We start from the raw sequence: 72,089 nt of genomic DNA, 5'->3' as shown, positions 1-72,089 counted from the left end.
GATCCTAAAGAAAACGGTTTCACGATAAGTCACGAAGTTGCGCTGGCATGACAAGCGCAATCTTCTTCGCTGCACGCAGAGGGTGCGCGCAACTGGTTTGGTTGCGTGCGCCACCTACATGTGTAAAAAATCGTAGACTGATTTTTTTTTCTTTCTTTTTCTTTACAGATTTGGCTCATGGAGCGCTTGCGAATTGTTGATTAGCCACAAAACCTTGAGGCTAATGGAGTGAAGACATTCCCTTGACGTCAAATCCTCCATAAGCATAAGAACGAAGAGGAATGGACGTCGTTTTTCTTTAATGGGGTTCCTAACATATGTTTTGTGATTCCTTGGTGGAACATAAATAATATGATTGGGAATAGTCTCAATGCCCTTACATTAGGATTTTAGGCCTACCTAGTACTACTTATATTTTTCCTTGTAGGGTAATGAGACAATACGGAATGAGACAATTTATCCCCCCTGCAAGATGTGATCTTTAAACCCGAATGAATTCCTCGTTGGATGGAATATTGGTCAAGTCTTCCTAGGTGGGTGATACAAAATCCTACCGCAAGTATAACATTATCTTCCTTTTACAAAGCTTGGATGAATGCGGCGGATAAGGGCGAATTAAACAAGGCTCGATCTCAACCTGAAGCCGCCACCGCTCGTAAGCCACCTAAGCCTTTGATGCATTCAACCACTACAACTACTCCTAGTGGCCAAAACAAAGGAGTGAGAAGGAAATTAGACTTTTCATACTCTAAGTCTCGTTCAAAGGAAACAAAAAGGAAAGCTCCCTCCAAACCCGCGCAACAAGGTGTGAAAATCAAAGAACCTTCACCAAATACTCGCAAGAAAGCTCCAATAGTAAAAAAGAAAGGAAAACAAGTTGCAAAGGCCCCAATCCCTAAATTGAAAAATAATGTTTGGGTGAAGATGAAGAGTGTAGGGGAAAGCTCCAAGGTTTCTGAAAATACTGCGATGGAAACTACTCCTCCATCATCTGTGATAATCGAGGACATAGTAAAACCATAGAGTGTTACACAGTTTCGCCATTAGTTTTAAATCGAATAAAGTGTAATCACTACTATGTTTTTTTTTCGTTTACTATCTAGTTCAACAATGTCTCTCTTTTGAAATTTGGATGAAATAACAATGAGCTTTATATTTTTATAGTTTAGTATGACCAAATCATAAAGATTGCCTACGTATTCACATTATGAAATCAGGCTTTTCCGTAGTTCTAATTATTTTTTATTATTTTTTCATTTTTCCTTTATCTCTTATGTAGAAATGAAGTGAAAAATTAATCCAACCTTGTTTAAAAAGAATTAAATCAAAGTTTAATTTTATTTTCCGAATATATGTTATGTTTAAGAAACACCCTCTTTTTATCACAAGTAGAAATCGGAACTTCATTCAAACGAAAAAATTCGGGTTCCCAGTTTGTCATCAGGTGGCGTGCGCAACGTCTATAGTTGTGCGAGCCTGTTGCGCGTGAAATCCACGCGCAACTATTCCAGTTGCGCGCGAAACCTGTGCTATGAATGTTTCGAGAGAAAAAAATTAAAAAATTTGTGTTATTACCCCCCAAGTGTGAAGATTTTTTCGTGATGTTCGAAAAAAAATTTGAACATCTAGAATGGTTTATTATTTCTAAATTCCCCCCAAGTGTTATGTATTTTACCGTGGTATTCGGTAAAATGCATTACACTTAGAATCTTTCAATTGAATGCTAGTTAAAATTGGTTGTATGAGTGAAAGAGTTTGTCCGGATTTCATATGTAATATTTCTTAAGTCGATCAATGTTTATTAATCTGACGGCTCCTCCTGATAGGATTTCAATTACGCGGTAGGGACCTATCCAATTAGGTTTGAATTTCCCTCTTGGATCGGTTGGTTGACCCCTAACCTCCTTTAGTACAAAGTCACCTTCTTTTATATTTCTGGGTTTGACTCTTTTATTGAAATGACGCGCAATGTGCCTTTGGTAGACTTGTACATGATGCAAAGCTCTTAATCGACGTTCATCAAGGAATAAAAGCTCTTCATACCTCGCTCTTACCCATTCAGCTTCCGATAGCTTACTTCAAGTACGATGCGTATGGATGGTATTTCCAGTTCGACTGGTTGAACTGCGTCCATTCCGAAAACTAAAGAGTATGGGGTTACTCCTATTGATGTTCGTATAGACGTTCTATAACCCCATAATGCGAAGTGTAGTTTATTCGGCCAGTCTTTATAATTTTCTGCCATTTTCTTAATAATGACTATTATATTTTTATTTGCTGACTCTACATCTCCATTGATTTGAGGTCTGTATGGAGATGAGTGATGATGTTTTACTTTATAACGAGTTAAAAGGGTCTCGACTTTGGCTTTGAATTGAGATCCCTAATCACTAATTAGCTCATGTGGAACTCCATATCTACAAAATATGTTTCGTTCGAGAAACTTTGCGACATATTTAGAAGTGATGTTCACGTAAGAAGCAGCCTCAATCCACTTAGTGAAGTAATCGATGGCTACTAATACGTACTCGTGTCCTCCTGCCCCTGTTGGAGAGACTTTTCCAATTATGTCAATTCCCCAAGTTGAAAAAGGCCAAGGGGAAGTAAGATTTTATAGTTCGGATGGTGGAAGGTGTTGTAAATTAGCAAACATTTGGCACTCTGGACATTTTTTAACATATTGTATGCAATCATGTTCCATAGTGGACCAATATTACCCTTGTCGTGAAATTATTTTTGAAAGCATTTTACCATTCATGTGAGGTCCACAAACACCTTTGTGAGTATTTTCCATAAGGCGTGTGGCTTCCGGTTGGCCTATACATAATAAACTTTGACCATTAGGTCCTCTGTTGCATAATTTACCATTTACTAGACCATATTAGGCTGCAAGTGTTCGTAAGGCTCGTTGGTCTTTCAATGAAATATTTGCAGGATATGTTCCATGAGTAATATATTGGAGGATATGATCATACCAAGGATTGTCTCCTTCGATGTCATTTATTTCCTCTATTGCGTTGGAATACGCTGGTTCTTCTCTTCTATCAACGCATAATGGCATCATATTTAAGTGATCTGGAATGTTGATCATTGAGGCTAATTTTGCTAGCACATAGGCGAATTGATTGTCATCCCTTGGGAGATATTTAAAATCAATATTTTCAAAATGCTCGATGAGTTGCTCTAGGTGTGCTTGGTATAATATCATTGTGGAGTTCTTCATTTTTCATTTTTTTAGTATATGATTTATAATCAAACTGGAGTCTCCATATACCTCTAATTTTTGCACACCTATGATAGCTGCTGCTTCTAATCCAATAATGCACGCTTCACATTCTGCGACATTATTAGTAACCTCTAAGTCTAGTTTAACAGAGATTGGAGTATGTGCTCCCTCTGGACTTATGAGTAACACTCCTATGCCACATCCTTTTTGATTGGATGCACCATCGAATTACATTATTCATTTGTCATCTTTTGTCATGAGAATCTATTCATCCGGAAGATGAGTAGTTTTTGCACGACTTGTTTGAATTGGATGTTGTACCAGATTGTCAAAAATTACTTTCCCTTTCATTAATTTTTCAGGAATATATTTTAACTTAAATTCGGCCTACATCACCAACCACTTAGATATCCTTCCTTGCACGGGTGGTTGCTCAAACAAATATTTTATCGGATTTTGTTGAGAAATCACATGAGTAGTGTGTGGTAACATATAATGTCGTCGTTTTTTTGTTGCCCACACTAATTCTAGACTTGTCTTTTCCAAGGTGTTGTATTTTAATTTGTTTCATATTAGATGAATTTTTTACTTATGTAATATATTGCACGCTCGACTTTTTCTACCTCTTGTGCTAACTTGGCATCTATGGGTGTGTCTGTAACTGTAATGTATAGCCTAAGAGGTAGTTTGGGTACTGGTGGTGCTAAAATTGGTGGACTTTTGAGATAATATTTGATTTTCTCAAAGGCCTTTTGGCATTAATCATCCCATTCATGTTTCTCCTATTTTTTCAATTTTTTAAATATTGTCTCACAAGTCAAAGTCAATTTGTTGATAAATTGACTAATGTATTGTAGTTTGCCAAGGAATCCTCTAATTTCTTTTTCTGTTTCAGGGGGAGGCATGTCAACAATTGCCTTTATTTTAGAGGGAGCGATCTCTATGCCACGTGTGTTTACTATGTATCCGAGTAACTTGCTAGAAGTTACTCCAAAGGCGCATTTTTGTGGATTCAATCGCATTTTATATTCTTTTATGCGAGTGATAAATTTGCGTAAAGCTTTTATATGTCCCATTCTATATTTGGACTTCACGATCATTTCATCCACATACACTTCTATTTATTTATGCATCATATCATGCAAGAGAGTCGTAGCCGTTCTTTAATACGTAGCTCCTGCATTTTTTAAACCGAATGGCAAGACTGTGTAGCAATATGTACCCCAAGGGGTAATGAAGCATGTTTTTTCTTCGTCTTCTTTTTCCATTAAAAATTGGTTATAACCTGCATATCCATACAGGATAACATCGCATGTTCAGCCATGTTATCTACCAATATATCAATATGTGGTAGAGGAAAATTGTCTTTAGGGTTGGCATTATTAAGATCCCTAAAGTCGACACACATGCAAACTCGTCCATCCTTTTTAGGGACTGGGCGATGTTCGCTACCCATTATAGGTAATTACATACGCGAATAAAACAGGCGTCCAACTGTTTTTGTACTTCTTCTTTTATTTTTGATGCAACGTCAGGTTTCATTCGTCAAAGTTTTTGTTTTAGTGGTTTAGAGGTAGGGTGCAAGGAAATGATATGTTCCGCAATTTCCCTATCTATTCCAGGCATGTCCTTGTACGACCAAGCAAACACGTCTTCGAATTCTTTGAGCTTCGATATGAGGATCGATCGCTCTTCCGGATTTAGAGTTAAGCCAATTTTGACTTCTCTTTTATTTTCGTTAGTTCCTATATTAACTATTTCTGTTCCTTCAACGATAGGGTTCTTTTTTCTCGTTCATTCATTAGTTCAACCAATTTATTAATGTTATCATCTTCATTAGATTGATTGTTATAGCATTCGAAAGATTCAAGAGAAGGCATATACTCGGAAATAGAGCTCATATTATTAAAATCAAAAGAGAGTACATCAAGAGAAGAATCCTTTTTGAGATCTTCGTCCTTAGAACTAGAAAATAAAGACTCAGTAATGGCCACAAGGCATAGATTTCCAGCTTTCCTAGAGTCTATAATAGATTCATCGTCTGATTCTTTAAACATCTTCCCTTTGCATGTGACGATTTCCAGCTTATCGCCTTTATGATTGGTCCATTTGAAAGATTTCCTCCATCCATGCTTAAAAGTTTCATTTGAAAGGGTGATCAACAAGGTTGGGTCAAAAGCTTCATCTTGAATGGCGTTTTGATTGGTCATTGTAGTGACATGATTTTGCTCTAGTCCAAATAGCAAGTTAAATGCTTGCCCATCATAGCACCCTAGAATTGGGTGTTTTTATTTAACGATACTAAGATCGTCATCCAAGAAGTAGCAATCATTAAATACTTCAAATCCAGGCTTCTTGATTCCTTCCAGAACTAAGAGTTCTGGAAAGTTGTAGCAAGGATAATCTTCTCCCTCCCTAATGAATTTCCCATTAAGGGTTTGTTGATAGGATGGGAGTAAAGTGATTATCCCTTTCTTATTATTATCTCTACTTGCTTTATTTGGTTGGTTTATATGCCAATCCAAAGGAAAAGCTTTTCTTTGGGATAGGAAGTAAAAGATATTTCTTCATTCCTATTTGTTGGAATTTGGTAAGTCCAACTTACCGCGGAAACGACCCCGACCCAAAGAACCACTCACAATCAATAAAACCATAAAGCATAACAAATAAACATAAACGGATAGAATCGTAATTTACCTTTGACGCGTGCTTCGCCCTTAAAGTCGGGCTCTTACTTGAAAGCTTTAGCCCCGCTCACACGAGAGCCTCCAACAATATCCACCCAAAAAGGATGAACACCAACTTTTTAGGTCCGCTACCTTGGAGTTAGCAAGGTCCGACCAAAACCCAAGTGATTAAATGAGTTCAGTGGTTTTCACAATGGTGATACCTTTTTCAACTCTCACTAAACCAAAGAATTTTCAAGCCATGCTCTGGCTATTTATAAGGAAGAATAGCTTGAGAATTCCACTCATCTTTCAATGTGGGACTTTTTCACAAAAATATCCCACATGGAAAGATAGAAGAATTCAATCCTTAGTTAAATAAACCAAGGAACAAGTAACAAGTGTGACATGGTTAGGTGAGGACCACTTTCCCACTTGGTCCCCAAGGCATTTCACATGCAATGTGAACTAACCATGTGTCACCCAACCTTGAGCCCCATGTTGGGTTCGGTTGGGCCATTTTATTTTGGCCCGTGTCCATGACCCGTCACCCGGGTCCACGGCCTCTTTCCACACGTGCCGCCACAATGGCGCGTTTCCATGTGGCACGCTGCCACTAGATGGCTGCCAACGTGGCGGCTGCCACTAAGTGGCTTCCACGTGTGCTGCCACATGGCGTTATGCCATGTGTGCTGCTACGTGGAACGCACCTATTAGGCGCACTTTCCTAGCCTTTCGCATGGCTAGGATATTACTTGTTACTTAAAGCATTTTTTTCCCGTCTCACCAAATCCAAAATTTTGGCTCGACATTTGAGATTCTCCGACGCTCGGTTTCGACGCTAGAAGCTCGAATTTCCGAAGTCTAAATGTTTAACACTCAGGCGACGAATTAATTTCTTCCAAGTTAATTCGTCGAGTCGGTTCGTATATTTTTAGGGTGTGACCCTAAGGGTTCAGTCAAGATTAAGTTGTAATATTAATTATTCATTAATATTACTGATCGGAAGCGGCCTCCACCCAGGAATTCCAATCGCTTGATCTTGTTGAATATATTAGTTTTCTAATAATTATGAACCCGCTATCAGAATATACATTTGTTCGAAGGACACCGTTCCTTTCAATCTCCCACTTGTCCTTCCGGACAAGTGCGCATATAGTGTACAACCTTTTTCCTATGTGGATTAATGTCTCTTCATGAACTATAAGGTAAGATTATTATGTCATCCTTATTACGTCCAGAAGTGTTTCTTGATTCCGAGTCAGACTGTCAATAAACAAATGATTTCTAAAATCCATCCGAGCACGGCCATGCATTTTTATAGTCTCGCTCTACGAGAGGCCTTATATACAACAAAGACATCATCCCTATTTTAGTAGGGTGACAATCCCTGTCTTGTAATGTAGCTCCTCTTACTGAGAGGACCTAGCTGCCCGAGTGTTGCCGTTATAATCCCCTATTACGGTAGACGTTTGACAACATCAAAGCGGACTAGTACTCAAACAAGAGAACTCACAATACTCATGGTCAAGGAAATAGGTTCCGATAGTCATAATGAGAAGTATACTTATGACGATTTTTCATCTCTTAAAGTATTCTCAAAGGTCGATCCAGTATGGTTCTAAACCAATACATGTGCAAATGATTTATGACAATCATGTCCTCGTAGCACAAGAAACAGTGCTATAAATCAGACTGCACACTAATCTCAATTGGTCATTAATCGTCCATCGTTTAAATGACCTCGATTAGGGATAATTTTCTATTATTATATTCAATGTTCACTTAATAGGTGTTTCCTTACCAAGACTGGTCTTGATACCTTATTTTGAATATTCCAAGAATCGAATGGGCTAATTATTTAATTCTAAACCACAGTTAAATAGGAAAAGGAGTGATAAAAATTGGATGAAATTTTAAATAACTTCAAAACCTGAGTGGTTCATCTTATGATAAATGGTTTTTCCGAATGTTTTAAGAGTATCACTCTTTATAAAACATCTATAGAAATAACACCCATATCTATTATGCTTGATTTCTTTCATGCAATTGTGAATGTTGTCGTTCACTTATTTCATAGGTTTAGTTATAACTACTTTGCTAATCTTAGCATCTTCATTACTGATCACTTTCATAATAAGATGATTAAATTTGAGAGTGACATGGATTATATGTGATACATGATTTATTGTCCAAGTGATGGCTCCCACTCATTTTCATGATTGAGACCTTCAACTTGACAACCTACAATTATTAACGTTCATCAACGAACTTTCCATAGAACATCTTCTTTATTATCGCCATTAAGGCAACAATATTCTCAACATATATTTTAGTAGACTTCCTGATGATGCTTTGCTTGGGTTTCATTCCAAACGACTCACAGTGATTTGGGATACCCTAATCACTAGTGATCATGGAAATTTTCCTTAAATTCCTGCACATTACACATGGATCCACGTCCATGTTACCATTATCAAGCCACGACTTATTGTTAGCTCGTGCTTATAAACGGCTTCCTTGTTAAGGATCTAATCCTTGTTAAGGCTTGTGCTTGTAACATCAATTCTCAAATTGTATTTGCTTCCACAAGTCAATAACTTATCCTGTTACTTATCCAAGTACTCTGGATGTTCTTGGCCATAATCTAACGATCTATTACATATATTCAGGTTGATTGGTACTACATACATACATCACATGCTCTAAGAAAATGAGTCCTGCGATGATTCCATATCACAGCGTACATGATGGATTAAATTGCAGAGTAATTCTCAATCTTATTCCATCGGTTTGTCATTTTAGCTCATTCAGTTTCACCGAGTCTTTGCTAAATAGTTTGTTGTGTGATATGGTTGAAAGTCTGTATTAGAGTCTTTCATTTTTTACTATGTATTTAGCCTAGATTATACTTAGTTCAAACATTTACTTAGTTTTACACATACGGGTCGAAAGTCTTTCATAGTCACTTCAATTCATGTTTAACACGGTAAACTCCTTTACACGTTCAAACATTTTATGAAGTCTATACAATAGAACTTAATACCCAATACGTACTAAGTATCGTCTTTTTCTTGGTCCATTGTTGAAAATACTTTCAAATCTATGAATTTAGCATTTGATAGTTATTTCACAATAGAGTTCATAAACTTCTCGTTGGACCTTTACTTTTGCTCCCACTAAACGTCTTATTCAATCCTCTTATTAACTTTATGAGAAAACACGTTCCAATTCCTATATGCAATGATTCCTTAAATCCCATAACGGATTCCTTGAGCTTGCTTTCAAATCCAGCATTATTTAGATTTTCAAAACCCTTAGACTATTCCACAGTCACTTCCGAAATCCTATTTTGGGAAGGCGGTTTTTGTATCTATTTTTCCATATTTCATATGAGCAATTTTTCTAAAACAATCACGAAAAGACTTTAGCATTCCGATTGGTGAATAGGTTTTTATTAAAATCAACTCTGTGAATTTAATAGTATCCTTTTCAACCAATTTAGCTATGTATGCATATACATTTCCACATTTGTTAGTTTTCTACTTGAAAACTTATTTGCAATCGATGGGTCTTTCACCCTTTATGAAAATTAATCGAGTTTCAAACATGATTTTCAAACATGGAGTCTATCTCGGATTTTTATGGCCTCTAATTATTATTGGAAATTTGGATTTGTCACAGATATCTTTCAAGACATTATCCCTTTGCTATCTAATAGTAAATAGTATGCTTGTAAGTCTTAGGTTTATTTCTAACTTAATTGAAAATTTATAGGATTCAATCCAAGCCTTTGGTGAATTTTATACCTATATGGGGCAATTGCATCAACTATTGAGTTTCAAGGCGCTTCCAAAGCCCTTTTATATTCTTGATCTTACTCCAACTTTACAAAAGTATTGTGAGAAATGAATTCTCTTTTAAGGCACTTATAAAGTCCTTTTGAGTATTCTTGATCAAGTATTCTCACGAAGCCCTTTTAAGGTCTTCCGAGATTCTCAATTCTAGTTTGTTTTTAAGCTCGATGGTCATTGAGTTCATTTTCCTCCCACTTGTCGTTTTGGAAACATGTTACTTTCCACAAAGACACCACTAAGAGCAAAAAACACTATGTTCTCAATTAGGTTGTGGAGGTAATGCCCATGGTCTCACTTGAATGCTTACAAAGAGACATGTATATTGTCTTTAGGTAAAAGTTTGTTGTAATGAAACAAACAGTTAGCTCCCACTTGAGCTATCTTAGCCTTTAATGAGCCATTAAGCTCCCACTCAACCACCTAGCTCTTGCTAAGCTGGTGAGCTCTCACTGAGTCACTTAGCTCCCACTGAGCCAGTGAACTTCCATTGTGGCTAAGAGTTTTTAGACATATAATTGAAAAGACATTTAGAAGATAATTCTATCCATAAATGAATATGGTGTCCTTTCTTAGCTTCAACATTTTATTTAGTGTAACATTAGTCCTTTGTGCAAATCTTAAGAACTTTATAGGAAGGGATGTGATCCATCATTGTTCGAGTCATTTTTTAATGGCATCGAGGTCTCCATGAAGACACAATATGTTCTTTGTGGAGTTATTTATGAATATTTCAATTTCATAACTTTGTGATGGTCACGCTTGGCTCAAGCAAACATCGCTCGATCTAATCTAGACGTTTTGATATCTCGCCAAGTTGATTATGTACTTCACTGAACTATTCAAGGTCAAGTTTGTTCACATTTGATGAATAAAGCCATATTCTTTCAAATCCTTTGTGAGACGTTGAAGTAAATGAATCCTCTTTAGCTTTTGGAGTCAATTGTCTATACTAAGAATGATAGCTCTTTACTTTGTCGGTTTCAATAAGTAAGACTTGTTTGTCTTAGAACGATTTCAAATCGTTCAACTATCAAGAGCCTATCTAATAGAGCCTTGAGTACGTTCTTGTCGATGTGACATTGCTAAAGATGTTTGAAACGCAAATCATGCCCATGAAATTGAGCTTTTGCTAGTTTATCATGTTAAGATAATGTTTGTTTATAATCAATCATTCTTGACTCATGGTTTAGACAACCATGCCATTCAAATAAACTTGCAGCTATTGCTCATTGCTTTGAATGTGAGTCTTTCCGAGTGTAAATGGATCAATTGCTGATTATGGAACACAATAACCATTTATTTGTTCCAGCGTAGCTTAATGGTCTTTAAACAAAGCATACAACCTTACAACTGATGCAGCACCACTTGCTTCATTCTAAGCTTGTAAGTTGATTAACTTAGCATATGTTCAATAGTTTGAGGTCACTTTCAAAGTGGAACACTCAAGCAGTATCCGATACTTGTGAAGATAACGAATTTCCAAGATAACTAATAATATGAACTCATGGGTTGAAATGGAATCTTATTCCTTTTCTTCGTTCCTCGTTTCCTATATTTCTTATCATACTTTATCTCATAATCTTTTAAGAACCATTTCTTTAAGAGTCTTTGACTTTTATAATTTGTTAGGCATAGTTAAGTATCTAATGCGCCGTAAGACAAAGTTCCATCTTTTCCTTTAATTTACGCTTGAATTACTACATCAATGAGTCCTACTCATCTATGTATTAAGCGAAAAGATATGTTGGTTGTCAATATTGACAATTTGAGTTTGTATCTCAATACTTCATGTTTTATCAAAACTACCTAGTATTTTGAATACATGATGTCCAACCGTCCTTTCGGACTTTATTATAAAAGTAATTTATGAGAATTGCATTTTAGAAATGCTTTACTTTTGTTTGAGAACCATTCTCAAAGATTTCCTTTACCAATCATGGAAAGTAATACAGTTTGATTTGGAATTCTACAAATATAAGTGCAAAGTATAACCATTTATCAAGTAAATAACATAATAAGTTTGAAAATTAAAAGGTATTCATGCAAATTTTCAATCTTCATTAAACGTCTTATCCCCGCATTAAAATTGTCCCCATTTGGCGAGAATAAGTCGATTCCAAGATCTAAAGAAACAAAGAGTGGTTAAGCATGCTTTGGCTTGTCTTTACACTCAATCTCCTAAGGTAAGCAACGCTTTGATAATGGCTCCAAGCCACTCTTGGTTGAATAAATCGTCGCATCTAATGCTATCTCAACAATTTATTCACTTTTCCATGACAAGTTAGGACTCCATCACTCATATCGTTGAGTACAACCAAAACCAACTCGCATACCCGGTATGCCTTTCTTCCTTGGAGAAGTAGTGATGCCTCGCTTTGGCGTAGCCCATCACTACCCTCGTTTGGCGGTAAATGTTGTTTTGGAATGGCAAGTTTTTACTCAATATTTAGGGACCTAGGGTTTCTATGCTGGTTGATTTAAGTGAACTTAATTAATCATCACAACATTCGAAATCCTAAACATGCATCTAACATATAAAACATATATATATATATATATATATATATATATATATATATATATATATATATGTATATATATATATATATATGTATATATATATATATGTATATATATATATATATATGTATATATATATATATATATATATATATGTATATATATATATATATGTATATATATATATATATATATGTATATATATATATATATATATGTATATATATATATATGTATATATATATATATGTATATATATGTATATATATATATATGTATATATATATATATATGTATATATATATATATATATGTATATATATATATATATGTATATATATATATATGTATGTATGTATGTATATTGAAAAAACATAAATATAGATGCACTTGGCAACTAGCATGACCCCTTGAGATCTTCAAATCTTCAAAAGGTCTTCATTTGCAACTTCATGGCTACATCTTCCAAGAAACTCCATCTTCAAGACTTTGTCATAATTAAATGCAACTACTATTATCTACGATTAGGACTAATCTAAATATTAAATACATAAATACTCAACGATACGCAGACCGTATTTAGATTTACAAAATTACATCAGGAATCGCAGTCCGTATTTTCTATCCTAATCGGGTCCCACTAGTTTCCATTTCATAAAACCTGTGAGAGAATATACATTCCATTCATCCATTCACTATTTGTGAATGGCCCATGCATTTTACAATGGTAAACAAGTAACAATGCAAAAAAAAAAAAAAAAAAACGCGTGAACAAGTAACTAATCTAGGTGGTTAATCCAATTAACACGCCTAATTAAAACTAGTCAAAGTTGTTTTAACCGGTTATGTATATAAGAGCAATTAAAATTTGAAGCTCCCACTAAATTCCGCATCCAACTTAATTAATCCAATTAATTAAGCCGGTAAAACCCAAAATTTGTGAAAATAAATTTTGCCAATGCCGCTCAAAACCCGAGGCCTAGCCTCAAAAATTTTAATAAAATAATTGAAACAAATTAGGTTAATAAAATAATTAAAACGACAATTTTTAAGCAAAATTACGTAGTCCAAAGTGTCTAAGTGCCTAGCACTAAGACACGGAGTGCTCACATTTCGCACAACCGTTAGATGCTCAATGAACGTGGGAGTGGGCCCGATGTCGCTAAGACTTACACCGCCCAAATTAGCGAACTTTCACACATAAAAAATGTGGTCCTTGATGGCCATGTTGAACGAATTCATTGCACTACATTGCTTCGCGAGCAACGTCTACGCATACCCCTAATTACATAATACATGCACCAAGTTTAAACGATGCACCATTTGCTCGTGCCCCGCATCACCGCGCCACAACAGCCCCAAGTGCACGCAACATAGCACACACGCAAGCACATGACAGCGTGTTCCTGTGCTGTGCTGCTTGTGCTGCTGCTTCTTGCGGCCGCGCACACCAGCCACACAATGGCTGCATGCACAGGGCATGGCAGCCCCCTTGGTAGCCACATGCGGGCTGCTATGCAGCCCGGCTAGACAAGGGTGTTCATGCCTTGTTTTGCGTGCCATTAACCTCGGGATTAGATCCCAAAAAAAAGATTTTTTTGCGTGACTTTCGAAATTAATTCTAAATTAATTTTAGAACTAATTTTAATGAGCAAAATTAAAATTTAAATAAGTCTAACTAAAATAAAATTTTTAAAGTGCATGCAACCAAAATAATTCCCATGAACCATTCTTTAATTAAATTCGTTTAACTTGGTGCAATAAAAATAATAGGGCAAATACTCACTATTAATTTAATTAATTTAAATTAACTTTGAGTTTTGACAAAATAAGAGAAAGTTGGAAAAATTAACATAAACTCAATTAAGATTCCAACTTTTATACTTGTGAATCCTTGAAAAATTATATCTTCCAATATGAAGATAAATAATTTTTCTATCACAAAGTTTCAAACTTTATGATTCCAATCGACTAAAAAATGATTAAATCAGTAAAGTTTAACAAAAATTCATGGAATTTAGTAATATAAAGTTTCAATCACTTAACATAATTAAAGATTGAATCTTTAATACTTCGAAGCCTCAAAGAACAACAATTTCACACTTATTGCAATTAGTTTGCAATTTTGTGAAAAATAAAACCAAGCATTCAAGTACAAATTACTACAAAGTAACCATGCTTAAAGAGGTTTAAAATTGCATATAAAATATGTATTGAACCAATTACATAACCACCATAAATATGCAATTAATTTTCAAGGTTAGAAAGACTTAAAAATTTTTGTAAAAACGAAAAAAACCCTCGAAAATAGCATTTCTGATCGTTTTTTGGCTAAAACCCGAACCCTAAAAGATAAAACCATTTCCATAACACATTTTCCACCCAAAATTCACTATTTTTTAGTCAAAATCTGGGTTCGGGGCTGAAGGTAGCTTAAATACAAGGTTAAAATAAATAATACGAGCTACTAATCTAATTAGAAACTTAAACTAGAAAAAAATAAGCCATAAAAATCTCCTTGAAAAAATATTATGATTTTAGAAATTAACGAGCGTGGCTCCGATACCGCTATTGGGGTTTGGTAAGTCCAACTTACCGCAGAAACGACCCCGACCCAAAGAACCACTCGCAATTAATAAAACCATAAAGCATAAAAAATAAACATAAAAGGATAGAATCCTAATTTACCTTTGACGCGTGCTTCGCCCTCAAAGTCGGGCTCTTACTTGAAAGCTTTAGCCCCGCTCGCACGAGAGCCTCCAACAATATCCACCCACAAAGGATGAACACTGACTTTTTAGGTCCGCTACCTTGGAGTTAGCAAGGTTCAACCAAAACCCAAGTGATTAAATGAGTTCAAAGGTTTTCACAATGGTGATGCCTTTTTCAACTCTCACTAAAGCAAAGAATTCTCAAGCCATGCTTTGGCTATTTATAAGGAAGTATAGCTTGAGAATTCCACTCATCTTTCAATGTGAGACTTTTTCACAAAAAGATTCCACATGGGAAGATTGATGAATTAAATCCTTAGTTAAATAAACCAAGGAACAAGTAACAAGTGTGGCATGGTTAGATGAGGACCACTTTCCCACTTGGTCCCCAAGGCATTTCACATGCAATGTGAACTAACCATGTGTCACCCAACCTTGAGCTCCAAGTTGGGTTCGGTTTGGCCATTTTATTTTGGCCCGTGTCCAAGACCCGTCACCCGGGTCCACGGCCTCTTGCCACACGTGCCGCCACCATGGCGTGTTGCCACGTGGCACGCTACCTACAAGGCATGCTTCCACGCGGCACACTGCCACTAGGTGGCTGCCACGTGTGCTGCCACATTGCATTTTTCCATGTGTGCCGCCTCGTGGCACGCTCCTGTTGGGCGCACTTTCCTAGCCTTTCGCGTGGCTAGGATATTACTTGTTACTTGAATCATTTTTTTCCCCGTCTCGCCAAATCCTAAATTTTGGCTCCACATTTGAGATTCTCCGACTCTAGGTTTTGACGCTCCAAGCTCGAATTTCCGATGTTTAAATATTTAACACTCGGGCAACGAATTCATTTCTTCCGAATTAATTCGTCGAGTCGGTTCGTATATTTTCTAGGGTGTGACCCGAAGAGTTCAGTTATAATTAATATTACTGATCGGAAACGGCCCCCACCTAAGCATTGCGATCACTTGACCTTGCTGAATTTATTAGCTTTCTAATAATTCTGAACCCGCTATTAGAATAATACACTTGTTCGAAGGACACCATTCTTTTCACTATTCCCAAAGGCATCCCAGGAAAGTAACTACTCTTGAGTAAGATGTTGTTTACAATCCGGGTGGAATATGGATCAAGCTTGAATGGTTCTTCAAAGTCTTCTTCCATTTCAATTGCGATGATTGGCTCCATGGCGAATCCCCACATATCCTCTTCATCATTATCATGGTTTATTTCTAAGAGTGATTGATCATTTATTGCTCTTTTGAGTGGAGAAGCATGTATAGTCAAGCCCTTGATAGTTCAACCTAATCATTTGATGAAGTGAGGATGGTATTGAACCAAGCTCATGTATCCAAGGACCTCCAAGTAAAAGGATGAATGTAGGTTTTATGTCCATAACATGGAATTCAACCATCTTTTGAATTGGGCCTGTGGTAATTGGTAGCTTACAGTTCCACACACCGATCTTCTCGAATTGTCATAGGCCCTAATTCTTTGTGTTGTTGATTAAAAATCTTTTTTCTGGATTTAGGCCTAAGTATTTTGCCGTTCGTAATGGGCAAACGTTTACAGCTGACCCATTATCTACCAAAGTTAGAGGGATATTGTACCCCTTACATCCTAAAGTTAAGTATAATGCATTGTTGTGGGTAGTGTATTTTGAAGGAAAATCATCACTAGTGAAAATGATTGATTAGTCGGATTTCCCGCCAGTAAACAAGCTAATGAGATCATGAGGGGTTGTGTCTGTGCTTACAGATAAAGCCGTTAGAGAGTTCATGAGAGAATTCCTATGTTTTTTAGAAGTACTTAGGAGTTCCCAAATGCTAACATTCGCCTTGGATTGGCGAAGTTATTTGACCAATGGATCTTCCACCTCAAGTGGAGGTGGTATTGGATTTTGTACTTGACCTTGAGTTTGATTTTGTGTGGTCGAAGATCCATTTAATGGTGGTGCTTGGTAGACTTGCCCAGAACGAGTTAAATGATCTATCTCATTTGGGTTTGTTGTAGAACTCACAAACCAACTTTCTTCTGGAGGCTTTAGATATGCCTCCATTTCAAGATGATCCATGAGTTGTGCTTGATGCCATTGTTCGTCCAAGGAGAGATTCGATAAGTCTTGCGACTTCCCTAAGAAATGATCCCAATCAAGCGCTCTATTTGTTTCATTTTGTAAACAAGATGGAGGTGGGACGGCAGCATATTTATAAACATATAAGTCTTCAAAGTCGTAGTCCCATAGTCCACATACTTCATTAGTTGCCCCTACGAGTATTGTGGATAGAGGTTCTCCTATAGGTGTGATATAGTTCAAAGGATTGAACGTATCACTTCCCATATGGTCCTCATCGATGTGAAACACCCCTAAGGGGGATGCATTATTGTTAGGTTTAGGCATGGGAATTCTCCCATCGTCTACTAAATCTTGTATTTTGTGCTTTAAAACATAGCAACGTTCAGTATCATATCCAACGCCTCTACGATAACCACAATAATCACTACCATTACATTGAGGAAATCTCATTTCTGGTGGAGTGGGTGGTGTTGGCCCTGTTGGCGCAAGTAAGCCTTTTTCATTTAATTTTTCTAACAATTCTGTATAGCTTACAGGAAATGGAGTAAATTTTCTTTCTTTTGTCCATCTTTTTCTAGGATCATCGTATCGATTTGTGTTATTGTATTGCGTGGAAGCCGCAAATACATCAATAAAGGATGATGCATTATCATTCCCCTTCTCGTAGTTATTCTTAGGTTGATGATGATGATGAGATTTATTTTCTTTTTCTTTAGCAAGATCATCTTCAATCCTATTAGCCACAGAATAGACCTTTTGAAAAGTGTCTAGACCAAGGTAACGTAGATGTTTGTTGTACTTTTCATGACAGTGGTCAATGAATTTTTGTACTAACTCGAGTTCAGGAGGCCTTTGGGCAAGGTGGGCCACCTTTTCTCACCATTTACCATAGAAAGCAAGGAAACCTTCATCGTCGCCTTGATTAAGCATCTCGAGTTCACGTAAAGTTGACTTGAACTCTACGTTACTCTCATATTGGGTAATGAAAGCCGAAACTACATCTTCCCATGTTGCTTTGAATTTTGGATCTGGCTCATAATACCACTCTCTCGCGGTTGGGTCTTGGGATAAAGGGAAAGTCAAAGCATAAATCTTAGGATCAACTCCCTTTAGTTCCATAGTGCCAGTAAAACACATTAAATGATTTTGTGGATTATTGGTCACCTTAAATATTGGCAAGTCCGTAGGTACGAACTTTTCCGGTAAAGCCAGTCTTTGGGGAGGAGCAAACTTTTCTGCGTCAAAGTACTTGTTCCCCATTGTAGAACGAAGAACTAGCTTCTCCTATGACTTTTCTTTTATGGATAATTGTTCCATATTTTCTTGTAAGGCTAAAGTTTCAGCTTTTTTCTTTTCAACATTTTCTATTTTCTTAATTCTTCTCTCCTCGGCCTCTTGAGTTTTTTCCTCTCTCAAACGAAGAATCTCTTGTTGAAGTTCTTCGATGGTTGGCATTGTTGTTGGACTAGGATTAGTTGTCGAAGAAAAGTGGTTTGAAAGGGGTTGATCTTTTGGTGGTAAACGTTGAATGCGAGTGCCCGGGGGTCCTCTTTCCAAGCTTAAAAACCGGCCCTAATGGAGTACGAAAGGATAAGTAAATCAATACGCTTGTTTAAAAAGGAAAAAGAAATGAAAAAGACACAAAATATATTCAAACGGATAACATCGCCCTTAACAATTCTTTAATGAAGATATTATTTGGGCGAGTCAATTTGTTTTTTGAGAAATCAAAATTGACTCGTCCAGTGGGCGAGCGCAACGAAATCACTTGCGCGCGGCTGTCGCGCGCAACGAAATCACTTGCGCTGGGAGGGGTCGCGCAACTCATTGAGTTGCGCGCGCCACATGCTCGTAAATTGTTTTTTTAATTCGAGCTTTTTTTTTGTCATCAGTTTTTTTAATCAATTTTTTTGATTTGATTTTTTTTATGATATCCTTTGAATATGACGCTAAATCACGAAGAGACAAGTTCGTAATTGGGAACCTAGACAAAACTAAAAAGAGAAAAAAAAGAAGATTATCCTAACACGTTGCATATAGTCACATAATCACATAAGCATGTCATAAGTCAAGATTACGCAATGCCGATCTAAGGTCAAAAAAGGCTTGGGTGTCCAAAGGTACCATATCTTAAGAAACGACGCACAAATCAATCACTTAACGTGTTGATTCATGACATCGCCCTCCCAACATTTTGTTGGTGATATGGGTGGGATGATTGTTATTGATTTCGGGATAGAAGGCTAGTGTTGGCGACCCCTAGTCAATGACCCAATCCCCAATGGTTTAAGTGTGCTATGCTTATGCATGATGCAATGTTGCTTGTTTGGTTTTTACTCTTGTGCAAAAGGAAGATATTATACGTTCAAGTCTCGCTCTCTAACTAGACATTATCCAAGTTAATTCTCGTTACAACCCATAGGCAACCTAGTGTTGGAAACCTTGGATCATAATTACTAATTAATTATGTAACCTCTATGTCCCAAGTGGAGTCGCCGCTGTAAGGAGGGTGATCCCATCGTAAGGGGTACTCTCCTTAAATGCCCTTGGCCACTTAAAAGCCTAGGACTTTACACTTGTTAGGGTGTAGTAGGATTTGAATTCCTGACTGTTTGGGGAACCTTGAATTAGAATTGATTCTATCATTACGCTTTTTTGTAAGAAACAAGTAGGTGTCGCCAATGAGTTTTAGGAAAAACTCAAAAACCTCGTTCACGCCTTTCTTCCATGTGGAATTCATGGAATAATTAGAACGAATCATAAGTTTACCCATGCCCAAATTGGTCTATAAACCATAAATGAGTTCGGGAGCGAGGGTACTAAAATAACAATCCTTTTTGAGGGGAATCGTTATCCTAGCCCTAGTGCGGCCTCTACTAGCTCTTCCTTTTTTACAATTTCATCACCAAACAATATATGCAACGCGATACCTAAAGTTATGTTAGTTGATTTTATTTACAAGCATTATTTCACATAGGAATTACATCATAATGTCGTTATTCTTATTTAATCAAATTCGTGAAAAGAACAAGAAAAAAACAAGATTCGCCTTGGCTTAAGTGATCAACCAATAATTATTTAATTCAATTATAATCTTTATTTAACGCAAGATACTATGTGGAATTGATCAATTAATTATTTTAAAGGTGATCAAACAACACTAATTAATTAATTAAAGTCCTTTTAAACAAGAAAATAAATGTGATTTAACTAAGTGCTCGGGAATTTACCACTTCTCTTTGCTAGATCTCCGTTTAGAACACATATGGACTCCTTCTTAATGGGGAACCTCCACCGTAGTAACAAAGTGTCAAAGGGTGAGTGTTTAGGACAAGAGGGGCTAGATATCATAAGTTCACAAGTATATCGCCAGAGTTTTAGGTAAATTTCTATTTGTTTAAGCCTCGGTTTTAGCTTGTATTTATAGGGAATGATAAGGTTTAGGGTTTACTTGATAAATTGAGATCTAAAGGTTTTGTTCTAGAGAGAGAAACTCTAGCTTCTCTCTCGCCCTTTGAAGAAGGATCCCGGTGGTTGCCTTCATCAGATTCGCTCTTCAAAGGGTTAGATAGGGAAGCTCGTTTCTTGTTCTTCATCGTTGTCAAAATAAAAACCCTAAGGGCATTTGGAACTCGGATCTTTTCTTCAACCTTCACTCAAGGCTGAAGAAGGGCTCGTTTTCTGGTGGGTGTGTTGGGCGAATCGACTGCTGGACGGTGCTGCAAGGTTTATTGGTTCCTTCTTCGATTTTCTTGGTTCTTTGCTCAAGATTGAAGAAGGGTCTAAGTTCGGTGTTCCGGTGGTTGTTCTGGTTAGCGCGGCGGCTGGGCGGTGTTTAAGGCTATTATTTCCTAGCAGCCAGATTGTGTTGAAAGTGTCGATTTTTCATTTGCTGGGCTGATTCCGGTTGGTTGCTGGGCGGTGGTTTGAGTCGTATTCTTTTCCCAGTAGCTGGAATTCGCTGAAAGTGTTGGTTTTTTTTTCATTCCAGAGGCTGATTCTGGGTTTTTGGGGCTTTAATTTTTCAAATCAAAACCTCGATTTTCTGGGTTCTTGCTCAAAGAATGTTGTCGATTTTCGGGCTAGTTTGCTGCTGGCTGGGTTTCGTTGTCTCTGTTTGCTGGTGACGGGTCCAGTTCAGTGGGTTTGGGGTGCGCTTCAAAGTGGTCGTCGAGTGCAGATTCGAGGGTTTTCTTCAACCCTTGGCTGGTGTTTTGTTGTCGGGGCTGTGCTATGTCCTCTTTCGGTTGCTGGACGGTGGTTTGGTTCTGGTTTTTTTTCCCAGCAACCGGAATTGCTGAAATGGGTATTGTTTTTTTTAGGCTGATTCATGGCTTTTGGGGCTGCAATTAAGCCCTTGTTTTTTTGTGTTCTGGTATTGTTTGCGGGTGGCTGGATTTCCTCCCTGGCTGGCGTGTTGTTGCTAGGGGCTGCTATGTTTCCTGGGTTCTCTTTCTAAGGTTGGAGGTTGAACTCGAGGGTTGGTGGCAGCCTTCTTGAATTGCATATTTGTAGAGGTTGAGGTATTCCCTATTGTTCTCCATCTGTAAAAGGAAGGTTGATTTTGTTTTCTAATTTCTTTTTGTTATCTTTGTGTATTTTGGGAATGCTTCTTTGGTTGTTTCTACTATCTAGGCATATTGTATTTCCTTTTCAGCTTAAGCTTCCTAGTGATTAGTATTGTTGGTTGATGGTCCATGGTAGCGATCCTTCGTCCTGTTTTGTATTGTATGCATTGACATGCCGTTGTCCTAGAAAACTAGTTTCTGGGTTGTTATTTAGTTGTGATTTTATGATTATGCCTATTGATGGTGGATAGTTGTTAGAGGTTGACAGTCATAGTTGAGTTTTGGCTTAATTAGCTTCCTTGGTGTGTAGTGGGATGAGACCCTATTTTTATTGTTGTCTTAGCATGAGGTGCTAGCTGATGGCCTGTGTTGTACGATGGGTGGTTTTCCTATTGCTACCTTGTTTCTTGCTTCTTCCTGGACTCCTTTTCATGCCTCTTTCATTGTGGTAGTTGTTGCTCTTTTTTCTGTCTCGACATCCTATGCTTCATGCTTTGCTTGAGCCTCATTGTGATTGTATTGCTCGCTGATGGTTCATGGCTGGGATCCTTTGTCCTGGTCTATACTGCATGTATGCTATTGCTAGCAGGCTGTTTATGGGGTTGTTATCAAGCGGATTTTATGGTGATGCAGGTGGAAATTGTTCCTTTGTTTTATTTGGTGGGGGTTGGTTGTATGGTTGAGTCTTGGTCATTTTAGCTTGCCTGGTGTTTGGTGGGTGAGGCCCATTTTTAGTGTTATCTCCTAGCATGAGGTGCTAGTTAATAGCTTGGATTGTATGGTGGGTAGTATCCCTCTCTCTACCTTGTGTCTTGCTTTGTCCGGGCTTCTTCTCTGCCTCTCCTGTTGTGGTGGTTGTTGTTCTATCACTATCTACGCATATTTTGCTATATTGTTGTACTTGAGCCTCCTTGTGTTTGTGTTGCTGGCTGATAGTTCATGGCTACGATCCTTTGTTCTGGTTTGTACTACATGTATGCTATAGTTCTGTCCTGGCAGGGTGTCTATAGGGTTGGTATCAAGTTATGTTGATGCTAGTGGATAGTATTTGCTTTGTTATTGCTTTGGTGTGGTGGAGGTTGGTTATCATGGGTGAATCTTGGTTACCCTATTTTTAGTGTTGTTCTCTAAGCATGAGGTGCTAGTTGATAACCTGGATTGTATGGTGGGTGGTGTTCCTATTACTTCCTTGCTTGCTGCTTATACCAGGTCTCCTTCTTATGCCTCCTCTGTTATGGTAATGTTCCTTTACCATTGCCGTGGCATCTTATGTTTCTTTATTCTGCTTGAGCCTCCTTATGGTTGTGCTACTGGATGATGGTTCATGGCTACGATCTCTTGCTCTGGTTTGTACTGCATGTATGCTATTGTTCTATCCTAGCAGGCTGATTATGGGGTTGTTATCAAGCTGTTCTTTATGGTGATGCTGCTGGTGGTGTGTTTTCTGTTGTTGTCTTGGCATGGTGGAAGTTGGTTGTCATTAGTGAGTCTTGGATATTTAGCTTGCTTGGTGGGTAGTAGGTTGAGGCCTTATTTTTAGTGCTGTCTTCTAGCATGAGGTGCTAGTTGATGGCCTGGATTGTATGGTGGGTGGTATTCCTATTGCTACCTTGTTTGTTGTTTCTCCCAGGACTCCTTCTCTTCCCTCTTCCATTGTGATAGCTGTTGATCTACCTTTGTCGTAGAATCTTATTCTCTGTCTTGCTTGAGCCTCCTTATGTTTGTGCTGCTGGATGATGGTTCATGGCTGCGATCTTTTATCCTAGTTTGTACTACATGCAAGCTGTTGTTCTGTCCTGGCAGGCTGACTGTGGTGTTGTTATCAAGCTTTTTTTAGGATGATGTTGGCGGATGGTGTATGCTTTCAAGCTAAGCTGATGCTTTTTTATACTCACCTTATTTGATATCTTTGGATGTATGGGTTTTTACCGACTTTTGGATGTAGCTTTGGTTTTCTCTCCCTTTGGGAGTTAGAGATTCCGTAGTTGTTGTCTTTGTTTTGCCTTCAGGCTTTGGTTTGGTTTTGGGGCATACCTGGGCATTCCAGCCCAGCCCAACATGAAAATTTTAAGTTGAGATCATACTTGGAATTGTCTGAGTGCGTCCGAGCGATAGTTTCAACAGACAAACTCACATAAAGCTGATTGAACGGCCAATTAATGTGTTGATTCGGCGTACGACCTAGTCCAAGGGCAATCATTATTATGATTTGATTAACTTGTTAGAAGTCATACCATCTAGGGTATAAACTCTACCAAGTCAATCAAACCACCCAAAATATGGACTAGGTGAACGCCGAATAAAGGGGCATACCCCACAATTGTACGAAGATACAAAAATACGCTTACATAAAATCGCTCAAACGTGAAAAAGTATGCGTACGAAAATGCAAAAACTTAAGGTATTAAATTTGCAAAGTATGAAGCAAAACCTGAAAGTTGAATTAATAAAAGGACCGCTCAAAAGGCGGTAAAATATCTTACATAAAACCGCTCGAAAAGGCGGTTGAAAAAGTCAAGAAAAATATACATAAATAGAACTTAAAGACAGAAAAAGCTGAAAGTCAGGGGGCGGCCAGGGTTGAAGCTGAATCATGGACTGGGATGGGATCCTGAGAAGCTGCAGGAGAAGCGTCCTCAGCTGGCACCTGTTTGCTCTCCGCTTCACCATCATGGTCGGCCGCCACTTCATTTTCCTCATCCTCTGAGGTTGTTGGTTTGGCGTCCAGCTCTGAAGAAGGTTGTCCAGCCTTCTTAGCTTCTTCCCTGAGGCAGACGAAGTTGAGGCGCTTAGTGAAGCGCTCTTGAAAATAGGCAGCCTCCCCTTTGTCCACCATGAGCTCGAACGCCTCGAAGAAGTGGCTCTTCAGCCTATCCTCAGCGTTTTGCTCAATACGAACGACCTCGTCTGCGCTAGGGGCCTGAGGCGTCTTCAGCTGGAGAGTCAAGTCCTCAACAGACTTCTTCAAGGTCTCCACCTCGACCCTAAGTGCGTCCGCCTCGTCCGGGGATTCTTTCAAATGCTTCTAGGCCAAGGACACCTCACTTCTGAGCTTCTCTGAAGCCTCAAATCCCTCCTTCCAGCGTTGGTCGTCCAAGAGGGCCTGATCCCTCTCCTGCCTCATAGTGTCCCGAGCTAAGGCCTCTTGTTCGAGGGCCTTACCCAGTTTCACCAGATCCTCCGCCTGCCGCGCTGCCTTGTCGAACAGCGCGTTGACCCAAGTGTTAAAATATCGGCGCTGGATGGCCACTTCCCCAGTAACAGCATCCTGGGCTTTCTGGACGTTTTCCCAGGCGCTTCAGCCTTTCGTTTTCTTTTTCCTTCCATTCAAGGAAGGCGGTCAACCGCAAGAAAAGCTGCGCAGAAGAAAAACAGGTTCGTGGGTCCAAAAACAAAGAAAGGTCCTCAGTTGGAGGGTAGAGAAAGTCACCTCACCGCTGCAGTTGATCATAGGGCCGAGGAAGCCCTCATGTATCCCCCGCAGCTTATCTCGCTGCTCAGCAGGGACAGCCCGGGCCATGGCTTCCCGCATAGCCTTCATGTCCGCCCCAGTAAGGGACTGGCCGGGTAGCTTCATTTGTAGCTCCTCTGCAATGTATGTAGGCGGACGCAAAGAGTTTAATTTAAGCTCAGTAAAAAAAATAATAACAAACGAAGTATAAAATCCAAAATCACTCGGACTGACCATCAGAGAAGCTTGGAGGGGTAAGAAGGTTGAAAGTGAATGGCGGGGGCGGCGCAGGCTCGTCACCCTCTTCCCCCGTCCGGCCAGGCTGATCATCGGCCGACTGACTGGCATCAAGCCAATTAGATTCATTGACTCTTTGGACGGGCGGAGTCACTTAAGACCCGGTCGGTTTTGCCGGGGTCGACTTACCCCCATCATCCGATCTCTCGGACCTAAAGTGACCCGGCGTGGCAGCCGGATCTATGGACTTGGAGGCCCCGCTATCACTCAGCCGGGGTTTTTCTCCTTTGGACGGCTTAGAGGCAGTCCGCGACGTCGTCTTAGCCGCAGAAGTGGAAGTGGTCTTGGACGCGACCGTCTTCCTTTGTTTAGACGCCTTGCCATCTTTGTCCGTCTTGGACGCAGGGGACGACTGCTTCCGTTTGGACCGGGGGGTTGGAGTGGCCAGCTGTAGAGACAAAAGTTAGTAAAAAGAAAGCAAGATAATATAATTGATAGGCCGTGCCAAGTTAGGAAGAAGATCTCTTCCGTAATACATAAACGGACGAGAGGAAGAAATCCAGATGGGTTTACTTACTCCTTTAGTTTGCTCGTACAGCTTCTGGCGAGCCTTGTACCGAGCCAAGTCAATCTCGGCCATGTTGACCTCCCCTTTCTGCTCTAGGTCAAGCATCTTGTACGCCTCAGCTGAAAGAGAAAAGGAAAAAGTGTTAGAAAGTTCTGCAAGTTCAAATAATTTGCGTATGTGTAAGAATATGTGTCCATGTGTCCACCTTGGGGCAGGTTCTTGTACAGGCCATAGGCGGAAATAAATGTGGGATCCCGCAGCCAGCTGGATAAAGGGACCCAGTTACTTGGAACGCGCTCAGTTTTGCCGCCCCTTTTCACCCGCTTGACTTTGAAATATTCAAGCTGGTACTCCTGGCTGGGGTGGACGGGTGGCTTATCAGGCTTGAGGTCCCCGCGTCCAAGTTGAATTGGCTCAGCATTGAACCGATTCATCCGCAAGTTAAATTCAACGTCCTTGGTTTTGATGCGGTAGAATCGGTGCTTCCAGTCATGCCACTTAGAGACGCGGTCCGCCACCATCATATAGTCTCTAGTGGTGCTCAAGATGAACCAGTCGTCCGTGTCCGCGTCTAGCTTAGTCAGTGAGTGCATCTCACAGAAAACTGCAAAGTCTGGCTTGAAGCCTTTGTAGATGCACGTCACCAAGTACCCAAAAATGTTCAACCAGCTGTTTGGCATCAGCTGGAAGAGGGCTATGTCATACTCGTCCAAGATTGTGCGGACGAAAGGATGGAGGGGGAAGCGCAGTCCGACGTCTAAGGCCACCCTGTAGACGCTAAAGGATCTTTGGTGCGGCCTCGCTTCTTCCCAAGCGGCCACGGCGCGGGACTTCCGTGGGGGCTGAATCTCGAATCCCTCCCCCAGGTGGAGGAATGCCTTGTAATCCTCAAATTTGTAGTTCAAGTAGCCCAAGGTTGTGCTACCCACCGTGCAGGCGTACGGATCCTTGAAGTTGTCAATGTTGGCAACATCCTCCTCGGCCTCCTCTTCGCCCTCTGTGGCCGCCGCTCCATCCTCGGCCGCATTCTCAACTTCATCCTCCTCTCGCTGAGGAGCGCTCCCAAACTCGGAAGACATCACTCTTTCCAGGTCGGCTGCCTCCGCTAAGTTGCGGCTCCTAGAACTATGGCCGCCTCAGGGAGAGATAATGTCTTCAAGTGGCCATTTGCCCTTATCTTTGGCACCGCCGCCTGACTCCTAGTAGGAGGAGCTCTGCGAGGGGGCAGGTCGGACGATTCATTAATTGAAACCCCCGTTCTTGGTCTGTCCGACCTGCCACATTGGAGATAGAGTTCTGAGGGAGTGGGGACGGACGTATCAGCGTCCGCCCGAGAAGAAGAAGGAGGCCCTTCACATAGTAGCAACTCGGCCCCATCCATGACCGAGCTGGCATATTGAGGGAACCTCAACCCCGGAGTTCGCCCGGACGTTCCCCCCATAGTAGAACCGCCTTGAGTTCTTTGAAGCTCCTCGAATGAGCAAGTTACTTCCACGGCCGAGCAGTGAGTGCCCGTGGAAGCGGTCGTAGGAGTGGTGGAAGGGATCTCTAAGTTAACATTATTTGGGTCATAAGGAGGCCTAGGGTTTACCAGACTTCCGTCTGGATTTCTGGCCGCATGACGATCGTGCGTTTGCATCGTCTGTGCCATGTTCGACTGCAGGGACAGAGAAGAATGGGTGGATGTGAGTTGGTACGCACTAGAAATGGACCCACTCCATGAAGGAGACAACTCGTCTCCGTCCACTCTAGAATCCTCAGTCCCAGGCGAACGGCTGGCCTCATGAGGAGAAACGGACGAAGCCGAGTGTTGAGCCAGCTTTTAAATAAACAAAGAAATAAAAATGCAAGGAAAAGAAAAACAGGCGGCCTACCTCTGTACGTGTTGAAAACTTGGAAGCCTTGAAGATTGATCGGAAAATTCAACAAATGTCCCCGGAAAACTCAACCACACGGCGGAGCTCTTGATGATTCAAAGGAAAACACACTTTCTCTCTCTAGAAGCTCTGACTTCTCTCTAGAAAATGTAAAGTTCCAAAGTGCAAAAATGAAGTCAAACCCCTTGTATATATAGGGAAAATTTATTGGGGTAAGATAGTAAATTCATCTTTCCCGCCTAACTCAGCTGAACAGTTACAATTTGAAAAAGTGACCTAGAATTTGGAGGGACAAGGAGCAACTCCATTAAATTAGGCGGAAAAGATGACCTAATAAACGGCCTACCTTCGTCCGCGCCATTTGAATAGACAGGCGTTTGCCCTAAAATTGTCAGGCGGACAGAAAAACTGACAAAACCCTAATACACTTGTACGCACCAAGGCTATTCGAGGTCAGAGGAGCCGGCCTGTATGCGTACGAGCCACCCCCTCTGAGGGGCAAATGTTGAGGGTAAAAATACCTCATATACGTGGACCAATCCCATAGTGACACGTGGCCCAATTATAGGGTGACACGTGTCACCACGGGAAGATGCCACGCAATCCAGAGTCCTTAAGGTCTCAGGCCAATCCCATAGTGACACGTGGCCCAGTTATAGGGTGACACGTGTCACCACGGGAAGATGCCATGTGTTTAGGCAATGTGTTCCCTCTTTAAATCAGCACGCCAGAAAGCCCTAACAACGTCAGGGCCAAAATCCCGAGAAATATCAATGAAAGCCGCAAAACGGCGCCCCCAGAGTGGCACGTGGCATTCGCTGATTGCGCAGCCAATCACGTCACGCAAATCTAGGGTATAAACCCTAGAGAGGGGAACGAGTCCCACCCCTATAAATACCCCAATCATTTATGATGGGGGGATGAAGACATTTACAAACAACAGAGCATTAAATAGCTCCACCTTCTCTCTACTTTCTCTCTCTAGCCTTTTCCGTTCTGATCACTGACTTGATCGTCGGAGGCGAATATTCCGTTGATCGGAATATTCGTTGTTTTGCAGGTTGGACCGTCTCGTTGCCTGAAAAGTGTGGCCAGTATCCTAGGAAATCCAAAAAACACCCGAAACAGTACTGTCTTTTTACCCTGTAGGGATAATAAAAAGTCATCCTGGACAAGCTTGGAAGACGGCATAAGGGTTGCTTGTTGATACCAACCATCTTCTCTATTTTCCACCAAGGGATGACCCACCTGATGGTAAAGTTGCAAGAGCCAAAGACCTTCTTCCATTCATGGTGCCCCATCTTAGAGAAGCGTTTCTTCCTTCTCACAAAGCAATTTGGAGTATATTTTTCAACATTGTCAGGATGACTAATTAATTCTAGTCTCTCCATTATCCACATCTGTACACAAAAAATTCAATGCAAATAAATTAATATTACTATACAAAAAATATGTTTTTGATATCTGTAATTAAAAATATTATTTTTCTACTTGTAATAAAATTGGAGAGCCCTGAAAAGGTGCTTTTGGATTTCTTTTCAAATCATCAAGACTAAGCATAGTCTCTCCAACGATTAGTGGCATTGGATTTCTCCCAGATTCAATATGCTCCAAAACAGTTGATATAATTGCTTGACCTTCATTAGTTCTATGAATAGTGAGAAGATATTGGTTAAGCATGCAAAAAAGAAAAGCCCTTCTTCTATAAACATGAAAAGACTCAAAATAAGGTCTATCAAAATAATGGCGAGCATATTCTTTCAAATTAACTATGCAACCATCTACTATATTTGTTAGATCTTTTTCTTTTAAATTAATTAAAGAAGCGCTCAAAATCCTTATAATAATATTCATCTATTCTAGGGATTACTGCAAGATCTAATGCAAGGAAGCCTAAGATAGCACCGAATTCTTCCGGCAAAGGGCTAATTTCATCACACCCTAGTCTAAAACAATGGGTATCCACATCCCAATATTCTAAGGCGGTATGAATAAAGTCTACATCAAGATCTACCCCCTTGACACCATAAATACCCCCCATATGAAAAAAGTCAAACTCTTTTCTCTCCTTGGCAGTTAGAAACCGACACCATTCATGAGTGAAGTTGGTAAAACTCTTAGAGACTAAAGACATGATTATTATTTTTTTAAAAGCTAAGGTTATATTTAATCTGCTAAAATTATGAAGAAAATCGGCTTATCAGGGGGCTATTTATACACAAAATCGGCACAGTTTCAATCCGGAAAGGATTCGGAGTCAGCGCTCATCAGCGCCATACGACGGACCCTGGCGCCTGACGCTAGAGCTTGGTGCCAAGCGCTAGGTGTTAGCATCTGGCGCTAACGCAAAACGTGTCTTATCATACGAGCTTTTCAAAAACCGCGTGTTTCTTGCTGATTCGAGTCTGAACAATGACTTTACGATTTTTTATTCTTTTATACCCTTTTTTTTCTTAATTAATATATCAATTATATTAATTATATTTTTTTAGATTTTATTTAGACTTAATTTTTAAGTTTTTGTAAAACGAATATTTTTATTTTTTCATTTTTCTTTTTTGGGGGAGAAAGTTGGATACCCTCCATCAATAATAAAAACGACGGAAATTTTGCGCAAAATTATCACAATTCTTTGCACACACAAACATGCACATAAATGAAAAGAAAAAATAAATGTTAAATAAATAAACTCATAGTGGTATATATATACAGACATGTCTGATAAATGAGTCCAATAAAGGCAAAGTTCTATAGAAAGTCAAAATTAAAAAAAAAAACACAGGTACAAACTACGGCGCCGGAGGACGTAGATGATGAGAGACGCCCATCATGTCATAAATTTGCGTAGTACAAGGAGTAACCTCTCCACAACTCCAGCTCCAGTCTCCTCGGGAGGTGGAAAACTCAGCTCAGGACCCGTCCACCCATGGTCAACCTGAGACTGAGGCTGCTGCGATGACGAGCCAAACTCGTACATCCCACCACCTCTAAGAGTCGAGGTAGCCTCTCCCTGGCCTATCGGCGCAGCGCGTGCACCCTCAGATGAAGAGCCCGAGCCCTCCACCGCCTCGGTCCGGGCAGCCTCAGAACGACCACCCCGACCGCCAGAGCCAGTACAGCGACGTCTCGAGCTAGACCTCGCCGATTCTCTCCACACCTCAAGTCTCGTCCGGGTACAAGAAGGAATGGGTTGGCCCTGCAAAAAGAAACTAAGTCAGAAATAATCAAAATAGAAGCAGTAATGCAAAAATAAGAAGGGAAACTACCTCCTGAACGGCGTCTTCGCGACGACACGTAGCCACAATTCCTCATCCGAACGAGCTGACTTCGGAAGGCATCTATACACCGTGCCATCGTCGTGACCACCTCGCGCGAGAACTGTCAAGGAAATAAAGTCAGTAACAATGCATAACAGACAGGAACAAAATTGCAAATAAATATAGCTTACCCGAGTCTGGTGACGAGGAATCGACCGCTCCACGAAGCGCTCATCCTTAGGAGCCGGAGGAATCATCTCCTCGATCGGCCCGTATGTCCCCTGATAATGGATGGACATACGTGGTGGCACGAACTCAATAGGTCCAGCCTGATGAAAGCAAATCAAAATCAGTAAAATATTACTTAGGGGCTACTTAACGGAAGGTAAAAAATGAAAATCATACCGCCACCTCCTCAGCCGGTACAGGGATTAGAGATAACAACGGCAGTAGCTCCTCCTCATAGCACCGCCCAGGGATCGTATAAGATCGCCAAGGGGTACCAGCTCTCTCTGACATGCTCACCAACCTCGCGCCATTGAACATGTGACGCGACGGAGGAGCAGAAACGACGAAAGTGTCTGAGGAATGCTGAATAGCAACCCTCTCTCCAAGATATGCAACTGCTCCATATGTCCCTAAGAAATAGCGACGTTCAACGGTATACTGCGCAGCCAACCCAGAGACAACCAAGTCAATCCACGGCCGGTATTGCACGTTAGGCTCTTGCAACGAACGCCTATCAGATAAGAATCTACCAACAGTAATACGAAAGTGTTCAACTATACAAAGAACCATACCAAGATGATCTGATCTCGGACATAAGCGGTAGACATCCTAGCGCGGCGACCTTCCCAATAGGCACTCACTGGAAACCCGTGCGGCGACGGTCTCGCCGGCGCAACTGAGGGAAAGTACTCGTAGAACCAGATCTACAAAAGGCGAAAAGTATTAGCAAGTGCTAACCAAAGCTTAGAGATAAACTTTATGGGAGATAAAGTATACCTCTACTACACTCCAGAAGCCGGACAGAGCGACGTTCCCCGTGAAGGACCGGTGTCGACACGAGTCTCGTAACGCCCGAACGAAGTTAGCATAGGCCAAGATGACCTAGTCATAAGTCTCGATCAAGTGTAGATCACGGACCGCAGGTAGGTAGTAAAGCAGCACTCTACTACCCTTGTCAGGGGAAAACGTCACTGACAGTAAAATAAGCACAAAGATGCGCACCCGCTGCTCTCGGGTGGTCACATCATCCTCGAAAGTCGTCGCTAGAGTCGAACAGAGAATGCCCTTGGCGCTGAACTGAGTCGACTCTACCTCAGCACGAGCCCGAATAGCAATCGGACCCAACAGCTCCTCAACCTCAGGAGAAAAGACGCTGATCTCGTTGTCAAACGGTAGCGCAGCAGAACTAAACTCCAGTCCCGTAATAAGACTAAAGTCGGTCGGGATGACCATCATCTCACCCCAAGGAAAGTGGAAAGTGTTGGTGGTGTCCCAAAAGAACTCCACCAGGGCACGAGCCACATGTTGACCCCCGCTAGAGGCAATAATGGCCTCCGAGGTCTCAAACAGTGAAGTCAACCAGCAAGACTCCCAGAGAAGTCTCACCTCTCCATCAATGTCGATGTATAGGTCGCCTAGGGTATCGCAGCCTGAGCCCTGGTAGCGCGTCCTACCAACCGTGATCCCACGTCGCACCCTCTCAGAAATATGGTGGACGGGGGAGAAGTACAGAGTCCGCTCATCCCACTCAGGGAGGGGACCAAGAGAAGTGGACGGGTCGGCGTCCTCCTCTACGGGCTCATGCTCCCGTCGTGCGTCTCGGGACCGTGAACCTGAACCTTGTTGTCTAGCCATGCTACATTGTGCAAAATCATCATAAATTAAGGTTATGTATATAATAGAGTACGCAGTACTAAAACAGAGCACAATTTCAAATTGAGCATACACGGCATTTTTCAAGCATCCAAACAATTTCTTGCAATACTATGATAGTTATTGTTACAAATTGGACAAGAATTGCTAGCAAGAACACCAAGAACAAGCCACATTGTATTCCCGACCTTAAGAGGTCCAACAATGGTGATTTGTTCGTTTCTTCACTAAATTGAGTCAAACAAATCTCAAATTACTCCCAAGGCAATATATAAACATAATCAAGCAGTTTCATGGCATAAATTTTGACAAATAAAGTGAATTAAGCAATTCAAGTTTCGAATTTTTAAGAAATTCGTGAACAAACATGTGCAAAATTCGTCAAAACCGGAGTGAGTTTGGAGAACTTACATAGATCGGGAAAATGGATGAAATAAGCTTTGATTCGCAACAAACTTGAGCGAATTTGGTTGAGAAACGAGCAAGAACGAGTGAATTGAAGTTCACGGGTGATTCTCGAGCGAAAATAAGCAGCAGCAGCAAAAATGACGAAGAAAGCGGTATGTATGGAAATTCCGATTCTAGCGCCAAGCGACAGGCTTTGGCGCCAGATGATAAGGTTTATCGCCTGGCGCTAGAGTCAAATATATGGCGCCAGCAATATTTCAGCGGCGACAAAATGTTTAGCCACTTAGTGTGGTTGTTTCGACCTCTTACAACATTTTGGGTTCCTTGGCACGCCAGTTAGCCCCTCTAAGAAATTTGACATGATTTAGTAATCGGCTTGATTACAATTGCATAAAGTGATCGACCTGATGAATGATCGTCTCACTTAGCTTAAAGCGCCTAAGCATTGGCTCATCGCAAGACACCGATATACTGGTTCACAATTTAGCAGAAGGCATCGACATACAGGTTCAAAAGCAGCAAAAGCGTCGACGTACTGGCATAGCGAAAGCAAAGTTCAAGCGAGCTTTTTAAATATCGACAAGCGTTGGTATTCGGTAATTTTCCTAGAAATATTATCGCAACAAATGAGGATAGCTTCAGGCGAGGATATCTTCGGCAGCGTTCCCTAGCTTACGAAGAGTTGTCACAAACAATTGGAGGTGATTTCAAGCGAAGTTGTCTTCGATCGTGTTCCCTAGCTTGCGGAAGATGGTCACAAAGTGCTAGAAGGTGGTTTCAAGCGAAGTAATCTTCGATGGGGTTCTCTAGCTTGCAGAAGTCTATCATGGCAGAACTGGAGGCGCTTACAAACGTAGCAGCCTTTAGGCGGCATTCTCTAACTTGCAGGAGGTCGTCAAAACAAATAGCGGGATGGCATTCCCAGGCTTGCGGAAGGTTATCAAAAATACAACAATGCGGCAACAAATCGGTTACTTTCAGAGACGTGTGCTCGACGGTGCAAGATACGCGTTTCTTAACTCTTTTATCTGTTTAACTAACGCTAGTTTGCAGGTATCGGCGTTACAAGAGTGATTTGGGATTGCAGACGTTCAGAATCATTCTCCGTCCCTATCGCTACTTTGACTTTTGTTATCGAAACTTGTGTTTCTCCAAACTCAGTCAAAGTGGGGTCTTCTGTAGACACCCATTTGTGTCTCCCCAAAACCAAACCCGGTGATGAGTACCTTTCCGTCGAATCATAATCGAATGAAATGAAAGTGTGGAAAGTCTAGTGTTGCAGATAGTTTTAATTTCTTTTCTCTTCTCTCTGTTTTTAAAAACCTATTTTAAGAGCTTTCCAACGATATATTATAAGCCCAGTTCCGATGAATAATGAGGAAGTTATGGCCAAATTACTAAACTGGGCCCGGTTTGATACTTATATGCGGCCCAATGATCTAGAGGAGGGCCTAATATGGATTTATCATTCCTAATTCAATTAGAATTGATTTTAGTCTTATAGATTCTTTTAGAAGGTTCTTTTCATTCCTAATTCAATAAACATTGATAAATTGACTTTGGTTGACTTTTTAGAGTTTTAATCAGAATAAAAGAGTGTTTTTAAGGAAAATAAAATTTTGCCCCTCTGTACGGCTAAATTTTATCAGAATTAAGAAAACGCGTGAAAATAATTGTTAGCGCCAGACGACAGGGATTAGCGCCTAGCGCTAATGCTTGGCGCCTGGCGCTAATGTCTAGCGTCTGGCGCTAACCTGTTTTATCCTCGTCGAAACTCTGATTTGTTTTTCTATCCGTTTGGCTGATTTTCTCTATAAATAGCCTCCTAAAACCTCCGTTTTTCATCATCAACAATCATCAAATATTATATATTCTCTAGTTTTCTTATTCTCTCTAGTTTTTAAGAATTCTTCTCTCTCTAACTTTCTATACAAAATTCCGCATTCACAAGATCTAGAAACACCTAGCCAAGTTCGAAGTTGCCTTCGCCCTAAACGTGAAAGGTTTTAATTTCCGAGGGTTTGGTCCCAAATCTCTATTTCAATTATTAAATTTAAATGTTTGATTTATTATTTTCCTTGAAGTTACTAACGTGTGTATTTTGTTATTAGAAAGAGATACGAGGCATCCAAGTAAGTGATTTGATTGATTTTATTATTATTATGATATAGAAATCATGTCTATGTTGTTATCATGATTCCTAGTGTCATGTTAGGGCGTTTTGATCTTCCTAGTATTATGTTTAGGGTAACAACTATGCTTTCTAATATCAAATATGACAATTGTGATTCCAGTGATGCTTCTTATTTTCTTTCCTATTCATGTTAGTATCATGTTAGGGTTAAAGCTTTGATTTTTATTGTTTAGTGACATGCTAAGGTTTGTTATTAATCTTGTTAGTATCATGCCTAAGATCTTGCTATTATTATGCTTTAACATGGTTATTTTAATTATTATGATTGTTATTTCAAATATGATTATAATTATTGTTATAATTGTTATTATATGTTGCTTGATTTATATTTATTTTTATTACTTGATCACACCTTTTATGCATGTTTAAAGAGAATTGGTACTTGTAATCACGCTTAATAAGATAATTAATAATCTTGTTTAGGGTTAATTTGATTATAATTCAAGTGATCGCCAATAATAGATTTGTTTGTGCATTAATATTCAACCAACATAGATAAACAGGTTTAGGGTTAAACCTAATGATTGCATGTTAGTCAGAAAGCACATATGAATATGATTAGAATAAAGTAGAGGTCTATTATAATCTCTTTTAGGTTGGATTTGTACCTTCATCCCCGAACTACCAGTCATGGTTCCATACCTATTGGAGTTGACGATCTCTTGGACCGTTAAGGGGTGTAACCTTCACCCTGTGAACGGTTTACAAGTTTCTAAAACTTGTTGGCGACTCTTTTGCTCTATCTTCTTTCCCTTTGGACGCCACCATGCTTAAGTGTATGATCACAGTGGGGTTCGAGTTAGGGATAATGCTTGAAATATTCCCTATAGAAACAATCTTCTGTGAAATATCAAAATCCCAAAAATTGACCAGAAGTGCCCGAAAATTAGCTTCCAATGTGTACGGGCTGATTATGTATGAAAAGAGTAGAAAGAAAAGTATGAAAAGGTTTAGGGAAAAGAAGAATAAGAGATCGAGAAGAAGAGAATTGAGTTATGGTGTGAAGAATATGAGAGGTATGAGGGGGTATTTATAGGCTCATAAAATTGAGTTTTCCTACGCTCATATTTTGCGAACCTCTCTTTAGATATTTAGGGAATTAATTTGCTAGTTTTAAGGAATTAAAAATAATTGTGTAAATAATATTAATTGTATAAAATAATTAATTAATTAATTACCAATTATTAACTAAATAAACATAGAAAATTTGAAAATCATAGTCATTAAATTACGAATTTTCGGCCATCTTAAATAAATAATAACATATAATTTTATTTAATTAAAATATCCAAAATATATATAAATAATCTAATTTTTATAGTTAAATAAACAGATAATAAATCTTATCCAAAATCTAAAAATAATATCTAGATTTCAAAATACTTTTGGCGCCAAAATTCAAATATCAATTTTGCTCAAAAATTCAAATAGTAAATTAAATTACTAAAATACCCTTTTTTAGGAAATAATAATTAATTAGAAAAATACGTATCAAATACGAGGTATTACATGGCCGGCCGGTTTTGCTAGTTGGGACTGGCCGACCGAATTGTGATGGAGGTTAGGGTTGGCGCACGGTGGGAGTAAGGGTGGCTGACGGCTGACTACTTGATTTCGGTTTTTGTTTTCATTTTTTAAAATTTGGACCAATCACGTGTTGACACGTGTCATGGTCACTTGTTACAACTAGTCATTAACCCATTGTTGACCTGTTGGGACCATTGGAGGTAAACTAACACCATAGTTAGTAATATTAAAAAAAAAAAAAAAAAAAAAAAAAAAAAAAAAAAAAAAACCTTTAGTTGGGATTATTAAAAATAAATCGGCAATAGGTTGGAATTATTAAAGTGTAATTATCTAATTTTTTAATATAATCCAAATACTTCTCCTTTTGATACAAACCATCTAAGTACTCCTTAATTTCAAACTGCTTTACAATAATATGTAGTTAATCAAAGCTGATAAATCTCAATTATATGCTCCCATTTCATCAACTCATTACTTAAAAAGCTCATCATTTCCCTTCATAAGATATCTCATTATTTTTCATGTCTTGTATAGTAGTATATCGATGTAGTGATGCCTATTTTTCAAATGACTACCTACATGACCCAACAGTGGAAGACCCCCATCATATGCATGCCTAAAGAAGGAGAGGGTAGAGGTAGGTTTCTTTGGCATGTTAGGAAAGATCGATTGTATGTATTAGGTATGGAAAATTTGTCCAATTGAATGGTAAGGTCAAAATGTGTCATGAAATATCTAAATGGCTACTATCATATTAGAAGCAGTTGTTTCTAGAGATTTGTGGAGTTATATGCATTATTTTAGGACACTAGGATCTTATAACTACATTAATACACTTCAACGTTCTCCAGTCTTTGGCAATATAATAAAAAACTATGCTCCATAAGTTTGAATCTCAAAGAATGGAAATGCTTATATATCTCACATGGGAGTTATCCAAAATGTTCTACAGTTATCGATGCCATCATAGCTCCACAACCTTGTAAATAAAAAGTGTTTGCTAAAAGCCTAGAGAGTATGTTGAGCATGAATTTAATGTACTACAAGCTTGGTTTACAATAATTAGGAAACCGGTATAAAGTGTTGACATGTCGTGGAAAATCATGTGTATCATTATCCACGACATGATAAATATCTGGATATAAAGATTCACGTGAAGAACCGAAAAAGCTACAACATTCACCATTATACCTCGGTCATTATGATTCAAAAAAATTTAGTGAATTTATGGCTACAACAACACTTACTGTTACACGTTAAATTGGTCCCTTTTGGATCAAAATGATCCCTCAAACCTTAATTGAGCAATTTTTGCAACTTATAAATAATGGCATATAAATCGAAGCATCACTTGGCATATAAAGCAAGACATTCATAATAATTATGTGCCAATTTTGACCTCAAATTGAATCCTCAATAGTCAAATTATCCCCCAAAACCTTAACCAATCAAAACATTATTTTTCGCAATTGACTTAAAAGGTTCTTATTCACAAAGTCGCAACTTAAAATGTCGTGTTTGCAAAATTTTCCTTTGTCAAAAGGTTATCAACAACTTATTAACCTAATTCACAATTTCTAAAGCACCTGGTGAATTATTTAAGTATGTTAATAGGAGAGTAAGTTACAAAAGATTTTCTTTGATGTTTGCGAAAATTTTAGAAAGATGATAAATACATTGGAAAGTGAAGAGTAAAAAGAATGTAGATAATATGTCAAACTGGGAATAAGAGATAAAAATAAAGGGAAGGTATTTAATGTCCTCATTGTTGTTCTTGCTGAGCTACTTTAAATCCAAACAAGGCCGTTGTGAAAAGTGAGGTGGAGAAAAGAGAAAATGAGGCAAAGGAAAAAAAAAAAAGAGAGAAAAAAAAAATGGGCTTTTAATCATTGACGATGCTCTTATTGCAATCGGTAATTTTAAATGAGGAATTCTCTACCTCTAATAATTTGAGTCTTGAATTACTCTAATAACACAGGTGTTGGTATTTCATTGTGTTTAGATGGTATCATTTAAATACCATCAATGAATTATATTGATACCAACAAAACATTTTTGCATTCATTGGTATAAGTATTTTAGTGTCATAATAATACCATGTATAGTATAATTTAATACCCACACGTGTTATTAGAGTCATTCATGACTCAAATTATTATAGGTTGGTCATGTATGACTCAAATTATTCCTCTAGTTGAGGAAGATTCATGAGCTAACAAACGAATCTTCAACCCAGACTAGGGTAGGCGTGAACTGACACAACATAAGATTAAACGAGAGAAGTGGCAAAGTGCACACCACCAAATGAGGATTATAAATTAACTAAAGACATTGAAAAACAAAATTTTGAGCATGATCATCACGAAGTAGTGGACAAAGATAAGCATGAACAGGCTAATTACAATCAAAGAAGAAAACTCCATTCACTCAAACATGCACCAACAAAATCAGCCTTAGTTAAGATTAGGACTATGAATGCAACTATAATGCAGATAAAGTGGTAGTCCACTGAGATGAACGCAACATCCGTTTCCGCCATTTGACTAACCTGCTTCACAGAAACTGATGTCATAATTGTTTTGTTATCACAACTTGCAAAGTCCGACAAAATTATACGTCAAAGCTTGAAAAAGAAAATGGAAATGAAGATATTTGGGAGAGAGCTGAAGAGAAATGTAAATTGATGAAGAGACCTCTAATTATTCGATAATGCGCCCTGTGCTGCTCAATCAAGATTATGGGAAGAACAAATGCACGCTATACATCACGCTTTTGCCACTTCTTGAATATGTTGTAAATGGCCTTTACCAGGTGGAATAAATATAAGATCATCCCAGCCAGAATTCTTCTCACTTATCTGAATCCAACATCCACAAAAAAAAAAACTAAGGGCAACTAAAATAGAGATGAATAAATTGACAGGTGGAATTTCCCCATCATTAAAATGTTACATAATTTTTTTTTTCCATGAATTCTACATATACATTAAGCACTAAATTAATAAAATGAAAATAAGTATAGAAGATTCATCTAATTCGGTAATAGAGAAAGAACATTAAGAATTCTAAATCAGAAAAGAAGAATTATGCAAAAAATATAGTAGTAGAAGAAGAAAAGCCATATACAGAAGCACAATACTTATTGCTGAAATAACAAATAGAATGATGGTTGAGGAAAGAATAGTTTAAACTTGTATTTGTATTCAATCCATTGAAAAGAAATACATAGCAACATATATATAGTGCAAAACTAAGCAAAAGATAAGGAACATGCAATCATGCCTAACATCAACCCACTAAACCCACTACTATTATGACTCCACTGACACAAACTAATTACTTAGGTATTAACTAACCACTAATAATTTAAAGCAAACATTCCAACACTTACCTCCATTTTTTTCAAAACATCTTCTAAACTGCCCACCTGTTGAAACCCACATCACAACAACAAAGAGCCTTTGAGCATATAATAACACAGATAATTACAATACTAAAGATAGAAATAAAAGTATTACGCATTATACAATGGCATGAAACACAAGGACTATGATTTATTTAACAAAAGGAACACACGGAAAAAGATATGGAGTAAATAGAATACAAGAAGAATAAAAAAAAAAAAATAAAAACAAAAAATAAAAAAAACCAGAAGAATTTATTGTTCATTCAGCATTACTGAGAAATCATGCTTCAAAAGAATTTATAGAGAATAAAGAATTTAACTAACAGCATCAGCAGATAATGAACTTACAACTGTTGTTTCATCCTCCTGTGAATTATAAATCAATTCTTAAGTTTGGAAATTCATTGATTTTTTTGTTAAGGCAATTGATATAATTTCTCATGGTAAGATGGAGGTTTGCATTCAAATTATTGGTGGTACGCTTGAAGATCCCATCTTCTGTAAGCAACAATGTGATGACCCAATGAGTTTCGGCAAAAAATGAAAAAGCGGATCATGTAGAGCCCAAATGTCGATTTCAAAACCAAAAGAGGCAGGGCTCCTTTCTTATGTTCTCCAAAAATTACTATCATTTGATGACTAATAATTAGGCTCTCAAATATTTTGATTCAAGGTCGGAATCTTTGTTGGAACTTAGGTTTCCAATAGAGATATCAACCAACATAAATGTGAATTTGATGCGTTCAAAAAAACAATTTTAAATAAATGTGAATTAGGTCTGGTCTCCTTGTTTAAGTTCTACAGACCAAGAAGAGATGCATGATACAGCTGATTGAGTAAGTTCTTCCGGAAGCAACTTCAGGTGTACCTTCAGGAGACATGGCAGTGGCTCTTTTACGCACCACACTAATATGTCCAGCTTTCTCTTTCACGAAACTTCATAGAGCAATACGAGGAAGAGTGCAGTTCAATCCAATAAATTAAGAAAACCAAAAGAAGAAAGATGACCTTGAGCAATGAGGTCTTTGATCCCCCCTTAACGTTGATCATGTTTGAAAGTCTCAAATGAGCATGAAGAGGAAGTAGGCTAATCCCCTTCCCCACCCTGTGCAATGGATTCCCCTAGCTTATCCAAGGAAGTTTACATCTAATGTTTGTAATCTTTATTTTATTACTAATTCCATTTGTTATTGTTCCAATCTTGGCTCTGTAGGAATGTAGGATGTTTTTAAAGTAGTTGTGTTTGTCACCCATGATAAGGCCAATGGCTGTAGTATTGGGCAGTCTATTGTAGCTTGTTTTGCTGTTTATATTTAAAAGGGAAAAAACATAAGTACAATACAAGAGATCAGTTGCCAAAATAAATATACTTAAACATCCTAGGGAATTTCCGTTGGATTAATCTAGACAACTAAGGAATGCAATGAAAGTGCCTTTATCACGAAATCACAAGTGGATGTTGTTGAGAACTATCTACAATGGTCTCAAAGAAGGCTCAAGAATTGCTATTGATGCTGCTTTGGGAGGAAGCTTCATGGGCAAGAAAAATGCTCAAAGGAGGATGATATTGAAGGACAAAAACTTCAAACTACCAACAATATGGTGGAGATAGAGAAATGCCTAGAAAATAAGTAAAGGTAGAAGCGGATACTTTCTCTATGCTCTTCAACACTGTTCAAGCTTTGGCCAAAAAAAAAAAAAAGTTGCAATTCCCATCTTCCCTTGCCTCAAGTGGCTAAGTTTTGAAATTTGTTCCATCCATAGTCATTCCACATATGATTTCCCTCACAATGTCAATGCAGAACAAGTTAACTCTCTAGGTTCTAATAGCTACTTCTACTTGCTAAGCAGAGAGGACGAGGAGGAGGGGGGGAGGGGGGGGTGGGGGGAGGCCATATATTTTATCATTCCTTATCTTTTAAGGACAGTAAATGAATACTACCAATTAACTAGAAAAAAGATTTTTCTGTGTGTCAGTATTCCTTTTTTTTGGTCATGGGGAGTCTTTGACTTTGCATAACAGATTTTAAATTAAATTTTGTATTTTTAAATATATTATACATTATATAGAGGCATTTAAAAAATTCATACCATTATGTTCTGAGGTCCCCGTCCTCGCGATGCCCTCAGAGACAGTTCTTTCTCTATATCTTCCTTCAGGAAAGAAGCATTATCATTGATGAGGATGAACATAATGAGATTTTTTATTTAGTTAAAAACACACACACTAATGAGATGACTGACCTTTCGAAAATATATAGGGCAATACCGCTTATTTTTCTTCTTCACAACAAGGAGATCTGACTGCATTGGCCATTTACAACAAAGAAAAAAAGAAACCAAGGATTACATAAAGAAAATAAGTAACAATCACATGCACATGTATGCAAGTAATAAAAATTAGGTTTAAGAAGAAGTATCAAGAGAAATCTAGTCCTGATTCTTAAATAATCATAATCACTGTTAAGAAGCCAAGTTTGATAAGCAGCTTTGATTCTGACTGTGAGCAATTCTCCATTACTGTACATAACAAGCTGCTTCAAATATAAACATGCTTGATCTGAACTTGCAAATTAAAGAATGAAACAACTACAGCCTGCAGCAAACTTATTTTAAAGGGTGACTGGGCTAACATAAAAATTGAAATATGAAAAGGGTTGCTATAGGTGGTGAAAGAGATGGCACATAACAAGCAAGTTTGATTCAGTTTGGAGCCTACATTGAAAAGAATCTAATCATCTGCCTTCAACTAATCAAGATCTTGCCTAGTTCAAGCAGAGATCAGAGAAATCTTCACAACAGAAGGTGCAAGAGTATTGTATAAACCCGCACTTGTTATCAGAAATTCAGAACAAACAACCTTGTTCATGTAAGGTTTGTGAGAAGCTAATATTTTATGTGGCCTTGCCACCCACACCATCACCCAAAATAAGTAAACCTATGCAACTATGTTAAAACTAGGATATTCAAAAGAAGATTATGCGATGAACATGGAGCCCTAACAAGATTTGCAAATAGAGAAAGCTAGACATGCCACAAAAAAACTTAAATTTTGAGATCTGTGTGTTCATACAGCTGTTGACCAATAATTGAAATTGAATAAATAAATAATCAAAGTGCCAGCAGGTTAGCAGGTGTAATGAACCAGATATTAAAAGGGGTATTATTGGGATTTAAGGAAGCTTGATGAAAAATTGAAAAAGACAGAAAATGTGCAAGAGAATAGGGAAACAAGGAAGTCTATAAATAATAGAGGTTAGGAAGAGAGTGGATTAAGAGAAGAATTGAGAAGTCTATTTAAGCTTTACTTAGCTTTGTAAGAGCATCCAGTCTCTTAAATACTTGACACCAATTTTGCTTTTATATTGTCTTCAATATGCAGACTCATAACAGCAGGTTTAACCTGACATGTACAACCATGACCAAACAATATCTTGATTCTCAAACTACAACAATTCTCCTTTTCTAAACTCTAAACATCATTGTTTGACAATTTGAAAGCAGCTTTCATCTCAGTCAGTTTTAATATATTGTATGATAAGGAACACTAGTAGTCAATGTACATCTACAAAGATGCCTAATGCCCAAGAGTGGGAGCTTTGTTAAAACATTGCAGCAATAGTATTGCTCAGTACATCATTAAAAATGGATGCAATATTGCAATCTCACAACTCGTGCTTTTCTTTACATACTAAGCCAATGTCGAGATTAAAATATAAATAAATAAATAAAATCTAAAAGGAGCGTGATAACATGAAAATATGTCCTCAGCAAGCAACAATAAGAGCATTTTCAAAGAGTTCAGGACCAGAAACTACACTAGTACAGAAAGTAAGAGTTCTACTACTAGATGAAATGGAGGCTGTTAATCACTCCCTTGATGGCTTCTACAACTATCTATCCAATTTTTTTTGCAATTTACATGCTCTCAGAGACTATAATAACAAGTACTTCCTCTGCTCCCCTAATGTTGCAACAGGGGGGGGGGGGGTTTGGAATTTAAGATGAGGAGGGATGTAGAGAAAAATAAAGACAGTGACCTGATAAGGAGAAAGATAGAGAGAAAGCATGTGCAAATATGGGTAATATTACAATATTTGTGAAACTTCCTAAAATGGTAACTGTTGCAATAATAGGATAACGGAGGAAGTATTAATTATTAAGTGATTCCCATTAGTGAGAGCAACCAAAACAAAGTATAAAAGACAAGAGAAAAGGATGAATGGACATTTAGTACATCCTACAACAGGAACATCTGATAGCATGTAGAACTTATAGTTATAATCAGATAACAATGAACATTTGCTTGTATGCTTAAAGTGACAAGGAATGAAACATAGAGAAATTTAGCACACCTGGAATACTGGAACACCATCAAATCCAGTTTTTGTCTCCGATGCTTTCAACTGCAGCAAGAAAGCAAACTACTGTGAATAAAGTAGATATATAGCAGCTAAGATAGATATCAGGAATTTACAGTCTTTCAAATGCCATAGTTGAGTTGTCAATTCTTATAACTTCCTATATATTTGTGTGCTAACATAGTAAGCTTTGTTCATATAATTAAAGAGCAATTACTTTCTCAAAGATTTGGTGCGTTAGATACTTCAAAAGTCTGTACCTGATGTCAGAGATCCTTAAGGCCCACTACAAGTGTCCACAACTATTAAGAGCCACAACCACCAGAGGAAAATTTTGTTAGAAGTACCAGACACAAATGTGTGAGTCCAATACTTGAGGGAGGGCATATAATATAGGTATGTACCACAGATAGTGAAGTAACCATTGGCAATTGCCTAGAAATATTGAAGGGAATTCCAGACATAAATCACCTAACTCTCCTAGTAGTGAATATAAAAAGGTAAGCAGCAGCTAATAAAAAACAAATATCCTTGTAGTATTAGGAGTCATACTTTTGATGTAACAAGAATGCTATATTCCTATGTAAGGCAACAATATGTATTGAAAATTTTTATTGTTGTATTTCTAATTTTCTATGTCAATAAACGGCAATTAATGTGTAGTAGAGCAGATAAGCGTTATAGTTGTTTCACTTCAGCAATTATAGGATAGCATTCTAGCAGCATATCTTGTCTTCGCATCCATGTCTTGTGAAACCATAAAGATGGACATTAAGATAAGCAATGGGCAAATTGTGCAATTCAAAAGACCCAATAAGTCTGGCCGTGAATAAGGCACCATCCAATCCAATTCTTTCTTATTCTTTTCTCTCTCTCTCTCTCTCTCTCTCTTTTTTTTTTTTTTTTTTTTTTGACAAAGCAAGGAACTGACTTCAAAGTCTAATAAATCCCTTGCGATTGTAAGCTAGCAGTTAAATATTACATTAGGTTTTTTCTCTTTTTGGACCTTACCTTCAAACGCCTAATTATTGGAGTGCATTTTTATTATCTTGGCATCTTGGTGATGAAGAACCTTTCCTTTCGAAGGAGTCGAATTTTACTTTCAATTTTGGCTAAATTTGGCACTAAAAACCTAGATCTCTGTTAAGAAACAATTTAAGCAATATTTTAAGATAATGGGATGCTCAATCCAAACTCAAAGGACTAAAAGGAGTATATGGCTAAAATTTTCTAGAGTTTTGACTCTCTAGTTTTGTAACCCTAGTATTGTAAACATTTGTGATATATACTAGAAGATTGTTCCATGATATTGAGATATTTTTTACTCTTCTAAGCGAAATAAAATATCGAGAGTCTTCATTGACTATTGTCTTTATTATTCTTTTTTTTACTCTAAACTAGTGAGGGTCCAACAAAGTGTTTGGGCTTCTTCATAAGACATAAACATTCTATAAAATGCATGTGTGTGCTCTTGAAAGCCATGGCATGGAGCAGCAACCTTTAAGAACCCTTGACATTATTCAATATAGTTGAGTCAAGCTCCCCTAATCTTGATTTGAGTGAACACTCGGATAAGGAGTAAATGCATTTAGGGGGATAAATTAAGGATCATGCAGCTGAGTAGAGGATGTGATACGAGGAAATATGTAGTGGTGGTGTGAGGAGGGAGGGATGAGAAAATATTACCAATGCCACCTATGTCAACCTTCCTCTCCCTTATTAGTCGCTTATTACCCCTTTTACACATTATAGCTCCAACCCAACCATCCCCTAGATATTGGTATGCGGATTTAAGTATATGAAAGTAAGAGCTATATAAGAGCAACTCTAATGGTTTCATATTAAGGACTTGCTTGCAATATAGATAAAATGTCTAGCTACATGCTTTCTGTTGAAGCATAATGGTTTTGATAATGAGGAACTTGAACTACAAGCAAACTCAACTAATAAAGATTCTCTAGTGTGTGATTAGTCTAGGTGAAGATTGATCTCGGTGATTGAAGAATCATCTGAAGCTAATAAGACATGAAGAAGATCTTTATTGAAAAAGTTAAACAAATCAGAGGAAGAGTTCTCTAACAAGAACTAGGTTCCCTAACAGGAACGTTCCCTAAAAACAAAGCAGTTTAAGTTCTTTGGTGGAACTTAATATGCTTGAAGCCCAAGTAATTTACCTGGTCAAAGTGCGGCGCAGCAATAATATTTAGTTAAGGTTTTTATCTTATAAATTATTGTTAATATGTTAAGTAGGTTAGTGCACGAAATTTATTAGAAACGTGATAAGTTTGCTTGGTAAATAAAATAAATATGTAAAATAATAAAAGATAGATTTTAGGAAAAGATTTTCTAAAAAGATTATTTTCTTTAAAATCGGTTTGTTAAAAAGATAAGTCTTCTTAATAAATATCTTTTTAATCTTATTTTCGAAAAAGATTTTATCCCACTGGATTTACATAAAGCCGTGTTTAAAGATAAGTTAAGTTAACTTATTTATCTTTTAGAAAACCTACTTTCTATACGAGTGTTATTTGTATAAATAGTAGAGAGCAAAATGGTTTAAGTTTTGGTGAGTTTATGCATGGAGAAAACACAGTGCTATAATTGAGTAAGTTTACCAAGCTTCTAACTTGTCATATTAGTTTCGGATTTCGTGCATTGCTTACCTATCATACTAGGTGTCATATATTTGTATTGGTTGGGTTATTTGGGTGAATTTTTAGTTTGTTTTATATACAGTTTTGTGTTGGCTTCTAGGTGAAGCTGTGAGTCTTGTACTAAGGGCTTGTTCCGATTGACTGAACTGAGCTGAACTTATTAATTAGTGATTTTTAACTACGGATTAGTGATCTTTGATTATTTATTGATTACTATACATATGTGTATATACAAATGTAAATATTATTATTAATATTATTAATATTATTATTATTATTATTATTATTGTTATTATTATTAATTATTGATTATTATTATTATTATTTATTGATTATTATTATTATTATTATTATTATTTGATGATTATTATTAGTATTATTATTTCAATTATTATTGTTATTATTATTATTATTATTTATTGATGATTAATATTATTATTATTATTATTTATTACTTATTGATTATTATTATTATTATCATTATTATTATTATTATTGTTAATATTATTATTATTATTATTATTATTATTATTACTATTATTGTCGTCGTTGTAATAAGAGCTTAAAAGAATTAAATTTGGCTTTATATCATTAGCAATATCATTAGACATAAATTAAGAGGTGAACTGAACTGAGTTGAACTGAATTTCAACGGAAGAGAACATGCCCTTAGGTGGTACAGGTGATTAAGTACTTTGGCAATACGGGTAGTGCTTTAGTCTATGTTAGAGTACGGGTGTCGGACACGGACACGCGTCAAGGTGTCCAATTCGGCAAAGTCCAAAATTTTGGGACTCGGGGACTCACTCCGAAATTTGGACACGGGTGCGGGGACACGTATATATATATATATATATATATATATATATATATATATATATATATCAAATATTTTCTAAGCCATATGGAAGCCCAATTTTAAAGTCCACTTGACTAAAAATACCGCCAACAAATATGTAGTAGTTTGAATTGTGTTTGAAAAAAAAAAGCAAAGAAAAAGGATGTCTGATGTGGGCCAGGATAGAAAAAAAGAAAAAAGAAATTCCAACAAAGTCAACAGCCTTTAATGAAAATAAAAAAGAAAATATAGGCTGTTAAGAAGTAAGAGTCACGTGAATTAAAAGACAGATGTAAGCAAGAGAGAGAAACAAAACAAAAAAAAAGTACTGTAAAACATTTTCTTTTCTTTTGCTTGTCTCTCTCTTCGTATCTTCTTCTTCACCTAAAAAACTTCCTGCACTTCAATGGAGTCTCTTTTCTCCATCACCCTCGATGCAAAATCAGAATGGCATTTGGCTCGCCAGAGGCCCACAAGTAAAAGCCCTATAGTTTTATTACTTATTACTTCTTCATTTTTGTTTAATTTGGGGATTAGGGTTTCTGCCGAATCCGAGGAGAAGTTGACGAATTGGACACGAATTTCGTGTCCGAATCCCATACGCGTCGTGTCGACGCGCGTTCGGCGGCCAAAATGCCGAGTCCGATTAACAAAGGCTTTGGTAGTACGTGTGATTTTAAGTGTGGTACTTAAATTGGGTAGGATAGGGTCCTATCAAGTAGCAAGTCCATTGAGGAACTTGTGAAATAAAGGTCCGTGTCTAATAGGTTGTAACTTGGTGTTTGCCCTATTATAGTGAAGTGATTTGTGTTTGAAATCCCTAAGGTAGGGTCAAGGTTTTACTTCTAGTTGGGCCCTGGAAGGTTTCCTCGTAAAATCTGTGTGTTTTAGCAAATTCCTATATGCATTGTTTATTTATTCGCAAAAAGTAGTCATTAGGAACTCTATATAATTCACCCCCCCTCTTGTATTAATCGTCTCAACTAACACTTTCCATTGGAGAAAAAAAAAGAGCAACATTCAAGCTATTGTAGCCCAAACAAGCTACGTTGCTTGATTAGAAAAAAGACGAGTCAACTCCATTCATATTGTGACAAGTGTATAGCTATTAATTTTTTTATATATTTTTTATTTTTTGCAAGCTACAATAGCTCACCATTGGAACACTTTGTAGCCAAAAAGTGTTATAGCTTAAAATTTGATGTGGCAAAGCAAGTTACAAGGCCCTGGTAGCTTATCATTGGAGATGCTCTAAATATTCTAACCCATGTAATTATAATTTTAAATTCTTACTTTCTAAAGCTTTGAGACTATAGTTTAGGATGAAAGGAGCATGAAATAAGGAATCGACTAAATTGTGATACGAGATTAAAGAATAACAATCTAGGCTTTTGTAACACTCTTGTTAGTTCAAACTTGTATCACTATTGATTAAGCAATAAAGATGAGATTTTTGAGGAAAGTAGGCAGCTTTTGATTTAATGGAAATGGATGAAGTTTGCACAATGGTGACTTGAGGCCACTGATTCAATACCTTTAGGGCACTACTCTCTAGCTCTAATGCTTACAATTCTCTGCCTAACTGCACATTCCTACCCTCCCTTTCTTATATACACAAAATCACCCTAGATTAGAAATAAGACAAAAGAGTATGGCAGCTGTCAAGAAAAGAGGGGCTGCTCCTGATTTGGTGGCTGTCCTTCCTCTCCCACAGTACTTATCATTCCCATTTGCTGACCTCTCCTCCTACGTCTCACATAAGTAATCCACCCACGATCCTTGCTGAGTAAGGTATCCGTTACATCCCTCCCCCCTAGAGAATTCACCTTGTCCTCAAGGTGAAAGGAGGGAAAACGTTCACTGATGAGCGAAGCTACCTCCCATGTGGCCTCAAAAGTGGGTAATCCCACCCATTTGATTAATACCTCCAGTTCAGGAGGTGAGCCCTTGGATCTCCTGACATCCAGCACCAACTCAGGCTCGGCTTGCAGTTCAAGTTCCTCTGTCACCTGGGTGGGGATGGTGGGGTTAACTGCTTGACTGCCCAGTGCCCGTTTCAGCTGGGAAACATGAAAAAGGGGTGCACTCGGCAAGAATCAGGCAGCTCCAGCTTATAGGCCACCTTTCCCACGCGTTGCAGCACCAAAAAGGGTCCGTAAAAGCGCGGGGACAGCTTCTCATTGGGCTGCTTTGCAAGGGATTTTTGCCTATAAGGTTGGAGTTTCAAATAGACATAATCTCCCACTTGGAATTCCTCTTCCCTTCTTTTTAAATCTGCATTAGCCTTCATCCTTTGCTGAGCGCAAAGTAAATTCATTTGCAAATCCTCAAGCACCCAATTTCTCTCTTGCAACCACTCATCCAAGCAATCCACCGGTGTTTGTCCCTTACCCACTTTAATTAGCTTCGGGGGGTCCCTTCCATAGACCACTCGAAAAGGGGTAAATCCAATTGACTCATGGTGAGCGGTATTATAAGCATATTCAGCCCAACTAAGCCACTTTCCCCAAGATTTGGGTTGTCCATTAACAAAACACCTCAAATACGTTTCTAAAGTCTTGTTAACAATCTCGGTTTGGCCATCGGTTTGCGGGTGGTATGCCGTGCTTCTCTTGAGCTTCGTTCCTTGTAGTTTGAATAACTCCCGCCAAAAAAGGCTCATGAATATTCGATCTCGATCCGAGACTATAGAGCTAGGAAACCCATGGAGCTTGACCACCTCCTTGACAAAAATGGCAGCCACCGTCGCCGCGCTATAAGGGTGTTTCAAGCCCACAAAATGCGCATATTTGGAGAGTCTATTGACCACCACTAAGATTGAATTCATTCCCATAAAATTGGGTAGGCCTTCAATGAAATCCATTGAAATGTCTTCCCAAATTGCCTCGGGAATGGGGAGAGGTTGGAGTAGACCCGCGGGCTGCAATTGGGAGTGCTTGGCTAGCTCACAGGTGGGGCAGCAACGCACATGTTCCCCGATGTCCTTCCGCATCCCAATCCAATACCATTCGGCAGCAATTCTCAAGTATGTTTTGGTCTCTCCTTGGTGTCGTCCAATGGGGCTGTCATGGCACTCCTTTAACAGCCTTGGAATTAAGGTGGATGACTTGGGAATGGCAACTCTTCCCTTAAATAATAATCTTCCTTCATCCATTGTATACCCCACATAATTCCCTTCCCCTTGCTTCACTGCTGCTGCTATTTTGCCCAGGAGGCTGTCCGACTTCTCTCTCCACCACCTCCCAATTGATGCTTTGGGTATAGGTCATGGCAGCCAACTCACCCTCGGTCCCTCCCCTCCTCGAAAGTGCGTCTGCCACCCTATTACTAGCCCCCGGCTTAAACTGAATTTCGAAGTCAAAGCCTAACAATTTGCGCACCCATTTTTGGTAATCGCCTCCCACTTCCCGTTGCTCCATCAAGTACTTCAAGCTTTGTTGGTCCGTCCTCACCACAAAGTGGCGGCCTAGAAAGTAGTGGCGCCACTTGACTATGGCAAGGCAAATCGCCATCAATTCCTTTTCGTAAGTAGCCTTTGCTTGTGACTTTGGCCCCAAAAGCTTACTATAGAACGTTATAGGTCTCGAATCTTGCATCAACACCGCCCCTAGTCCGTAGCCCGAGGCATCGGCCTCCACCACAAATAATTTGCCAAAGTCCGGCATTGCCAACACCGGGCAGCCACCATGGCAGCTTTGAGCTGCTCCAACGCCGTGGTAGCTTTGGGTGACCACCCAAAATTGTCTTTCCTCAGTTGCTCGGTCAAAGGCTTGGCTATTTGGGCATACCCCTTGATGAACTTGCGGTAGTATCCAGTTAATCCTAAAAAGCCTCTTAGCTCCTTCAAATTTCTAGGTGTCGGCCACTCCACCATTGCCTTGACCTTGTCCATGTCCACAGCCACTCCCCCGTTGGACACCACATGGCCCAAGTAAGCCACTTGCGGCCGCCCAAATTCACACTTTTTGAAATTCACCACCAAGCTATGTTCCTTGAGCAATGCCAACACTACCTTCAAGTGCTCTTGATGACTCTCCTTGTTAGGGCTATAAATCAATATGTCGTCAAAGAAAACTAACACAAACTTTCTCAAGTAGGGTCGGAACACCTCATTCATTAGAGCTTGGAAGGTAGTGGGAGCGTTAGTGAGCCCGAAGGGCATCACTAAGAACTCGTAGTGACCCTCATGGGTCTGGAAAGCCGTCTTAGGGGTGTCCTCCTCCCTCACTAGAATTTGATGGTAGCCCGATTTAAGGTCGAGCTTAGAGAAGATGGCAGCCCCGTGAAGCTCATCCAAGAGCTCATCAATTATGGGAATGGGGTATTTATCGGGAATAGTCTCTCGATTCAAGGCCCGGTAATCAACACAGAAGCGCCACGAACCATCCTTCTTTTTTACTAACAAAACCGGGCTTGAGAATGGGCTCGCCGAAGGTTTGATAATTCCCGCATTCAACATCTCCCTAATCATCCTTTCAATTTCATCCTTCTGATGGGGGTATCTATAGGGCCTCACGCTCACGGGATTACTCCCTTTTTTCAACACAATCGCATGCTCATGGCCCCTCTTGGGTGGCAGTCCCTTAGGTTCGGCAAACACTCCTTGAAATTCACCCATTATCTCCTCCAACCACTCTGGTAATGCTGCTGCCAGAGGTTCACCTTTTTCCCCACTTGAACTCATCTCCACTTGATTTATTTCCACCCACAATCCCCCACCCTCGTGCCGCAAGGTTCGTAGCATAGCCTTAAGAGATACCTTCGATCATTCCAAAGCTGGTTCCCTACCAATGTTACCCTCTGATTTCCCACCATGAAACTCATTATGTGAGTTTTCCAATTGTGTGTGACTCACCCAAGCTTCTCCAACCATTCTATGCCCAAAATTAAATCAGCACTACCTAGTTTGAGTGGCAGGAAATTATCCACCACCACAAACCCACTCTCAAGAACCACCCTCACTCCTTTACATCTCCCCTTACCCCAGATCATATCCCCGTTTCCCAGCGAAACACCAAATTCCCGGTCGCCTTCCACCGGCACGCCCACTTCGGCCACTAGGACGTCGGAGATAAAATTGTGGGTAGCCCCCGGGTCCACCAAAATTACCACCGGTTTCGGCCCCACCTTCCCTTCCAATTTCATTGTTCGTGGGTTGGATATCCCCACTAGGGAGCAGAACGAAGCCTCGGCCGCCACCTCCTCTTCGCTGAGATCTTGCGGCGGCGACTTGGACGGCCCCGCTTCGGTCTCCTCCTCTCCACCTAACAACAGCACACTCAACTCCTTGTTTTTGCAGCGGTGACCAACGCTCCACCGCTCATCACATCTGAAGCAGAGACCCTTCGCCTTGCGCTCTTGATGCTCGAAGTCCGTCAGCCGTCATGGCTCACCGGATTTGGCCGTCGAACTGGCGATCATCCTGGGAAAGTTGACGGAGGCCTGCGACTCGGTGGTGGGTGCTTTTGGCCACCCTCTAAAGGTCGAAGCTTGCTGAGTTCGGGTGCCATATGTGCTAAGAAGTCCCGACCCGATTGGCGATTTAGATTCGGAGGATCCGGATCCGCTGACAACAGATTTACCCGACCCGTAGTAGCTGGGCGCTTTCTTTAACCCGCCAACCCGGTTTCTCTCTTCGACCCGACCCGCGATCTCCATGGCTTGCTCTAGGTTAAATGGGTTCATTAGTCTGACGTCAGCTTTGATCTCATCCTTGAGCCCATTTATAAAATGGCCCATCATAATGGTTTCGGGTACATCTTCTAACCGGGCTGAAAGTTCTATAAACTTCTTGCGATATTCGAGTACGGTGGTTTCTTGACTTGCTGCCAACCACTGCTCGTGGAGGCTTCCGGCATGGGTTGGCTGGAATAGCCGCAAAATTCGCGATTTCGGGCTTTCCCAGTTAGGAATCGGACGCCTCCTATTCTCCCACTGAAACCAGCGCAACGCGTCACCCTCTGACACCGCCGCTTGAAGCTTCTGCTCTTTAGTCAGGTGGTAATGGAGGATATATTTTCCCCCCTTGAGTATCCACCCATCCGGGTCCGTCCCCTCGAAGAATGGCATGTCCAGCTTCCGAGACTTCCATCGGTGGTCTCCACCGCCGCTTTAACCGTTCCAATTGCGTGCGTACCCGGACCCTGTTCCTGGTTCCTCTGGTTAACTAAATTCCGCAGTTCCTCGAAGAACTGGGCTTGGTTAGTGGTGTTTGCCGCCGTTTGAGCATCTTGCTGTTGCCGTAGCAGCTCAAACTGATTATCGAGCCTTTGTATGGCCCCCTTCAAGGACTTCTTGAGTGTCTCCTCTTGAGCTTTCATGGTAGCCTCCATGGTTTCCAGTGGACTCTGCACCCTGCCATTTGTTCTTCCAGAGTATCGCATCTGTAGAAATAACCATTTTTTAAAAAAAATTCTTTGAAAACGGAGTACGGTGTGGCAGTTTCCGGTACCGGCAGGCGCAGGATCGCCGCTCTGATACCACTTGTAACACTCTTGTTAGTTCAAACTTGTATCACTATTGATTAAGCAATAAAGATGAGATTTTTTAGGAAAGTAGGCAACTTTTGATTTAATGGAAATGGATGAAGTTTGCACAATGGTGACTTAAGGCCACTACTCTCTGATTCAGTACCTTTAGGGCACTACTCTCTAGCTCTAATGCTTACAATTCTCTACCTACCTGCACATTCCTACCCTCCCTTTCTTATATACACATAATCACCCTAGATTAGAAATAAGACAAAAGAGTATGGCAGCTGTCAAGAAAAGAGGGGCTGCTCGTGATTTGGTGGTTGTTCTTCCTCTGTGGCATATCATTCCCATTTGCTGACCTCTTCTCCTACGTCTCACATAAGTAATCCACCCACAATCCTTGCTGAGTAAGGTATTCGTTACAGCTTTTTAAAAAATTGTAATACAGCTCATTAGTTAAAACAACCAAGTTCAACAAACTAATAGTTAAAACAAAGAGCTTACTTCTAATGCGTTCTTTATTTGAACGGGATCAGGCAAAAACCGGAATGAAATTCCTTCAACCTTTAACATGTATACCTGCACAATGCACATTGTAAATTATGGAGTATACAGAAAATTAGATACTGGACCCAAGAGGCTAAGAAGAAAAAAGGGTGGGGTAGATCAAGGGGAAGAGGAAAATAGAGGGAACAATAATGTACGATCAAGAGACACAACTTACAGCTTTTACAAACTAAAATCACCTCTTACATATGCTAGTTTGCAACGAACACCCTTAAATTTGACTTAAATTTATCCCTTCGTACATAATTTATAATATACTTCCTCCAATTCTTTTTATTCTTCCATTTGGAATTATGACATTATACAATATACATAAGATGAGAGAATCTTTGAAATTACTCTCAATATTTAAAGCACAACATAGTTATGTTGGGTCTATATGATTCGTCTCAATAAGTAATTTATAAAAATGTTCAATTGCAGGTCAAACATGCACAGTCAAAATGGGAAGAGCATTTAGTATCAAAGGGAGTATTAGCTAAAGTCAAAATGAAAATGAACTGCCAAATGTTTCTCATTAAGGTTGGAAAGTCCTCATCAATAACCAACTAAAATATGACAGCAAAAATTAATTTGGCTTTTAATTTTTATAGAGCAGAGGACATGGATTTCGTAAAAAGTGCTAATATACTTGGATATCCAAATATCAGATAACTAATTGTCCATATTGGTAGCGGCAAAGTCACCCCTCATCTAACCCCTAATCAGAAAGGACATCATTATAGCACTAGCAATTTAGATATCTTTGACCCAAAAAAATTCCTGACCCCCAACAATAAGGTAAAATAACTACTATTGTAAGCAGCTAAACCAAGGGACAACTGCCATTGTGGACTTGTGGCCGAGTACCAAGCTTCTTCAAGAAAATACAAAAGTAGACCTAATGATCATAACTCTTTCTACCTATCAGGCTACATGCAAAGAAAAGGTTGTAACAATGTGATCAAATTTTCTTTCTTCTACCTAGCCAACAAGTTTGCACCCTTTTATGGCATCTCATAGATCACATAAGTGACAAATAACAAACAAATATACGACCATCTCCATATCACAGGCTTCACAGCTCCCCAATTCGCGCTTAACATGTAATTGTCTCTCCAAACAATCGAACAAAACAAAAGTTACTCCACAGATTACGAACAACCAACCTTGTTTACATATTCCTAACTTTCAATGAAGGAAACACAATCAACTAAAATTGATTAAGTTCACTTCAACTCACTAGACAGACACATGAAAACATAAATCAATGAAAACTTTTCCGCCAAAAGAACAAAGCTTAATACACAACATTTTAGCATATGGTAAGTCAAACTCCCTCAATCCAGGATAAATCATTGTGTCGATAGCTTAATTTATACTAGTAATGCGACAATTAAATCCCGACGAAGATAGTAACGAATTATCAATAACATTCGTTACCTGGTCAAGGCTAATTGGAACAATCTTAGCCTGACTCCGCAACTCTCTCCTCCTCGCCTGAACCTAAAATTCCAAAAACAAACTCAATTCCCAAAATTCAACAAATAATTCCAAAAATCCAATACAAAACACCGAATTAAAGCTTCAAACCTGAGCAAGAAAAGCCTCAGCATCCTCTTTACGAAAGCAAAGCAAACCAATACTCTTAGCACCATTATTAGGGTCAGAAATCAGCACAAACTCATTGTTAGTATTGCTAACAGTGAAAACGGAGGTTCCGACGAGAGACTTCGCAACATTGTCGGTGCTTAAAGCGGCGTTTTGCGAGGGTTTAGCTTGTCCGATGGAGGCGAAGGGAAGAGAGAGCGACGGAGGAGAGGTAGTGCGCGCACGAGGTGTTGGCGGAGAGAGGGTGGAGAGTAAGGTGCCAGCGAGTCGGCGGGTGTCGTCGAGGCGAGTGGTGAGGTCGGCGCCGAGGCCGTGGATGAATGTGGAGAGTGAGAGTAATGGATTGGTATGGCCACCGGTTGTTGGTGTTGGAGAGTCCATTGCTAATGGTCAAGTGTTGAACGTTGTCTTTCTTTAAACGATTTTAGTATAATAAATTTTGGGTTTTTCTAACTTATGCCCCCAATTCTTCGATTTCTAAACTGTACTCATGTTTTTTCATAGTTATAAGTTGTGCCCTCCACCTTACGGTATTTTATCAACAATACCCTTTATTAGTCATAACCATTAACGAAAGTTAAGCTATTTTATCAACAATGGTGTTGTGGCGTTATTAATTTGACATGTTAATTGGTTTAACACTTTAAAAAATTTTATAAAAAAACAGAAAATAAAATAATTAAAAAAAAGTTTATTGTTAACTTTAAAGGTTACTGTTAATGAAAATTAGTGAGGTTGAGGGCACAGCTTAGACGTTTGAAAAAGCATGGGCACAACTTAGAAACCGAAAAAGTTTAGGGACATAACTTAGAAAAACCCATTTTTTTTTTTTGGAAAATTTATTAATTACAACTCCCTCTGTTTTTACTTAATTACCTTTGTTTAATCAGTATAGTTATTAATGCACCACTTTTTTATTTCATTAAATAGAGAAGGATTTGCGTAAAACGGACTCACATGTGACCGGGCTCAATAACAAAAAGGCGCGGGTCTGACAAACCCGATCAAAGCCCGCGCACCAATATCTATTCTATTAACTAATACTAAAACAAAACATTGCTGACATCATGTCATTTCCAAATTGAACACATGTCATTTTGACATAAAAAATTTTCCCGCCAATTTGCTTTGATAATGTCATTATTTTTTAAAAAAATTTCCTTTGGTTTTTTTTTTTTTATATATATAATCTACTACAGTAAACATTTTACTTCCTCCGTTCTTTATTATTTAACCCGCTTTGACTTTTACACTATTCACCACCCCTCCTTTGACCGTATTTTGATGTGTCTATTTTATATAGTATTTTACCCCGTCCCTTGGTCATAATTAGTAGTGTTTTTGGCTCTTTAGAGCCACTTTTATTACTAATTGGTGTTTTCTAGTGTTTTCGTAGATTTGGTTGACTTTTGCAGGGATTTACACTTTTGGAGTATTTTTCCGAGATATTTTGGAGCAATCACGAGCATTGGAGAAGCACGACCAGAGTTTATAGCCCAAGGCCGGTTAGAGCCATCGAACCGGTGATTAAGGGCTCGGTATAGGTGATACCGGGGCATTTGGACCGAGTATTCAAGACCCAAAGAGGAAACCCAGATTGGTCCGGAGAATCGGAGCCCAATCGTAGTCCAAATAGTGGCCCAAGAGAGCCGTCCGGCCAAAGAGGCTGGCGCCCGGAGGCGCGCCCGGCCGGGCGTGTAATCCCCCGTATTTTTTTAAAATATTTTATAAATGAAATTTTATTTTATTTATAATATTTATTTGTTATTTTCCGAAATTTAAATTCCAAAAGTTTCAAATTATTAATCTGGGTCGAAAATTATTTGAACAAATTATTTTATACACCTTTATTCTATAATTTATGTCCAATCAAACAAGACTAACCCATTTGTTTACTTAATTGACCCATTAATTTTATGAGGCCCAATCTTTCTATTTACCCTACAACGTTCTCTCCTATAAATACCCCATTAATCCCCAAAATTTTCCCACACAAAAAGGTTAGTCTTATTTTCTCCTTTGTTTTATTAATTTGAGTAATTATAATTATTGATTTATGGCTTTTGATTTTATTGTTTGAAATTAATTTAATTAGTCTCAAAATGTATTTTGATGATTAAACTTTATAATTTCAGATTTTATAAATGTCATAATTTTCAGATTTGTAAATTTTATAACCTAGGGTTTTTATATTATTGAAAATCATGATTTTAGGGTTTATGAACAATTGATTTAGGGCTTTTATAGTAATGATGTTTTGAAATTTTGGTGATTATAACTAATGAATAACTTAACTTAATTCCAGATTATTTTGAACATGTAAATTCGTGTTTTAATTTTCAGATTTCCGTTCGTTAATATTAATCTCGTTTTAATCCCGATCAGATTCTTAACTCATACGATTTTGATGAAAAAGTAGTGTTTTCCATGTGAAAACACTGTTTTGAGAAAGACTCACTACCTTTGGTAGTGAGAACCACCCTCTCGTGGCCAAATTCAACCTCTAAATATGATTTTCGGGCAGTTTTTTTATTTAAACGAAGTTTTTTTTATACTTAAAATATTATCCTTGAGTTTGATTGATAAAATTAATTATGTTTAAAGTTAATTAAGCGTAAATATATGTTTTATTGAAGTTTTAAGTGTTGGAAATAGTTTTTAAATATTACTTTTGATGTTTTATAAAGAGGGTTTAATCACCCATTAAAAAGGGAGATTATTAGGGGTTTTTAAATAAATTTCAGATTTTTATTAGACTTTGAACTTGCTGTAATTTCATGTATAAGAGTGTATTTTAAGGTTTTTATGAAGAAAATTTAAAGAACTATATATAAGCCTTTAATTTTAACTAAAGAGAAGGTTTTAAAGTGTTGTTTGATTTGGATTTTGAAGGTTTTAAAGTAAGTTAGTGTTGCTGTAAATTTGATTGATTGGGTATTGATTGAGATGTTATTATTTGGTTTAGGAGAGGAGTTTATTGAAGGTGATTTCTAGTTTTTAAGTGGCCAACCGAATTGTTTACACAAGGTACGTACAAGTTACGAAACCTTGCTTGTAGGTGCATGGTTAAGGACGGATCGAGAACTTAGTATCATGTATAGGATTGACTGGGTTAAATTGTTTGGTTATACATTGTGAATTTCAAATGATGTGCACTAATTTATATTGCAAGTATTATTTGTGCTCTAATTATGCAAGGTGCGCTTAGAGGCAAAGGTATGTGATTGGTGTAAAGATTAATTTATTACTCATTCATGATTATGCAAACAGGATGAGTAAAGGAAGGATTTAAGTCTTATAAGACGAGGTTAAGGTTTTGGGGTGCCTTATGCACTCAAGGTGTTTATACACCGAGGTAGTAAAGGAATAACTAATAAATGTTGTTTGTCACTAATAAATCAAGAATTTAAATTGAGAATTTGCCATGTTTGTTTGAATTGTGTTTGGAATGTTTGTATTGTAATGTATATGAGTCGTCACCAAGTCTAAACCTGTAAATCACGTAAAGTGCAAGATGGATGAGCAATAAAACTCTAGAATGGTGCACATCTGGAGTAATGACAATCAGGGTTTGGGGTACATGGGGTATTAGCCGTGTACTTTTATCGAGGCCGTCTGATCTACAAGTCTCCTATTTCAAATATTATTTTTCTAAAATTAGGAGTTAGGTGAGATCTCATACTAACTACGGTCACGGAGTCGCGCCCGTGGTCGTTGGATGTTTATTGATGTTTCCGAAAGGAGGCATGGGGTTTTTCTTTTATTGATGTTCCAAATGGGACATGGGTTGGACAACCTTGTCTATTGCTAAATCCAATGAAATAAATAAATGAGTTAGTTAATATTAACTAGTGAGGTCTTAATAAATTTGATAATTGAGTCATGTGTTGAGTCTGTATTTAATGATGCTTATGCTTGATTATTAGTAGCATGTTAGGTATTTTCTTAATTTATTTCGCAGCTTGTATGTACTCAACTTTGCTGATTGCGTGCTTTTGTGTGTGTCTTTCTTTGGTCATGGCCTTCGCCATTCAATGACCCTGTGACGATCCAATTTTTACACTTGTAATATTGGGGAGCAGATTAACCACATGTTCTTACATATGCAGCATTCGCATCATGGTTGTGGGATTTTGAGTGGAGAGTTGGTTATTATTCGCAGTTTATTTCTTTTCATAAGTTTGAATTTATTTAAACTCTGGTTTTATTTATTTACTACTTTTGTGGGGTTTTGAATAAGGGCCTTAATGGTTCCAAGTTGTATGATTTAATTTGGTTTTGGTTATTGGTTTTGAAACTTATTTATAACTGAGTTAGTTTTTCCGCTGCTATTTTCTGATAAAGCCTTAACGTTTGAACACGTGGCGGTAGCACGCCAGTAATTCTCTTGAATATTGTTCAGGGTCCTCACAGGTTTGAAGAGAAATTATTGGGGTGTTACAGGGCGGGAGAAGCAAAGGTCGGCGCCCGGTGACGCGCCCGGCCGGGCGCGAGATTGAACAATGGAGCAAAAAGGCGCGCCCGATCGGGTTGTGCCTCGCCCGATCGGGCGCGTGTAATTATTAGGAGACGATTAGCGTCGTTTTAGTTTGTTTTAGTTTAGGATTTGTACGTAGTATAAATACTCCTCCGTAAAACGATTTTAGGGCTATCTTTTACTCTCTCTTTTACTTTTCTTTACTCTCTTAATTGTTTTCTTAGATTTTCTCTCTCTTATACTTTTGTTCTTAATCCATTCTTAATTCCAGTTTTGTTTGGTAACTACTTCTCTTCTCTTAATCTTAGTTGTTTATTTTATTCCTTTGATCATGTCTTGCTTCATTGCTTTGATTAGTTTAGTTTCTATTATGTGTGAGTAATTTTATTTCTAGGGTTTATGGGGATCCATAAATAATATGAAGGGGTAATTTATTGTTGTTATCAATGCTAGATTAATTTTCTATTAATTGATTTAATACTCTGTGACTAGATTAGGCCTGATCTTTTATGCATGAGTTTGACAATATTGATTCGAAATTCGACAGATGAGAATCGATGTTTAGGTCTAGTTTCAACAGGCAGGTTAATTTATAAATGGTTAAGTTGAGATTCGAAAGATGAGATTTAATACCGGTAAATTAATTGTGTGATTATAATACGTAGCGAAAGCCCTTTATAATCTGATTGATGTATGCATTGATGAATGATTATTATATTCTACCCTGAAATATTATTTATTGGTGAACCTATGCCCTAGATCCTTTTATATATTGTTTTCTCCCTATTCTTAATCTTTGTAGTTTAGTTTCATATTCAAATTTAAATATTGGTTACTTTGATAATTTAGATTATAATAATTAATTAGGAGTAGAAAGACTTGTTTCCCTGTGGAGTTCGACCCTACTTCCCTATCTGCATTAGTTACAGGATTTATGTATTACTTTTGATTTGGGGATACGACTTTACCCTGTCATATTTGGTGAATAATATGTAAGGAAAAATATATTCATGTATGATCTTTTTGGATTCGTCTCAATAAATACTATCATAATATATAACTTTTATAATTTTTACTTATGGAGAATTTAAGTTATTGATCGTTAAAGTTTTGCATTGGCAAGCGTGATAAAAGAAACAGGTCAAGTAAAAAAGAACAGAGGAAGTATATGATTTATCCTTTGACCCCACCGATTTCTTTTTTTTTATTAGTATGTTGAATGTTCAAAAGTGTACATTGTGATTTGTGAAATTTATTTTTTAATATTTTACAAATATTATGCTATAGTAGAAATTACTTATCATATACAACAAAAATTAACGAAGTACAAAATTTTCTTTCTTTGTATTATAAACAAATCGCATAATATATTTGTTTAAAACGTGCATCGCACGGGAACTAAACTAGTTCCTGATAAAAAGCATCTCATTCCTGACTAAAATAGTCTTATTCCTCACTAAAATTATCTTATTCTTGACTAAAACAATCTTATTCCTAACTAAAATTATCTTATTCCTTACTAAAATAAACTAAAATTTTCTAATTCATGACTAAAATTTTCTAATTCCTATATTAATATTAATCTAATACTGACAATACTAATCTAATACCTGACAATACTTATCTAATAGCTGACAATAAACCTTTAATACCAAACAATAAGAATCAAATATCAAACAATAAACATTACCTGACATTATTTTCTCCTTCACCACTGACCCTCTTCTTCTTCCATGGCTATAATATTTTTCTCTTCTCATTACATCCATGGAAACCCCCCCAAATTGGGATTTTTCACATTAAATCAAGCAAAGTATTTCTTACACTCTAATTGTATTGTTACCGCCAAAACCACCATCATTTTCTCTCTCCGTCGTACTCACCGCTGCAAATTAAACCCCCAAAACCCAACTCCATGTCTTCTCTGCCAGAAAATGCCGCCGAAGAAACCCATAACAAAGAAGATGGTGGAAGTGGTGGTCGAGGAAGGCGGTGGAAGTGGGTAACACGATGATGATGGTTGGATTTAGATTTTAGCGAGAGTTGGTGAATGAATGGTGTTGTGAGTGTTGGCAGCGGACTCATGGTGAGTCCGTCTCACCCAAAACTTTACCCATAAGGTAAAGTCATACGACATCTACAATTGCCGATTCGTTGTCTCATACAACTTTTGAGTGGATCCGTCGTCGCTTTGCAATTTTGAGAGAAAGTAAATTCTTGTGCTGATTCCGTAACCCGAATTCGAGCCATAATCAATCGTAGTCCTGCACAACCGGAGACCAAATTAAACAGAAATAAAACCTTGTCTTTCGAAGGACTCCAAAAAAACTTGTATTTCGAAGGAGATCGAAAAAAACCTTGTCTTTCGAAGGAGATAAACCCTTTATTTTGATGGAGACATTATTGTAACCTAAGGAACATAAAACTTAAAAGAAAATAAAGATTGGGCTTTCCACCGGTGAAATCCTATAGAAGCCCCTTCAAGATTGACAATGGAGGCTAAAGTTTATGAGAGAGAAGAGAGAGAGAAGGCTAGGGTTCGAGTATAAGTTTTAACTAGCTGGAGATTATCATGCACAACATTTTGCACTAATGCGCAACTTTAATTAATGATATCTTTATCTATTCATAAATGTATTAGATTTGCCATAACTTAAGATTTTAAAATGATACTGACTTGATTTTAATTGGGTTAGAAAGTAAAATTCCATAGCTTTCCAACAGTATTTTATTTGTCTTAATACGAATTCGTAAACAACATTTATGATTAAAAAAAACCCGCAAAAAAAACTAGGAAAGAAACGCCTAGACGAAATTTCAAAATCCCAGGAAAGAAGCGCTTGGAATTCTCATTTCTCCTCTAGAATTTTTAGCTCTCCTCAGAAACTGCGACGATGATCTTGCCTTCGTTCGGTAGTGATTTGTAGGGAGGAGAGAACGTTTTTTTTTTACAAGAATTTTAAATTAAGTTAGAATAAAGAAAAACATGGAATACACGAGAGAATGTTAGTGATTTTTTTTAGGGCGCCTGATGAGTGACATTTATGTCACTCTTAGGGGTAGTATTTAGGTCTTTTTCCTCTTATTTTTCTTAGGTTTTTCCACCTCATTATCCTCTTATGGCTTGCTTTTGTGTTGATGAAAAGTAATGCTTATTTTGATAATCTTTATGCATTATTTTATCATCCCCATGCTCTCGTGAACTTTGGTATCTTCTGCAGGTTCCGTGACAGTCCTATGCACGGTGGGAGGCCCCTTGGCCAAGCATGGAAGCCATGGACAAAGGAAAGAGGGGCAAAAGGGAAGGAGAGGAAGCAAGAAAAGGAAGTGCAAGAGGAGGTGTGGCCGAACCTCTGAAGGTCCGGTCGAACCTTGGTGTGGTCAAACTTTTCAAAAGTTCGACCGAACCTCCAGGGTGCAGTGAAGGCAGTGTCAAACCTGTTTTCAGCAATTTTGCAGGAGAGGTCGAACCTCAAAAGTTCGACCAAACAAGGATCAGGGAGGTTCGACCGAACCTACACATGGTTCGACCGAACCTACCCTGAGTCCGACCGAACTTACCCATAGTTCGGTCGGACCTTTTCCCGATCTCAGCCAATTTTGTACGGACTATTTAAGGTCCTTTTGAGATCGTTTAAAAGAGGAGAGAAGCAGGACAGTAGCCTAGTTTTCAGAAACCTCCCTTAGTTTGAAACATTCCTTAGGATTAATTTAGCTTAGTTTTCATCAAATCAAATCATTGTATTAGTGAAATTCAAGAATTATTCTCAAAGTTTGGCAATTTGTATTCAACATTTGAAGCTTCAATTAGTAATTTCTCCAACCTTCTTCCTTTTAATTTCAGATTTTATTTGGTATTTGCATGTTATTTAAATCTTTCTAGTTCTTGGTAATTTGTTATTGGATGATAGTTATTTCAATTGTTAACCACTTTTCCCCAATTATTGAAGTATTTAGAACCCTAATTCTTGATTGCATGTTGATAAACATGAGTTGTGAGTAGTCTTCTTGCTAGGGGTTGGGTGAAGCTCGACCTTTTGGGTTAACTATGCAAATGTGGGAGAAGCATTGATGTTTGAATTGCAATTAAATTGATTATATGAGATTGCTTGTTAGTTCCTCATGATAGGTTTAGCTACCCTTGACTAAGGAGCTTGATAGCATGATATGCCTAATTTGACATGGAAGTGTAAATTGAGTACGTCATTACTTATTGGAATTTGATTATGTATCGTCTATTGCTAAACTAATGAGGAATCTAAGTTTAGTAGTGTGAGTTGTTTTCTAATTGCATGAGGTTGATTTTACATATAGTCCTTGCTATATCTTGTCTATTTTACTCCCCGTTTACCTATTTGCCTTGGTTGAGTGGATCTCATTCCCTAGTATCTTTAATTCATTGATTTAGAACCATAGTTTGTTTGTCTTCTTGACGAACCCCAATTCATCAATTGACTTCGAGTTAGCTTAAGTGTAAAGATCTTTGGCAATCATATCCCGTTCCTTGTGGACCGAACTCTTACTTGTCATTATGCTTGGTTTGTAAGGTGTTTGTTAATAAATGTGTTTGATTGAGTGTGGAATGTACGACCGTTCGCACGCCCATCAAAATGGCGCCGTTGCCGGGGAACGGTGTTGTTGATAGCTAATTGATTACTTGAGTCTAGTTCATCATAAAAAAAAATTCAAAAAGATTGTCTCTTTTTGGCTACACTTGTAGCCTTGGTACTAATTGCGTTTGTTGAGAGTGTATGCGCAGAACTCATAACAGGATCTTGGTACCTTACGATCCCGAGATTGAGCAAACTTATAGAAGGAGAAAAAGAGTCGGTTCTAGGCCATTTACTACTCCCCCAGCTAGAGGGACCAATTTCGAGGAGGATCGAGATCAAATGGGTGACGCGGAACCACCACCTCAAAGACCTTTAAAGGAGTTGGGAACTCCGGGAGCTTATAGAGCTTCAAGCGGCATTGCTCCACCCGTTACTCAAGCCAATGACTTCGAGATTCGGCCCGCAATGATTAATTTGATTGAAAGGAGGCAATATAGTGGAGCAAAACATGAGAGCCCTCTTGCACACTTGAACGAGTTCGAAAAATATTGCAACACGATCAAGGTAAATGGGGTAACTCAAGAGTTTGTGAGACTAAAGTTGTTTCCTTTTTCTTTGATAGGAAGGGCTCTTGAATGGCTTGAGAAGGAGGTGAGGCCTAACTCCTTGAGAACTTGGGACGAGGTCACCACGGCTTTCTTAGGAAGATTCTATTCCCAAAAGAAGACGGCCGAGGCAAGAGCTTTGATCCAAGGTTTCCGTCAAAAAGCTAGTGAAACCATTTATGAAGCATGGGAACGATACAAGGAATATCAAAGGGAGTGCCCTCATCATGGCATTCCGTCATATCAAGTGCTTCAAATTTTCTATGGGGGTTTGAGCCCACAAGGAAAGACTAGCTTGGATGCAGGAGCGGGTGGCCCGATTATGAACAAGACGGAGGAGCAAGTCATAGAGATAATTGAGGATGTGGTGAGGCACCACATGGATTGGCAAGAAGGAGAGAGAGATTCTCTAAACAAGGGAGGAAATGCGGTTTACTCCGTTGATCACCTTAATGCCATCAACAATTTGACCTCCCAAATCGCCAACCTTGGAAAGGAGATGACGTCCATTAAGGCAAAACTAGAGACCTCTAGTTCAACACAAGAGCAACCCTCCCAATCTAAGGGGAGAGGTATGAATTCTAACTCTTCTCCCTCTACTTCTAATAACATGCCTCATGGATGTTTGTTTTGTGAAAATTGTGGGTCTTATGACCATGATACCTCTTCTTGTAATTATGATTTCCAACCCCAACCCCAATACAAAGATGGTAATGAAAATGAAAATGAACAAGTCAATGCCTTGTCTTATGATAATAGACATAGGAATGATAATCAAAGATACTTACCACCAAATAGAAGAGAACAAGGGGGGAATGCCTATAACCAAAGAGGAAATGATTACGATTACCATAATCAAAATCAATGGGGAAATAGGAACCAAAGGGACCAAAATCCCCAAGGTAACTACAACCAACAAGGTGGTTATGGTAACCATAATCATAATAATCAAGGAAACTATGGGAATCAAGGGCAATTTCACCAAGGAGGAAACTCTAATAATCGGAACAATTGGAACAACAATAATAATAGAGGTTCTTCAAATCAAAATGCGTCCAATTCGAATGTTAGAGGTAATAGGGCTTCCCAAGACAACCACTATGCACAAGCACCACATAGTAGGTCTAGCTTAGAGGAAATGTTGGAAAATCAAACTAAAATGTTCAATTCTTTCATGGCCTCAAGTGAAAAGAAATTTAGTGAAGTGATGACCCATAATAAAATGCTAGAGACACAAATTTCACAATTGGCCAATGCTTTGAAGGAAGGGACTAGCACTTCTAAACTACCACCCCAAGGACTAGATCCTAAGAGGCCTGTAAATGTTATATCAACAAGGAGTGGTAAAGTTTTGGAAGAAAGTGTTCCTAAAAAAAGCAACGAGAGAATGAACATGAGTGAGCCTCCCTTTAAAAGTGATTTTAAACAAGAGAGAGAGCAAAACCATGAGAATGAAAAGGAGAAAGAATGTGAGAAAGAAAAAGATTTTGAAAAAGAGAGTGAAGAGAGAAGAGAAAAAGAGAGTGAAAAAGAAACCAAACAATTGCAAAGACTTCCATATCCCCATAAATTTGTGAGACACAAATTAGATGTGCAATTTGGAAAATTCCTTGAAACACTGAAGCAAATTCACCTTTCAATCCCTTTTACCGATGCTATCAAGCAAATGCCTAACTATGCTAGGTTTTTAAAAGACATTTTGAGTGGAAGGAGAAAGTGTGATGTGGTGGAAACGGTGAGTCTCACCGAGAATTGTAGTGCAATTATCATGAACAAGATGCCACCCAAATTAAAAGACCCCGGTAACTTTTCTATCCCATGTGCAATATACAGGATGCAAATTGATAATGCTTTGTGTGACCTAGGGGCTAGTGTTAGCCTAATGCCATACTCAGTATACCAAAGACTTGGGATAGGGGAACTTCTACCCACCAACATCACCCTACAATTGGCCGATCGCTCTATTAAATTCCCAAAGGGTAAGGTAGAGGATGTTCCTCTAAGGGTGGGGAAGTTTGTAATCCCGGTGGATTTTGTTGTGTTAGAGATGGATGAAGATGTTAACATTCCAATAATTCTAGGAAGACCTTTTCTTGCTACTTCAGGAGCTTTAATAGATGTTCAAAGTGCTAAAATTTCACTAAAAGTAGGAGATGAGGTGATAGAATTTGATTTGAATGAGAGCATGAAATATCCAAGCTCTAGTCTTGATAATTGCATGATGATTGATACTATTGATTCTATTGTAACTTCTATGCATGAGCACTTGCTCACTACTAACGATGCCCTTGAGAATGTCCTTTTGAACAAGGAAAAGATAGGTGACAAAAGCAAAGAGATGGCATTGTATGAAGAGATGCTTGAAGGAAGTACGGAACCAAGCAATGAGCAAGTGTGCATGGGAATCACAACACATGATGCATTAGAAGTAGCTACCTCAAGAGAAGGTAAGGGTGTTCCAATGGTAGAGTTGAAACCTCTACCATCACACCTAAGGTATGAGTTTTTGGGCCCCAATTCAACTTTTCCGGTTATTGTGAATTCTTCTTTGAACGAGTGCCAAACTCAAATGTTATGTGGTGTTTTGAGAGATCACCAAGGTGCTTTAGGCTATACCATAGATAACCTCAAAGGTATTAGCCCCGCTTTATGTATGCACCACATAACACTTGAGGAGGGTGCTAAGCCTTCCATTGAGAGGCAAAGGAAACTCAATCCTCAAATGGGGGGAGGTGGTGAAGAAAGAAATCACCAAACTCCTTGATGCCGGCATCATCTTCCCCATTTCGAGTTCTAGATGGGTTTCCCCCGTTCATGTGGTCCCTAAAAAGGGAGGAATGACCGTAGTTGAAAATGAGAATGGTAATCTCATTTCAACTAGAACGGTGACTGGTTGGAGGATGTGCATAGACTATAGACGTCTAAATGCATCCACCAACAAGGATCATTTTCCTCTCCCTTTTATCGACCAAATGCTTGAAAGACTAACCAAGCACAAGTATTATTGCTTTCTTGATGGCTATTCGGGTTTCTTTCAAATCCCTATAAACCCGGATGACCAAGAGAAAACAACTTTTACTTGTCCCTATGGAACCTTTGCATACAGGAGGATGCCCTTCGGGCTTTGCAACGCACCGGCAACCTTCCAAAGATGCATGATGAGTATTTTTGGGGACATGCTTGAAGCCGAAATGGAAGTTTTCATGGATGATTTCTCGGTAGGGGGCTTTTCGTTCGAGGATTGTTTGTCCAACTTGGGCAAGTGCTTGACAAGATGTGAGAAGGTCAATTTGGTTTTGAATTGGGAGAAATGCCACTTTATGGTGGAAGAGGGAATTGTCCTTGGTCACAAGATTTCAAACAAAGGGATTGAGGTTGACAAGGCCAAAGTTGAAGTGATAGAGAAGCTTCCCCCACCAATCAATGTGAGAGGAGTAAGGTCATTTTTGGGGCATGCCGGGTTCTATAGGAGATTCATCAAGGATTTCTCACAAATTGCTAGACCCCTAAATGCTCTTCTTCAAAAAGATGCCATCTTTATTTTTGATGAAGAGTGTCTCCAAGCTTTCAACAAATTAAAGGAGGCTTTAATCTCAACTCCAATTGTGCAAGGGCCGAGATGGGATTTGCCATTTGAACTTATGTGCGATGCAAGTGATGTTGCGATTGGAGGAGTATTGGGGCAAAGGATAGAGAAGAGGCTTCACGTGATTTACTACATGTCTAAGACTTTGAATGAAGCTCAACGGAACTACACCACAACGGAGAAAGAGTTTCTTGCCGTGGTTCATGCTTTTGAGAAGTTTTGGAACTACCTCATTGGTTCCAAAACTATTGTTTATACCGATCACGCAGCCATTAGGTACCTTATTGCAAAGAAAGAATCCAAGCCACGTCTTCTTCGGTGGGTCCTATCTCTCCAACAATTTGATGTTGAAATCCGTGATAAAAAGGGGGCCGAGAATGTGGTTGCGGACCATCTTTCCCGACTAGAGAATGTGCAAGCTAGTGATGATGAAATCCCTATATGTGATGAATTGAGAGATGATATGCTTTACATCTTGAATGAAAAGGAGCTTCCTTGGTTCGCCGACTTGGTAAACTACTTGGCTTGTGGAGAATGCCCACCCAATTTCTCCAAGAATCAAAGGAAGAAGCTAAAAAGGGAAGCAAGACATTATGTATGGGATGATCCCATTCTCTACAAACGAGGAGTAGACGGTTTGCTCCGTAGGTGTGTCCCGGATGAACAAGTGCAAGGAGTGCTCAAGATGTGCCATTCCGATCCATGTGGAGGGCATATGGGAGCCAACAAAACTGCATTGAAAATCTTGCATAGCGGTTTGTGGTGGCCTCACATCTTCAAGGACGCTTGGGGATTTGTGAAGACTTGTGACCGGTGTCAACGAACCGGCAACATATCCAAGCGCAATGAGATGCCCCAACAACCGATTCTTGAGCTTGAGGTATTTTATGTATGGGGTATGGATTTCATGGGGCCATTCCCAAATTCTCATGGGAATCAATACATCCTTGTGGCGGTCGACTATGTATCAAAATGGGTGGAAGCCATTGCCTCCCCAACTAATGACCACAAGGTTGTCATGAAGATGTTCAAAAAAGTCATATTTCCAAGATTCGGTATTCCAAGGGCGGTGGTGAGTGACAATGGTTCACATTTTGTTCATAGTGCTTTTCAAAAGATGCTAAGAAAGCACGGGGTCCACCAAAGATTCGGCCTTACCTATCATCCACAAACAAGTGGACAAGCGGAAGTGTCTAACCGTCAAATAAAGCTAATCCTCGAGAAGACGGTTGCTAAGAACAGGAAGGATTGGTCAGAAAAGCTTGATGACGCTCTATGGGCATATAGAACGGCGTACAAGACCCCAATAGGCACAACTCCATATCGTCTAGTGTATGGAAAATCTTGTCATCTACCGGTGGAGCTTGAGCACCGGACCCAATGGGCGATCAAGAAGATTAATTTCGACTTGGCTAGCGCGGGAGAGCAAAGATGGCTTGATTTGCATGAGCTTGAAGAGCTAAGGTTGGAAGCCTATGAGTGTGCTAGCAACTATAAGAATCGCACTAAGGATTGCCACGACCGGAACATTGAAAAGAAAGCATTTCTAAAAGGCGATAAGGTACTCCTCTACAATTCTAGGATGAAATTGTTTCCCGGGAAACTTTTATCAAGGTGGAGTGGACCTTTTGTTGTCAAGGAAGTGTTTCCTCATGGAGCCGTGGAAGTTTGGGATATGGACGGCAAGAGATCTTTCAAGGTCAATGGGCATCGCCTCAAGCTTTTTTATGAGGATGCTCATGTTGGTTTGATTGAGTCAATGCAATGCAATCTCATCTCTTGAATGTGTGAAGTACGTCAAGCTAGTGACGTTAAAGAAGCGCTTCCGGGAGGCAACCCGAGTTTCTAACCCTCCTCTATTCTATTTGCTTGATGTTTTCTTTTCTTCTTTCACAACTTTGGATTGATGGTTTTGCGTGTATTTGGTTTGTGTTGGTATTCTTGTTTGTCTTGCCTTAAAA

At 38.7% G+C, this 72,089-nt stretch overlaps 1 protein-coding gene across 3 annotated transcripts; it reads right to left on the bottom strand.

The window, feature by feature from the left end:
• Nucleotides 1-39,310: 39,310 nt before the first annotated feature.
• Nucleotides 39,311-57,336, bottom strand: LOC110724980 (protein TIC 22, chloroplastic-like). Of its 3 annotated transcripts, none has more exons than XR_002512114.1 (9): nt 56,890-57,336; nt 56,740-56,802; nt 55,255-55,329; nt 44,780-44,830; nt 42,669-42,728; nt 42,516-42,578; nt 40,410-40,445; nt 39,713-39,876; nt 39,311-39,581 (listed from the first exon to the last, which is right to left on the bottom strand). XR_002512114.1 is itself a non-coding variant. In XM_021904462.1 (8 exons), exons 1-8 carry the CDS (start codon nt 57,286-57,288, stop codon nt 39,784-39,786), a joined length of 840 nt encoding a protein of 279 aa, XP_021760154.1. In that variant the 5' UTR covers nt 57,289-57,336; the 3' UTR covers nt 39,311-39,783. The 3 variants fall into 3 exon arrangements, 1 of the variants encoding a protein (XP_021760154.1); XR_002512113.1 differs by having other exon boundaries at nt 39,311-39,567; XM_021904462.1 differs by having other exon boundaries at nt 39,311-39,876.
• Nucleotides 57,337-72,089: the final 14,753 nt, after the last annotated feature.

Source organism: Chenopodium quinoa, unplaced genomic scaffold (genome assembly GCF_001683475.1).
Source record: "Chenopodium quinoa cultivar QQ74 unplaced genomic scaffold, ASM168347v1, whole genome shotgun sequence".
In the NCBI taxonomy this organism is placed as follows: Eukaryota; Viridiplantae; Streptophyta; class Magnoliopsida; order Caryophyllales; family Amaranthaceae; genus Chenopodium; species Chenopodium quinoa.
This window is presented reverse-complemented; position numbering and strand designations above follow the sequence as displayed.

Excerpts from the sequence above, each read along its gene's own strand:
- LOC110724980 (XM_021904462.1), bottom strand. The coding sequence starts at position 57,288 with ATGGACTCTCCAACACCAACAACCGGTGGCCATACCAATCCATTACTC. Across the intron at positions 56,803-56,889 it reads CTGAGGCTTTTCTTGCTCAG|GTTCAGGCGAGGAGGAGAGA; the intron begins GTTTGAAGCTTT and ends TTGGAATTTTAG. Across the intron at positions 40,446-42,515 it reads GGGGACCTCAGAACATAATG|GTGGGCAGTTTAGAAGATGT; the intron begins GTATGAATTTTT and ends GGGTTTCAACAG.